This window comes from Xenopus tropicalis, chromosome 3, assembly GCF_000004195.4.
Source record: "Xenopus tropicalis strain Nigerian chromosome 3, UCB_Xtro_10.0, whole genome shotgun sequence".
NCBI lineage: Eukaryota > Metazoa > Chordata > Amphibia > Anura > Pipidae > Xenopus > Xenopus tropicalis.
The window spans coordinates 30,582,613-30,654,701 of record NC_030679.2 but is presented as its reverse complement, the minus strand read 5'-3'; positions in this window follow the sequence as shown (position 1 = coordinate 30,654,701).

Sequence of the window (72,089 nt, the reverse complement as noted above, 5' to 3'; positions counted from 1 at the left end):
TGAGTGTAGAAAAAACTTACTGTACTTAAGTGCTACCTAGCAGTGACAAAGCAGTGCAAAGCACATAGAGTAGGGTCTTCTAACCCAACAAGACCACACCGCAATATCTTGCAGTAGATTTTCTGATTACGTTGATCCAAGGTAAGAGTGTTGGATAAGAAGGATGAGTATTACTCTGAATGAGTGAGTCTTGACATCTGCCTGTGTGAGAAGAATAAGAAGAAGCAGTGCTGGTAGTCAAAAGACAGCAGATTTTCCATTCCTGCACAGATGAAAGAAAAACCAGAAAGTAATGGAAAGGGGAAAAGAGGAGACTGACACGAGACATATTGATTGGTAATAGTCAGACAGTAACAAAGTATTCCCTAATTAGTTGTTAAATGCCATCCCAGAATAAGGGAGTTCACTGTCAGTGCTGTGGTGATCTGTAATTCTGATTGATCTGATTTTTAAGATCGTGTCTTCCCAGGGGATCGGAATAAAAGGGAAAGTCTGAGACAGTTCTGGAGGCTTTGTCATCTTGAAGAGCACGTTAACCCTTTTTCTGTCATGATGCTACTCTCAGAGGTATATGAAGCACAAGGATGGTACAAACTCTGGAACACTGTGCCTTTTGTCAGAAAGGATCCTTATTATAAAATGCATTGTGTGAACACATTTTGATCTTTGGGTGAACAAAGACCTGTTATAATTATAGGAAGTCTGAAACTTCAAGAGTAAAATCCACCAGGTTAGGATATAGGATTATAACACAATGGCAGCTCACTTACACACCCTGGAGGCACAGGTAGGTAGAAGAGAATAAGACTGTCATACTTAAGACAGAGGCACAGGTTCTACTCAAAACTGCCTGCTTACTACTCTATACAATAACAGTTAACTTCAAAGCTACTGTCAGGGCCAGATGTCCCTTACTGGGGTTGAGGTCAGGGCCAAGGAGTTAGCTGAGTTCAGAAAGTTCAGTGTGCGGTATCCAAGGGGTTAAACAAGTCTCTTGGTCAAATTTAAGCAAGTGATGGTGCAAGGTGGCAATCAGCCTAGTTAGGAACTAAGCAAAGATCAAGACAAAATAACAATTTATGCACACCCATCAACTTTCCAAAAAATAAGACCTGTATTCAGTCATGCGGGAACACAGGTCTTCAGCTTCTTTCTATTTTGAATTTTTTCGCCAGATATATCCCCAGATAAAATATTCTAATATTCTCAAATTTGTCCGCTTCTCTAACTAGGACTCTTTCCATAACTTTATGGCAGCAACTATATAATAAGTACAGGATGTGATGCCATTGATATTAAAGTGACACTGACACATTAATGGCTGTATTGCTTTTAAATAAGCATTAAGTAAAGGTTTTACCTTGTACATGTTTAACTGTATATGGCTTGGAATGCTGGATCTGTCAGAAATTCTAGGCTGGAGGTGATCCTTCTTTAGACTGAAGTATACATCTAAACAGTTAATATCATCAGATAGAGCATCTGCAGAAAGGATTTCATGGGCTATACAGGTTGCCCAACAGTTGTCAATATAGCCACCATATGCAAAATACTAAACATACCACATATTTTTAGCTATCTAGACACTGACATGTATTTTTGTGCTAGAACACACATACTGGCTGATGAGCAGATGTTTCATTGCACACACATAAACCCTTAATTTGTTTCCCTCCAATGAGGGTATAGGAATTGACACATAGTATCACCCTATTCTTTTCTGGAATGAAGAGATTACCTGTGTAAATGATCCCTGGGCTCCAGATCTAGACTTCAAAGTGGATGCTATACTCCCCGTCTCTCTGAAAATCCCACACATCATAGGCAGATGGGCAGCTTATACAGAGGGGCTCTGCATCTGCAAGAAGCCTTGGAGCCCTGAATACTAGCGGTGGATTAGGAGGGATTTATATCAAGATAAAGAGATTGTAATGAGAGGAAATGTCTCTCTCTTTCTAACTCTTAACCCCTCTTGTCTCTAAGTCAGAAGAAAAGTCACTAAACCTGAACATTACCCCTATCAATTTCAACGGCAGACATTGGGAAGGTATCCGGCTGCAGAGTGTGCAAACCTGAAAGGAAGTCTGATATAATTGTCCATTAAGTTTATTAAAACCATTTTAGCACATATGCTCCAAAATAGCTTTGAGATCTCAGAATATAGGAGAACTACAACCTAACTGAAGAAGTAGTTCTTACATTGTGTTTTGGCAACACAGCCCTTTAGCAGGGAAGATCTGTGTCTCTTAAAATGCCCCCAGTAGCCCCCCCATCTTCTTTTCTGCTGATTCCCTGCACATGCGCTGTGCTGCTGTCACTTACCTGAGTCGATGCACAATATACTGTATTTAGAATATAAATGTCACGATATGAGGTTGATTAGTAATTAATTCAGATTATAGCATCATCTTATATGACAGACCAACCTCATTTTCTGCTTGATAATTTACAACAACCCCTAAGCTTAGCTTCAGCTGCCCAAAGCTCACTGAGCATGTGCAGTGTCACTGACACTTCTAACAAAATCCAAGATGGAGAGCTCCTGTGAAAACTGTCAAGGCCTGGATCATTATTGTTATAGAGATGCTGAACCTTTAAACTGGTGCAATCAGTTCAGTATATAAAATATGTCCTTTCTAGACATATTAATTTTTAGGGTTTCGTCCTCCTTTAAAATTAGTATCAGTGGGTAGTGATGAGGGAATTTTTTCACCAGGCTTGGATTCGTAGTGAATTTCCAAATTTCGCCATTGGCGAATTATTAGACTTCCGTGAAAATTTGGCGCAGGAAAAATTCGGCATGCGTCAAAAAAAGTTGTGGTCACGTCAAAAATGGGCGCGGCCTGTCAAAATTGGTCACATCAAAAAAACCCAAGGGCGACAAAAAAACACGTGAGCGACAAAATAGACTCGGGAGACAAGGAAATTGTGCGAGGAATGCGTTTTGTGAATTTTTTGCCGGTTTGCGAATTTTATGGCTAAGCGAAACAGGACAGATTCGCTCATTACCATCAGTGGGGTATGCAAGCAAAATCCCAAAAGTAGTCTTATTAAAAAACAAATAAAGGTATAGGACCTGTTATCCAGAATACTCAGGACCTAGGGTTTTCCGGATAAGGGATCTTTCTGTAATTTGGACCTCCATAACTTGTCTACTAAAAAATTGTTAAAGCATTAACTAAAGCCAATAGGATTGTTTTGCCTCCAATAAGGATTAATTATATTTTAGTTAGTATCAAGTAAAGGGTACTGTTTTATTATTACAGAGAAAAAGGATTCCATACCTGTACATAATTAGTGCACAATATTTACCAGTGGTAATAGTAAAAGAAAACCTAGGAAGAGGAGGAGTGATCCACATGGGACACTATATTAGGACAAGGACAGATCACAGCTACAAAAAAGAGTCCTCTATCATGTGACTGCATCAGACTCTAAGAAATAACTGAGTCTTCTGTTCCTATGTTAAATAAAAGTGACTTCCTACCACCTGAGGTTCTTTGTCTTAGATCTCAGCGGCAGAAGACCTATTTTATACCTAAATCACCTTCTTCAAAACACAATAAGGACTGGAATAAAGTTTAACCTACAGTTTGGCAGGAAGAGGCTAATAAATTATAAGTAGCAAAGTTTGCACCAGTTCTAGCAACCCATTGCAACCAATCAGTACATTTCATTTGCTGGCCACTATATCTTTGCTGGTGAATATCTTATTGTTTGTTATGTTTTACTACACCAGATGCAAACTTTGCAACGTTTATCACATTATCCACCAAATATTAAATTGCACTTTTTTTTACTTATGGAACCTTTATTTTTTTATTGACTTTACAAGGCAGACATCATTGATAAACTTTATCAGCCTGGTCTTTGATCTGAATTAAAGTTCACCTTTTTCACCTTTGCAAAAGGAAGTGCCGAAGCATCATTCTTTCCATATGTTCTGTTACCCCTGGCAATGGTCCTAGCTGCTTGAGCACCCATCCAACAAAGATAAGCTAAGGTGGTTGTTGCTCTCTTGATTACTAATAAACGTTGATAAACTTTATCAGGCCACCAGGAGTTATTTGTCTACCTCTTCAATTGCCACATTGCTAGGGTCCATTGCATGAGATCTAGGCCAGTCTTTTAGCTTCTCCTTTGAAATCCTTCTTCTTAAATGTGGAACACTGGTCAGCACTTGTGCCTTGCAGTACTGGAGTCCTGAGTTTGAATGTTCTCCCTTTGTCTGTGTGGGTTTCCCCCAGGTAATCTGCTTTCCCTCCTCAATCTAGAAAAAAACATACAGACAAGGACTGATGTGTGTGGATATCACTCATCTTTAAAGATGGTACCACTCAGTGGGCAACATCATGGGAACTGCTATATTTCCACGCAAAGAATGCCAAATGTACTCTGTGCAAAATAAAAATATTCTTCTAGGGATTCAGCTGCTACTGGCCAAAATCCAGTAGGAAATCTCCTCAGACACAAGATAAATACATGATTATACTTATCATTTAGAATGATAGCAGCCAGCTAAATAGCCTAGCAAAATCAAAGTAATTGCAAAGAAAGATTGATTGGGTCTAAATTGTTCAGCATGAGGGATAAAGAATCAAAAATGTAACATGTCTTAAAAGACTCCTAGAGAAATGCAGCCTGTAGTCACATTCTCCTCAACTACATTGACCGGCAGTGGCTAAGGACCTCAGCATCAGCCTCACAGGACCCACACTGAGATATTTTTAATATGGTGATTCCGTGAGTTGCATTTAAATGGTTTTTAAGGGCAGTGAGATGCATTATTAATGTCATTTTGCAGATAAAGGGTTTATATCTCCAAAGGTTCCAGGATGTGCTCATTTAGAATGTCCCAAGGGAATACACAAACACACCCCCTAAAGAAGCTGGGCAACGGGAAGGAAGGGATGAAGGCCATAAACATAACTGTAAAGCATACTGTGACTTAGTTTATTATCCATTTACCATTACTCAGCCATCTTTCTTTTATGGTCCCCTTAAGGTCTGTTTAAATACATGTCATATATTTTAAGTAGACAAGAGGCAGCATACAGCTGTTTGGCACAGTTGGAATAAAGACAGGCACAGAAATCCAAATGGTCCTCAAAGCATTTTACTTTTATCAGTTAGGACCAAGAAAAAACCTTTACTTGTTCAAGCCATTTTGTTTATGGTCTTGTACATTCCAAAAAAAGACGTAGAAAGATGTGTTCCCTCATAAAGCATAATAATAATAATAATAATAATAATAATAATAATAAATCTCTCAGGTGTTTTTAAAGATTGATTAAAACTAAAATGTGCCATTAATATCAAAGGGTTATATGGTCCTAATAATATCCTTTATATATACTATATATATGGATGGACAACAATGGAATTGGGGGCAATGAAGACTTATTCTCTGGACTAAATTATGCTTCACTGGCAGTCTGATGGACAAATCTAGGGTATGACAGTACCCTCCCTGAATGCGAGATGAAGACTATAAAACTTGAGACGTGACATAATAACCTGAGTCTTTTTGCATGGCTTACACTTAGGCCACAGGTTCCAGTGAAAACCAAATGAATAGATCTGGGATGACGAACAGTGATCAAGGTCTCATTGCTTAACATCAGCGCCCAACCTCACTAGTGTTCTTACGGCTAATTGGAAGCAAATATCACTAACAATATGGCAATATCTAGTGGCAAGCCTTTCCAGAGGAGAAGAGACTGTTGTATAGTCACATAGTTACATTGTGTTGAAAAAAGACCAGAGTCCATCAAGTTCAACCCCTCCAAGTGAACCCCAGCACACACAAAACTATACTGACCTATCTATACACTCACATACATAAACTATATATACCAACATCAATACTAACTGTAGATATTAGTATCACAATAGCCTTGGATACTATGCTTGTTCAAAAACTCATCCAGGCCCCTCTTATAGGCATTAATAGAATCTGCCATTACAACATCATTAGGAAGGACATTCCCCAACCTCACTGTCCTCACCGTGAAAAACCACTTATGCTGCTTCAAATGGAAGCTCCGTTCCTCCAATCTAAAGGAGGGGCCTCTGGTGCGCTGATTGTTTTTATGGGAAAAAAGAACATCCCCTATCTGCTTATAATCCCCTCTAATGTACTTGTACAGAGAAAATATTTCTTCCATCACTACTTGACAGTCTAACCACATAGTTTAAATCTTCCATTCCCTTTACCAGTTTAGTTGCAGTCTCTGAACTCTCTCCAGCTTATTAATATCCTTCTTAAGGACTGGAGCCCAAAACTGCACTGCATACTCAAGGTGAGGCCTTACCAGGGACCTATGTTCTCATCCCTTGAGTAAATGCCCTTTTTTATACAAGACAGCACTTTATTTGCTTTAGTAGCCACAGATTGACACTGCCTGGAATTATATAATTTATAATCTACAAAAATCCCCATATCCTTCTCAATTAAGTATACCCCTTAAGGGAGGACAAATTGCATATTAATACCTGTGGATACAAAATAATATGTTGGACAGGCAGGTGTCCCAAGCTTGGGACCTGATGTTTTCTGGATAGGGATTTTCTTCTGTAATATTGACTACCAAAGAAATTAAAAAGCCAACATGAATATTCAAACATCAAATTAGAGGGAGGAAAAATCCTTCCTGACTCCAAGATGGCAATCAGACCAGTCCCTGGATCAACTTGGTCTTGGAGCTATTTTCCTCACTTGCTAAAAACCATCTAACCCCTTCTTGAATCTAATTTATTGGGCAGTACAACTGATTCAGGAACAGGATTCCACAATACATTGCCTGTAGAGGTGTGTCTAGTAGGTTAAGGGTTTGTTTTCTCTCTAAGCCAGGTAATAAAATGGAGATTGAGCAAGCAAGAGAGAATGCCAAAGGGCCTGTGAAAGAGAAGACTGTGTCTGGTGAAAGGCTGTTTGTGAAAAGACCATCAGTAAAGATGACTGATGAACTGTAACAGGGTACTAACCTTGTGGTGGCCCAGTGTCTCTAGGGTAGAAGGGGGTAGAGTCTCTGGGGTAGTCAGGGAGGCTACAATGTCATTTGTGAGAGGTCGATATATATTTGTACTGCAATGTGATGAAAAGTACCCTGTTCATATCTTTTTTTAATGTAATAAAGTAAGTGTAAACTCCTATTTTATGGCATTTTTGTTTCCTTGTCTTTTTTTCTGCTAAAGAAAACCATTTGCCTAGTATTATAAAAGCTTATAGGTTTTGCTCCCATGTACTTTCTGATATTTACTTACTCTATGTCTGCAAGATGCAAACATAGAGGAGATTACCTAGAAACATCAGTGGGACCAATATTGTAATTTAGAAATAAACCTGGAAGAGGGAAAATACTTTGTCCCTGTATAAAGGCATCAGCATTGCTGAGACGTAAAGAAAAGTAAAAAGGATCCTGATTGGAAGTCCCTGCATGCATGTTAATTATACATTGCCTTGGGCTATTGGGAACTTGAGGACTGCGATTAATGAAAAAAACATTTTGCCTCAAGGACATAAATGTGTTGATGACAGAAATATATTTACAAATGTTCTTGTAGTTTTGTTTAGATTTGACACTTTTCAATCTTACTGATCACATCGGTTTTTCAACATCTATATCTGTGCCTCCTTCCCGTAAGCACAAGCAATCTTGGCACAGAAGCGTTACATATAAATAAGAGGCTTCTCTTTCTTCACACTATCAACATTTATTGATAGAACTGTATATATCTTCCCTAACTGTGCAAATAATAGGCCTGGAAGTTTCCAAGGTGCCTTGGTTTGAAACATACAATCAGACAGCTGTGCTTGGTTACAGCAAGCCGCCTGTTCAGAGCATGGGGGAAAATGGCTGACCATGAAGCAATTTATTAATGTATTCTTTGTGTAACTCTTTGTGAAACTATGGTGGGCAGCAGCACTCATAGGCATATAGTGTTCAGTAATGTTTGTGATCTATTAAAAAAAAAAGGAGAGGCATTGTTTGAGTATGAAATGATTGTTTAGTATTTTAGTATATGATAAGTGTAGTGGGAGGGCCCAGGGTATTACAATCCTTTAGCACTCCAACCCCCACAGTGTGCAGAGTCAATCACAGATTATCGTTAATTATTATTATTATTATTAACATTTATTTATAAAGCGCCCACATATTCCGCAGCGCTGTACAATAAGTGGGTTTCATACATTGGACATACAGAGTAACATATAAAGCAATCAATAACCAATACAAGAGGTAAAGAGAGCCCTGCCCAAAAGAGCTTACAATCTACAAGGAGAAAAGGTTGAGACACAAGGTGTGGGAAGTTAATATGGAGTTATATGAATTTTATCTCAAATCTTGTCTTTTTTCTCTCTGTATGCAACTACTTTAATCTCTCACAAGGATGTGATTGAAAAGAGAAAGATAAAAGGAACAGTGAAACCAAAAATGAGTTATTTTATATATTTAATCCTAATGTATTGTTGCCCCCTACAATCGTTGCCCCCTACAATCGTCACAAACAATACCATAACAAGGGGGCCCAATTCCCTCCCGCACCAGTGGGATTAAGGTTTTCCTGTGACAGGCGGGAAAAAACTGTACACTCCTACAGCCCTCCCCCTGGCACTGTTCACCCCTGCAGCGTTTTCCACTCACCAGCAGCAGCCGCAGCACGTTAGGACCATCCCCCTCCCCCCCTGCCCTATTTAAGCGCGTCTAGCTAGTGACCCAGTAGGCCAGTTATTTAGCTTAAGTCACATGTTTATGTTTTGCCTTTTCAGGTTGTTCTTATAAAAAAAAAACAAAAAAACCTTATTGTATGTATACCCGTTACATGATTGTAAACAGTGTAATATGTCACAGCAAAGGCGGGGATAGTCCTTGGCCATTTTAAGTCCGGTTGGTTTGGTGTTTTCCACATGCCCACTGCGTTTGCAGTGGCTGGCATCCGTTGTAATAACAAATAAGTTTCTTGTGAAGTTGGGAAAGTTTTTTGAAATACATGGAGAGGACTATTTGCAGTTGTATCTCTTTAATAAAGCTGTGGCCGAACCCTACCCACAAAAAACCTTGGTGTCAGTGTACTTCCTTCTGTGTCAAGCTTTTGCAGTAGGGGAAAAGGTCGGTAAGGGAGGGAACAAGTCTCCGCAGTCTCCTTTATTTGTTGTAGGTGATTGACCAACAAAGGCACACTTGCTCCTTTAAAACAGAATAAAGCAAAAACCTTAAACAATTACATTTATTAGATATTATTAACCACTTACTTCCCTGCAGTACATCCATTTACCCTAACACCATACAAGGTTAGAATAGATCACAATGTATTAAAGGAAATTATTATTGATCATTTTTGCCTTTAAAGCAGCTGTAGATGCTTTCTGGTGTTTGGCTACTTAGTTGTTGTTTCTAGGTATTTTGATTTTTATTTATTAGAAATGTAACCCCAGTACTGGACTCATGTAATAAAAGATGCAAAGTTAGCTCCAGGTCAGGTAACCATTCATGTACTAACTGTTCAGTCCAGGGAGTGCCTGGGGCCACAAGGTGCGGGAGAGCCCTTTACTTGTGCTTTGCATTTTGGGCCTTTGAACTGACATCAAACCTAGAAAAATGAAACACGAAGAACAATATTACAAGATACACAGCAAGTTAGGTTGAAAATAAGTGATCAGTCCCTTTAGCATCCAGAAAAAGGGAAACAAAACCCTCTAGAAAGCCATTTGCCAATGCTAAAAGCTTCCTTTCTGATAACAAAATAGGTAAATATAAAGCATCTCCGTTTCTGCCAATTTTTCAGTGGTTATTACTTTTTATACCCTTTCTTCCTAAGACATCCATTACCGCATATAAACCCTTACACAAATTATTTATTTCTACCTCTGTTGAGTTTGAATGCCTTAACCTAGCTGTCCTTGCAGTAAATGTCAAATCTCCTTCACTACATTCTCAGTGTTTGCCCTCTTGTCACCTTCACTGTCCTGTAAAAAACACATAATTCCTTATACCAAATCCAATTAATGTTGAAATGCAGCACAATTACGCTCCTTTCAATGCACAATTGTGTCAAGGCACATTGCAACCTCAGTTACACTGGAGTTGTGGCAAAACATGCTGCATTGTGGGTTAAAACATGGCAACTTGCTCTCAGAATTGCACTTTGCCCTTGTTAATGTGTCCTAGAGTATCCTTGGTGGAGATGGAATAATTGATGGATATTCAGTTATACATTAAGAAGCACACCAAATAAATTGTTCGGCACTGTAAAAGAGGTATCAACAAAGTATTTCAACACAGTGCTTCAAAGCTATTTACTTGCACTACAAATATTTACTTGAATGCTATTGTAGTATATTGATAAATGGATATACATTGAAATATTGTGCTAGATGTGGAAATATTTTGCCAGACCTTTCTCCTTGACAAGTCACCACAATAAAGCATTTAGAAATGTCTCCAAGCACTGTGGGTATTGCATCTTGTCTCATAGGCACACAACATCTGGTCAAAATTTGTGAATTTTAGTTACTTTAAGATTTGCCTATTTATTCAGAAATTTGAATATAAAATTTTGATTGAACGGTGGAAAAAAAAAATTCGTATTCAATCCATCATTTTCAATGTGTCTATAAAACAAAAAAAACATTGAAACCGAGAAACGTATACATTTTGCACAGGACAACTCCCATTGACTTCTACATAAATTTAGAAGCTTTACATCAAGTTTCTCTGATTTTTTTGGGCTTAATAAATATTGAACACGAGTTTTGGAAACCATACTTCGTATTTGGAAGTGTCTGTGCAGAAATTCAAATCGCGAAAATCACCCCCTTGGTATGTAACTATGAGGAGAAAATTATTAAATATTTTTCTTCTCCGACAAATTCTCTGTAGGGTTAAGGAGATAGGGTTAGTGCAAAATGCAACCACAATTATGGGGAAATGTAATAAACAGAAAATAATCAGCAAAAACAATAAACATACAATAGTTTAACAATTATATCATGTCTTGGTATACATGTTTCAAATGTTCTTGACCTTGTCCTTTAATGTTGTCCCTTCACATATTTTTTCCTGAGTCCATCTTCCCTTATGTAGAGGACCTGAAGATATAAAGTAAAGGTTCTGTGTAGCTAATTTAAGCTTCTGTATCTTTATTTGATATATAACTTTGTTTGTGGTGGCTATAAACCGCCTGGGACGTCTGCCAGCTCTATGGTGCTGTTGTGTTGAAAGTTTGACAATGTAGTGTGTGATTGCTTTGGGGAAGAGTGCATTCTACAGTTGCCTATTATGCACCTGTTCTGAGTGTTCTGAGTATAAATACACGGTTTTGACAGAATAGAGAATGTATACTTATTCTGGGAGGGCTACAATCACTTGTACTGGCCAACAGAATGATACTTTGTTGGATTATTTATCATTTGCATGCTTTGTCCCTGTGAAAAATGGAATGATCCCAATGGCTGGTGAATAGATCTCCTTTATTTCTTTCTCTCCTTTTTCTGATAGATTTGTTTACACACAGGTTGAGCTAAATATGTCTGCAGGTAGAAAAAAGGTTGGAAGTTATTAATGTTCCATTACCTGCTGTGTGTTGCTCATTAAGACAGATTCTGTAAATAAGAACATTTGAAAAATGTTTTGAATGTGCAAACTTTTACTGGCAGTGACATTTTATGGGAAAAGTGGGTATTTAAACTATTGAAATATTTAAGTATATTTAGGTATGTGCTGAGAAATCAGATTACAAATGCATATGGGGTCATGAGACCTTTTTTATTCACCCTCCTGAATCCGACTGAAAATCAGACATACAGTTTCAATTAGAGCTTGATAAAAGGCCCCACAAGGCATGAAATGTTGCAATGGTGCAATAAAGGCATTTTATTTTTTTTAAAAAAGAAAAAGAGCGGTGCTGTTCCCGATTGTTTGCAGTTTAATATACCAATAGGAAGTGGCCATTGGAGGACCTTCACTGTCATAAAGTATATTTGAGTTGCCGTGCTGACTACTACTCACAAAAATACAGGTCCAAATAGAAACATATGGAATATACCAATGGGCAGCAAATCATCGTAACAAATGTTATTGTTGTATTTGTTCCTATAACTTAGTGGTGCAGAGAAAAAAAGGACCAAAATGCCTGACTCTCTTTGTCTTTGTTCACCATACCCTGTTTATTCTCTGAATAAGACATCAGGTTCATCCTGATTGGCAATGGATAGGTGTGATAAGTTGGGAGGAGAGGGAGAACATATGGCTAAAACATATGGCTAAAAGGAAGACTAGAAAGGTATGGGCTTCTAATGGGTGGCATTCAATCCCTAATAACCCCAAAGACCAAAACATTGCCATCTTTTTAAACCTACTACAATGCACAGATCATAGCAGAGAGATCAAACTAAATAGAATTCACTGGAGAAAGAAATGGCAGAAACAATATATTTTACAAGAAAATCCTATGGACAAGAACTATGTTAGATAGGAAATTATCTCTTTGTAAGTTAGCTAGCTATGTGCCAACATCAAAGTGTGATTCACAATCCAAACCAATGGTATTTGAAATCCAAACCAAAACCAGAATTCCTACAGTAACCCATATTTCATTGATTGGGGGCTTGAGATAATAATCAGAGTTTCATCTATATAAGCTCATGAGTGAAGTGATAATAAGAGTGAGGTGTTATAGTGGAACATGATAAGTACCAGTAAACATTCTTGATAAGCCGTGGTCTTCAGGTGAAAACCTCTGATGATTTCTGCTGCAGAGTCCTGATTTGTTGTCTATTCTCTTCTTGATACCTTAGGGCAGCAATCCCCAACTAGTGGCTTATGAGCAACATGTTGATGTTGCTCTCAGTGGCCTAAAAGTAGGTGTCCATTTTGGAGGCAAGTTTTGGAAGCATAGAAACAGAGTTTTACTCCAAGCAGAGCCTCTTTCAGGCTAGAAGTCCACATGGGACTATGCAGTAGCCAATCACAGCCTTTATTTGGCAGTCATAAGGGACTTTTTTCATGCTTGTATGGCTCAGATACACTTTTTACATCTGAGTGTGGCTCATGAGTAAAAACTGTTGGGGATCCCTGCTAAGGTTTTACCTGCTTGAAGTTTGGGTTGCAAAAAAGGGTTGTGGATTACTAGAATATGTTCATAGCGCAGACTGGGGGTTGGGGAGGCTTTGTGTAGATTTTGACATTTTGACAGTAGTCTAGATTAAGTTTTATTATTTCCATCTAATGTACTGAGGAATTATAGAGCAAATCCAAAATTTGATTTGTAAATTAAGTTAGGAACAAATACAACAATAGCATTTAGGAATAGTTTTGTGCTTAATCTATAGACAGAAAGCAATATACTGCCCATCTGCTTATAAACCTCACTCTTTAAAATTGCTTTATATAATAAACAATATTCTTACCCTCAGACAAGTCTGATTTCACTCAGCTTCAAAGACCTCTGGATTCTCTAATTCAGGGGCTGGCTTTATAAGCTCAGACATCCTGTTCATTTCTCTGGTCTCTGTTTATTGACATCTCCCTCAGGCATTTTGGTATGATCATATCCCTTTATATTAGAAAGAATTAGTTAGTTCTTTCCTTCCTCAAATCAAATAAATAGCTTTGAGCTGAAGAGAAAATATTTTGTAGAAGACAGCGGAGTCTTACACCAGCTCAATACACTGAGAATTTCTAGCAGCTGACCTTGTCCTTTATATCAAGCTAAATAAGTTTTGTGTTTCATGTAAGGGTCATAGTTTAGATTTCAAAGGAAAACAAATTGTCCTTACTAACGCTTTTATGTTTTTTCCCCATTAATAACATTGGAAACATGAATCAACTTTATTAGCAAGGCTGATAATATATTATTCATGCCATATGCATTTGCCTATGGTCTTAATACCAAGTAAATGCTCCAAAACATAAACTGCTACACCTACAAATGCATTGGAGTATGTGTATAGTCAACTAAATGGCATATACTAAGGGTAAAAAAAAGTGTACCAAAAAATAATAAATCATTCCTCTCTGTCATTAAAAATTATTCATTCAGCCATTAGATACTGAGACACTAATAGGTAAGGAATATAAAGAATAGAAGATGTATACTTCACTAACATCAGAAGGCCATTCAAAGATCTTCAAAGAAAATATCATATATCCAACCATTCTGCATTTCCCAAACTGCAGCCACTCAACAATGATGGAATTGTTATGTTTAAGATCCAAATCATAAGTTCTCATCCATGACAATATGGAAACAGGATTTGGATGCCAAATTTATATGGTTCACAAATCATATAGAAAGCAATAGGAGATTAATATTTCCCTGGTATTTAACACCTACCAAACTTCAAGCTCTTTTTCTGGTTATAATGAAAAATGTTGAAGAGACAGGGGCCCCAGGTAGCAAGCCTGGAACAGATATGAGATAAAATAAACCTTTCATGTAATAATTATTACTACAACAAACACCTACTCCCCCACTTACTCCTCTCTTGGAGTGGTTTTGGGGACTGGCCAGGTTGGAGATGAAAAATCTGTCAAAATCTCCTGCCACCCAGTGCAGAGGTGGCGTGTGAGTGGCATGCTGCCCTTTTATGGCACATCTACTCCCTAACATTATCGTCCCTCCTCTTCTCCATACTGGTCAGTATAGTCTCTAACAAAAGGTGGTAACCCTGTTTACACCTAACACTGTATTAAAAATCTGGCACAAATTTCATAGCGTAGAACTGCAAGGCAGGATGGGGATTACGTTATAAATTCTGGCATAAGCACCTTCTAAAGAAGCTCCATAATATTATAAAAGGGTCAAACAGAAGCCCTTTACAAAATGGCAGCGTAATTTTGAAAAAGTCATATTATGAAAATATGTGAGTACAAAGGAAACAATATATAAATTGTGCAGGCCTAACCATCATCCATCTCAGTGTCCAAACCCTAACCCCCTTAGGGTGTGTTTTTGCACTTATGTAGGGGCCCCTGGTTCAAATACACTTAGGTATTGTTATAAAGGCAACATGAGCACGTGGACAAAAGTATATGTTTTGTCAGCGTTATGTCAGACAAATCCCAAATAGTTTCCCTACAGCCATTGCTTAACTTATTTCCTCCATGTCATTAGAATGGTATCACCCAAGACCTACACTGCTTACAAGATAAAAATGACCCCATCTTTTTGTACAATATGGCAAGACGATGGGAGTGGGTAAAGAAAGGGTAAATCCTGCCCAGCATATAACTTACAAAAAAAAGAAGTGCTACTAAGAGATGCATAAAAGCTCTTTGAAATGCAAAAGTAAGCAGAATTCTTTGCCTCTGAAAGTGACAGTAATATACAATATTTAATTATAAAGGTATTGATTTTGTTCAGTGGGAACCCAGAAAGTTTACACAATATTTATTTTTTGTTGTGAAGAAATATCGATGTTACGTTTGAAGTTATTTTTCCAGCATGTTATTTTGCCTTTTATTTACTTATTTGCTTTCTCAAAAAATTCTGCTTGTCTTAAGCAGCACAGGGGGTTTGCAAAAACAGGAAAAAAAAATCCCCACTGCATTAAGCAACTAGCAATCTCGATATTTCTCTTATTAGAGTACAAAGGAGCCTTAGATCAGAATGTTTATTGCAAAGACCACTAGAGAGGGATAAAGCCATTTTCTATAAAGAATTTTAGATAAGGACATTCTTTTTAATAACATTTTGGTCACTGAATAAATCCCTGAGCATTTTCTTTTTTTTTTTGCCGTTATAACTTCTACTGGGCACATAAACTTTGTTTATCACATACACTTTATACCAAACTTTTGCAGAACATTGGGTTACTTTTTGTAATGACTTCTTTTCTTGCACTTCTAATGATGCAGAATGTAAAGGTGCATTCAGGTACTAACACATTAAAGGACAAGTAAGCCATTCATTTTAAAATCCTCACAAAAAAAAAAAATTACTCAAAACAGCTCCCACAACAACATTCATTTCTCCCTGCATTCAGATTTAGTTTGTGTCTCAATTACAAGCAGCTAAACTGCAGTTGTTTAAGTTACATCCTTTTCTAGTGTGAAGCTCTGCCTTTTTCCCCTTTTCCCCTTCTCTTTCCAACTATGAGGATCTCAAAGAGGTGCCTACTGGGCATGCTCACTGCCTCTGTTTCAATTAAAATTAATCACCCATGTGCAGTAGGCACCTCTTTGTGATCATCATAGTCAAAGTGAGAAGGAGTGCTCAGAAAGCAAAAGGGACGGGGCTTCACACTAGACAAGGAAGTCAGAAAAAGAGCTCTAGTTGAACTGGCTATAATAGAGAAACTAAATAAATCTGGATGCAGGGAGAAAGGCATGTTGTTCTGAAGGCTGTACAGGGTAATTTTAGAGATTAAAAAACAAAGGTTTACTTATTCTTTAAGATGACCATCAAGTGCTCAAAAGTACAATAATTTAGGCAATTCTCTTCAAAATAGCCCCAAAATCTTCTTAGTCCTGGACCCTCTCCTGTTACGTTACAGAACTGAACTGTGTCTATTCAGCTATTCATTGCACTTATGACTAAACAATGGCAATCTGCAAGGGTAGAGACTTTTAATGATGTTATTTGGCTATAACCCCCAGCATTGACTTGACTCTTGACTTACTGACTGATAAGCAAGGCCACTTTAATAAATGGGCAATAAGATCATTTGCCCAGAGCCCATCAGAACTGTGGGCTCACCATCAGATTTTCATCAGCTATTACTTTTGACTGATACATCCCCCAGAAATAGCAGACCCTTTATTGTAGTCATTGTTTAGATGAATGCAATAAATATTTAGTATGTATCTTATTGTAGAAGGAAGATATCTGGTCTGTACCCCGATGTTACTGGGTGAATGGCACTTTGCTAACTTGCCCTTTATTGCATTGTATCACAAAACACTGAATGCTTCATTTGTTGAGCACAAACCAATATATTTAAACCAATCACTGGCTGGGAATGTGTAAATTGTTTATAAATAGCTTTTCAAATGTCACTACTGCTGTTCTGTTTTTTTTCCAACTGACATCAGGTCTCTGTGGCACAGTCATTGACACTCTGATCAGGTGGTGGACCATCTGGGAAGGCTGATAACTATGACATTGGGGCATGTGATACAGCCCATGAGTGACATGTCAGGGAGGTTTAGACATTGGGTGTTTGAAGTTGCTTCCTAGAATGTAATTGTTTGTGATATTGCTGAATATGATACAGTGGGGGGGAGGACCAATCATTTTTTCTAATGAAGAATAGAGGAAGACATTGCATATATATAAATGCTTCAGAAATACACTTGTTCTGATTAGGGATGAGTGAAAATATCGTCTTGGATGAATTCACAGCGACATATGTGAATTTGCCTATGGTATGCAAGCAGGAGATGCAATCTCTGCACAAGCATTGCCCAAAATAAATACAGTCAGGGCAAGCAGGATATGAAACTAGGTTGTATCTACTGCTTGCCCTAGCTGCCAAGGGTAATGGGGAAAAATGTCTACATTCATTTGCCCTAAGTTTGCAAAATCTGGATTTTGCAAACTCACAGGCGAAGCTAATCGTTCCTACTTGGAATGTACTGTAGCTGTAACAATTATAAACAGTCTGCACTGTGTATATAACTTGTAGAACAATTTCTCCCTCAGAGTATTTTGCTTTACAATAGTATGTATGAGCAGATGCTTCACTTTCTCAGTCCCAATTGTGGCAAATGCTTTCCCATTTCTTCACAGTGCCCTTCCCCCACTCTCCCTTTCGTATTTTTATCTACAGTTTCTGTGCTTAAACATTGATTTCTAGCTATAAATCTCTTAGATGTTGGGATAAAGTCCAGTCCATTTTAACAATACAACAAAGAATTAATTTGCTGCTTCAGCCCTCGGCTGCACCCTTTCTCTTCCACCCCAACCCCTGTTCCTCTCCCATTGTGACCCCATCACACCCCACTATGCCCACGTTCTACCCCAGATAATGTTCCATATCCAGAGTCAGACTGGGGGGGTGCAGGGCCCACTGGAGCTGCCGACCCAGGGACCCTGCAGGTGCCCTGCCAGCCGCATCACCCACACCCACTAGGGGTCCCCGCTGCACCCCCTAACCCCCCACAGGGGCCCCTGCTTATCCTCCCTAACCCCCCGCAGAGGCCCCACCTGATGTCCTCCCCTAATGCGTCAGGGTCAAGGGTCGGGTTTGGGCCCCCGGGTCCCACCGGGTCCGACCATGTCCATGCCCAAGAAACCTGGGTACAGCTGAGTGTATTGAACATTCCCATGCCTGGGTAATGTCTAGTACTATATAGACATACCTGTAGTCATGGTAGATTTCTGCCAGTAAGAAAGCTATCTTAGAATATCAATCTCAACATCATACTAAAAGTTTATTTTAAGGTGAACATTCCCTTTAATGAATATACATTGTATTCTAGATTGGATTTTTATTGAGCAGGGCAGGCAAGGGTTTATATTATGATCAGGCTGCAGTTTTTTTTAATTAAGTTTATATTCACCTGCATGTTTTGTGTATTTTGTACTTGTGATTATTTATATTTAATAAAGAGGATATTTGTTCTCTTTGTTAATGAAAAACTGACATGGGGAAATGTCTTATTAAGGTTACTGCCTTCTCTGCTTTTATTTTTTCTTACAGAAAAAGGGATTTGTACTGCTAGATAGGTGGCTAATATATAGGTACATGTGTAATATTGGTATAAATGACTTTAGAAACTATAATAGAAGAATTATTTCTGATTTAACAATATGATATTCCTATTTAAGTCTAGCAGAAATTATTGCAGGTGAATCAGGTATTTTCAAAGTTCAACTTGGGAAGCAACAATAGCATGAATTTCCAAATATATTGACCAGAAATGTTAAACCTGCCCACCCCCCCCCCCCCCCAAGGTTTCTTGGGATTTTTAGATGCATTATTATTATTATTATTATTAACATTTATTTATAAAGCGCCAACATATTCCGCAGAGCTGTACAATAAGTGGGTTACATACATTGGACATACAGAGTAACATATAAAGCAATCAATAACCGATACAAGAGGTGAAGAGGGCCCTGCCCAAAAGAGCTTACAATCTACAAGGAGAAAGGGTTGAGACACAAGGTGTGGGAATGGGCATGACCAGAGTTGTGAGAGGTGGGGCACAGGGTATTGCTAAACTAGATTAGGGTAAGCCTCTCTAAATAAATGTGTTTTTAGAGATCTCTTGAAGGCAGAGAGATTGGGAGAAAGTCTGACAGTTTGTGGGAGCGAATTCCAGAGAAGGGGGGCAGCCCTTGCAAAGTCTTGAATGCGAGCGTGTGAGGAGGGAATGAGAGAGGAGTTGAGGAGCAGGCCAGTAGAGGAGCGTAACAAGCGGGTTGGATGGTACCTAGAAATGAGTTCAGAGATGCAGGGTGGGGCAGAGTTATGGACTGCTTTAAATGTGAGGGTCAATAGTTTGAATTTTATCCTGGATGGTAGGGGAAGCCAGTGCAGGGATTGGCAGAGCGGCATGACAGAGGAGGAGCGGTTGGAGAGGTGTATGAGCCTGGCAGCAGTATTCATTATGGACTGGAGAGGGGACAGTCTTTGGAGGGGAAGGCCAATTAATAGGGAGTTACAGTAGTCCAGGCGAGATATTATAAGAGAGTGAATAAGAATTTTGGCAGCGTCTTGGGTGATAAATGATCGGATTTTGGAGATATTTCTTAGGTGAAAGTGACATGATTTGATAAGTGATTGGATATGAGGGGTGAAGGACAGGGCAGAATCAAGGATAACCCCAAGGCACCGGGCCTGGGAAGATGGGGTGATGGTAGAATTGTTAACCGTTATAGATACCTCGGGAACAATGTAGGCGTTGGATGGGGGAAAGAGAACCAGTTCAGTTTTAGAGAGGTTTAATTTAAGGTAACGTTGGGACATCCAAGTGGAGATAGCGGACAGGCAGGAAGAGACGCGAGTTAGAAGCTCTGGGTTGAGATCAGGAGAGGAAAGATAGATCTGAGTATCGTCAGCATAGAGGTGGTACTGAAAGCCAAAAGAACTGATTAGTTTGCCAAGTGAGGAGGTATAGAGGGAAAATAGTAAGGGGCCCAGGACAGAGCCTTGAGGAACCCCGACAGAAAGAGGCAAGGGAGAAGATGATTCACTATTGTAAGAGACACTGAAGGATCGATCTGAGAGATAAGATGAAAACCAGGATAAGGCAGTGTCACGAAGGCCAAGAGAGCGGAGAGTCTGGAGGAGAAGAGGGTGATCCACAGTGTCAAAAGCAGCAGAGAGATCGAGAAGTATTAGTAGCGAGTAGTGTTTTTTGGCTTTAGCCGAAAGGAGGTCATTTGTTAGTCGGGTTAGAGCAGTTTCGGTGGAGTGTTGTTGTCTAAAACCAGATTGTAGGGGATCCAGGAGGTTATTGTCAGAGAGGAATAGCGCCAGTCGGTTGTATACTAGGCGCTAAAGCAGTTTGGAAATGAATGGGAGCGGAGAGATAGGTCGGAGGTTAGTAGGATTGGAAGGATCTAGGGAGGGTTTTTTCAGAATAGATGCATTCAGGGACATCAGAAGGTCTTCTCTGCATGCACAAAAGATGTCACATTCATTGGCGTCAACAAGCCACACTTACCATAAGCGGTGTGTAAATAATACTCATATGTTGCAAGCATGAACTGTTTTTGATACACAACAAATCAAATAGATAGATAGATAGATAGATAGATAGATAGATAGATAGATAGATAGATAGATAGATAGATAGAACAGGGTCGGACTGGCCGTGTCACCTGGAAAAAACGGGGTGGGCCACGGCGGCCCAGACCCAACATAGATAAATGATAGATAGATAGATAGACAGACAGACAGACAGACAGATACTGTAGATAGATAGATAAATGGGATGTGATGGATAGATTTGATGGATAGATTTTAGTAGCACAGACAGTGAGTACTGCAGTATGATGCAGCTGATGCCACCATATTTACACAGTAGATACATCACTTGCAATATTGCATTGGATAAATGCAGACACATGCTATTTTTAAAGTAATGTTCTTAATTAAAATGGAAACCTGGCAAGCCCCATTTTTGTTGCAGTAAAAGGAAACTAAAATAAATGACCTGATATTGGCTGTAGCATAAGAAAGCTATGTATAAAAAGTCATTAATAATTACACAAAGAATTGCAATGAAGGATGTCAGGGATCTAACTGGGAGGCAGACAGAGCTGGGCAGAATAGAAGTTTAGCCACAGAGCTACTTATGATGCTGCCCTGTTGTATATAAAGTGTGGGGCAGGGTGGGCCCACAGAGTAATGAGGGATTCCTGTAGTCCAGCCATTATTGATCCGCTATATAAAGGGATTTTTAACTTACTCTAAGCCCGGCCTACCCAGGGGAATTAGTGAAGTCCGTCTGCATAAATGAGGCCTGCTCATCAGCCCCTCACGGTAAGCTAATGCATGAAACCTTTACACGGGGAAAAGCAATGCTAAATGAAATGAACAGACAAGAAATCAGTAAAATAAAAAAGGGAGGTGGGGATAGGGAAATCTGCCGTTTCCATGGCAACATTTCATGAGGCCTCTTGTTTTTGAGCAAGCCATAACAATGACATGCTATGTGAGTGAGAATTGTAATTCATTGCATTCTCTCGACTTTCGTTCTCCTCTTTAGCTAAACACTGTCGGAAGCCATTATGTCTTTATCTCTGTCATGGTATAGCAAATAATAAGATCTATAATTTAAATTGCCGTTATTACTCCATTCATCGTACAGAAACATGCGTTAGCTGCGTACATTTGGTGCGCCTACTAGGTTTATCGTCAGCAATTATCTGTAACTCGCTTAACCAGTGTTCCTACCATGGCTGAAGCGAAGGACAAGGCATGATGGCCTACTGTGACTGTTATTAAGAATTAGGGTCACCATGGGATTATTGAGGAGGACCTACTGTCATTCTAATTATTTTATATCTTAAAGGCCTGCTATGTAATAGTCTAATCAACTGTGTGTGACTGGTAGCTTGGATGTATTGGAGAGAAATGGTAACATGCCAGAGTTCTGCTTGTCAATATTACATGAATTGAGGGATATTTACAAGTGTCTTATATACGAGAAGCACAAGGCAGACAGTATTAGTTCTTGGTAGTAAACAGGGACAAAGCAAGAAACTAGAGTCATGTTTGTGTTGCTACTTTCCATTACCTCTATCTGTCTGTATTGAAGAGACCTCCTGTTTTTGGTTGTTGTGAGTTTTCAGCTCCTTTGTGGTGGCCAAGCCGCAAATCATCCATACTTGTAATAAATGTATTTTAAAATCTGATCTGTCATTCGTATGTTGCTTGCCCACATGTATGCCTGAGGCGTAGGGGTGAAGCAAGCAATAAATGATTAACAACTCAGATTTTTCATTACAAGTACTTTCCATTCACTTCCTTGATGTTGCCTAGATGGCGCATACACAAGAGTTAGGGGTTGTACAAAACTTTCCTCAATAAAAGTCCCCACAAAATGGCACCTACCTGCTTACTGTGATTGTAAATTTCAAGAATGAAGGAAACAAAATATAAATAATTTGTATTGTGTAACTAAACCCCCAACTAAATCCTGGGTTTGGTGTATCCCTAGTAAGAAACAAATGAAACATTAAAATAGATCCTAAGATGAATAATACTAGTGGTACTAGACTATGTACAGAATTTTGTTAACCAGAACAGATTAAGGAACTCATGATTACAACCCTATTTTATAGCTACACTACAATTTCATGTGTTACCAAATATACACAAAATTCAAAATCCAAATGGCCATTTACAGTATATGTAGCTGGCACAGATTCTTTATTCCAACCTTCATATTTTTGTTAACAAAATTTGTATAAACCATGGTGGCACAGTCATGTTTGTTATGTACATAAAAGACACAAATTCTAGAAAAGTGACATTTCTATCCCAACCATTACTCTTGATGAAACTCAGAAATGATGCACTTTAATGCCATGATCAGCTAGCCTTACTGTTGCAATCCTGGGCCAATCTGTGGCTTCCATTCCCTGAATTTATCTCTGTGACTGGCTGGCAGGAATCCAATCCATTCATGGCCAGTGCACATTATCCTGGTTTTTATAAGTGATGTAGTCCAGGTGGGGGCCATGGGCAAGAACATAAAGGTGGCTAATAATTTCATTTAAAGAAGCAGGGCACATTGCATCTCAGTTAAGTATAAAAGGTATTGTGTGAGATTTCATGACCAAGAAGGGTAGTAACAGACCCGTATACTCTTATGATGTGAAGCCAGCCTGGCTAGTGTAATACCCCATGGTGTTAATGAACGAATAGAGTGTTTGTAGTCATCACTAGAATGGTACTTTTAAACTTTTAACAAATTCCAACTGGGGGGGGGGAGCATATGGGACATAACTGTTTAGTTAGTTTGCATTTGAATCTGACCTGCGTGCTCACAAACTAATTGAACTGTTATGTCCCACATGCCCCCCCCCCCCTAAAATCATTGACTAACTAAGAGCTTAGAGATCTGAAAGCAGGAAGTAGTATTCTGGCTATTATGTTTTGACATCTGGTTACTCCAGCCCTTACAGATTACATTATTGCCTAACTATATTAGAAATATTTTTTATTTTGTGCAGGCTGTCGATTTTACCCAGTTTAATTTTTACACTGAACTGTTCCTTTAAGTTAACTTAATGTTATGGCTTTGTATTTATTTCACAAAGCAACCTGAGTACATTACCAATACATGCACTGTACATATAATATTAATTATATACTTCTTGTTTACAATACAGTATGTTTAGGTGTGTTGCTATGAAAACACCAGAATACATGCAGACTCTATTGGCAAACTTGGTTTCTAGATTGAATAGTATTTATTGCATTGCACTATGGGTTTTGGGTCTTTGAATAGTTTTAGCATTTTGTGTGGGTGTTTGGTATGAATGTGGGCAGTGATCCCTCTGAAACTCGTCTGATATCAACTCCAATAAAGAGATTTGTGACTGCAAGCAACATATATTGAACCTGATTCCCTTATTAATAATAGCATATCCATTACCAATTACAAATGATAACACCACTAAGCACCATTTAATAGATAAATGGTAGAGACTACCTATTGCTTTTGTACAGTACACAGGTATATTGCAAAGTATACAGGGATGCCTGCAGCAAGTATAATTATGTGCTGGGGATGAAATAAGATCTCAATAGATAAAAAAAAACTGATAATTGCTGGTTTCTCTTGAGGGTTAAGACTTGGATTAAGATGATAGAGAAATTGATAGTTTTTTTTAAAATTATTTTATGGTCAATAAAGCTGACTATTCACTACCACATATTTGAAGATTTATGAAAGGGGGGGGGGGGGGGCATGAATTTTTGGTACTTACTGTTGCATGCATGATCCTGTAATCCACATATTAACTCCAAATAAACAAGATAACCAGCAATTGATGGGACATGAGGAATAACAGATGGAGACTGTTGGTAGAAGGCCACAGAAATAGAATACAGAAGGAGAAATAAGCTAGCAGTAGGCCTAGTTTTGAATTAATCATTGACATATTCAATTAATTTACACAATGCTGGGCACAATAATCAACCCCTGGCATCCCACAACTCCTGGCCAAGTGATTGGATCAGATTTGCCAGCAGAAGGGAGCAGAGGCAAGCTGGCCATAACTGATATTGGAAACAGGGCACGTATGAAAGGCAATGAAAATGTGAACTTGCAGGTTCTGACTGCCTGTAAAAGAATTGTAGTCTTTTAGGGGAGTAAATGATATATATCATTTACTCTATATCACTTTATATCAAAATTTATATAGATGTAAACTGCTCTGAGGTTTCTAATAGTCAGGAGGTGTATAATTCTAAATACAGTTTTTACTTGGGGCTTTTGTGTTGCAGTGTTTGATGCTGCAGCACTGAATACAGACAGTGGTAGCTTGAGTGGTAATTAGTGATGAACGAATCTGTCCCGTTTTGCTTCGCCATAAAATTTGCGAAATGGCAAAAAATTCTCGAAATGCATTTGTCGCACAATTTTTATTGTTGCCTACGTCTTTTTTGTCTCCCGCGTCTTTTTGGTTGCCCACATCTTTTTGGTCACCCGTGTCTTTTTTTTGTCGCCTGCACTTTTTTGATGCAACCGCACCCACATTTTGACGTGACCACGCCCCTTTTTCAGCGACCGCACCCTTTTTATGAATGTGAAACTATGCATTATAAGAACAAATACTGAGCAGTGCTGCTGTTGACACTGTTATTGATGTTTTCCAGCTTTTGGATCTGGGTTCAAGAGCACTGAGTTTGTAGGCTCTAACAGGTTTCTTCCATGTGCTCTCTTTCCTCTAACAGTCCAGATATTTTCTGGTGGGTATTCTCAAAATCCTTAACATGAAAGTATTGGCTTATAATTCTTGACATGTATGCAGTGCATTTACAGAAGTTCAGTACATTAGTTTCTATACCAGTGCCGCTTTCAATCCCAGTGCCTTACAACACTAGTATAATCAGTAACTAGTGACTTGTAATAATCAGTAGTGATGTAAAGTTGGCCGGTCATATAAAAATCCACCTTGGTAAGGTGGCCAAATGAGTGGCAGGGCCCAGATCAGTCTTATCTGGTCTTTGGCCTTGGAGCCAACAATTGGCTTATACTGTGGGACTACGGGTCAGGTAACTATCAAATCAAGTAATTGGCCAGCTTGAATATATTACAATATATGGACAAACAATCCCTGCTATGTTTGAAGGGGGGAGCATTTTGTAGCTTAATGCACAGATTGTCTTAATGTCTTATTTGTTGTGATAGTGGGTGAGTGCTGAGGACCTCTTGCAGTCAATGCACCAATGTGGTTCTCGTATCGTAGATTATCAAACTGCCAACTCAGTTTGGAGGGGCAGAGTCTGCAGCTTTTATTAGCTCATGTACGACCAGCTTAACATGTCTTTGGAATATAGGGGGATACCTATGGAGACAAAAGTACAAACAAGCAGATAGTGCTCAGATAGTGAGAAATGAACCCATTGCACTAACCAATGCACCACTGTGTTGCCTATATGAGTTTGGTTCTTTAAAACATTCTCTAAGGTTTGAGTCCAGATATAAATTTGGTCTGACGTCTGACCAGCCATCCTTTTTCAATGGCCGTATGTTGTACAGTGTTGATTGCCTACAGTACTTGAAAGAAAGGACTTTTCCCTTCTGCATACAAAACAAGTACTGCAGAGCATCATTGGGCTTTGGCATCATAACAGCCGCATAGTTAAGTAAAACTCCCATGTTCCACTTTTGTCTAATTTGAATTACTGTAACATTCCTTTTACTGCATGACCCTGAAAAATAATTACTCTGAGATCTCTTAAAGCTCTGAATCATCAAATTTAACCCTAATAATATCCAGAATTACAATGCCTGCACAGCTTTCTGTACTGTAAACAGCATCTCTAGCAAAGGCAACACGTTCCGTGGGTTTGCAAAGAGTAAGACAGAGCATCGCTTCTGTTTTTAAATATTGACAAGTGGCATCACTATTGCAAACTGCGGACTCTTCATGAAACATCTTTGCAGTCACTGGGCCCAAGCTGCTGGCTGCCTCTAAACCTTCCCTCCCTCTCACCACAGGCCTCAATAAGACGAAAAAGCCCCTTTCTATCAACATGAAGACTTCTTCCCAGAAAAAGCTAACGTATTATTCCACCATTGCTGGGAAATAACAATCCACGCTGCCCCCTCCGAGTCTGCATCAGTAAACAAAAATGGTAGGAAATGTTGATATTTTCCTTTCACTGCGGTAAGAGGAGCAAATTAACCACTTTGCAGCTGACAAGTCCCTGCAGTAAATTGTTTTTTCTAGCCAGGGATGGGGTGGTGGGGGGGGGGGAGATGAACAAAAAACAAGACGAGAAATGAGATGAAAGAGGACTGCAAGGTGTGGGACGCAGCACATTGCATTATATATGAAAAACCATAGACATGCTTGTGAATGACAGAGTCAAAGGTGAAATAATGAAAAACAAGCAAGTCAGCGCATCTATGTCCCTTGTATGGGTAGAAAGATAAGGGGCTGGTGTGCAGCACTGTGGTTTCATCTTTTTTGGTCATAAAACAGTAAACTGAAACATTAGCTCACAGAGAGACATGCAGGCCTGCAATGAAGCTGACAGAGCCATTTACACCAATAGATTCAAAGAGACAAATACTAATGCATTGTGTAGAATCTAAAAGCACAGCGGAGTGATCTGGCACCAAATGCTGTTTTCTGCGCATTGAAGCATTGCCTTTCAGCAGTATCCAGCAGAATAGATTCATTTGTTAGGGCATTAAGGAACACTAGAGTAAAAATACAAAATAAGAGCCCTTACATAGAACAGGGAGGTTTATTAAAGTGATATTGTCATTTTTAGTTCTACAGCTTTAGTACAGATAATGATGGAAGTCGTGGTTTAGTGGCAGATGTAGAGCCATAGTGGAAGATCTTATACAAGATACAAAGTGCTTGAAGGCATTAATATACTATTCACTGCTCCAAGTATCCATAACCAAAGTTGGAGTTTTCTACCGCGACCTAGTTTTCTCCAATATTTTCTCATCATACCCTACATAATATATAGAATTTTAGAATTCAGATGCTTACCGTATATATAATGACTCATTGCAGCTGCATTCAAAGTAGCCGGGGGGGCATTTCCCTTCTGTTTTGGTATTGTGTTTCGTAAGCTTTGTGTAAGCTCCTGTGAGTAAAGCCTTTGCTTGCTTGGAATATTTATTTGTTTTCTATAACCCTTGGCCAGAAGTAGCTTAGACTTGTCCTTTAGCCTTGTGATACTCATGTGGAATCCTAGAGTGGGTTCTGTATTCATATCCCTGTGCCTTTATTATTAAATCATTGCAATTCCAAGCAGAACTGGCATTCTTCACAACTTAGGGGAATTTGTAAATGCCACTCTTTTTGTTTGACAAGCAGGAGCAATGCAGGTTCTTTTGCCACCAATTAACCCTCCCCAGAGTTTTCCCACTGCCTAGGTGCCAGGAAACCCCTGTTCTAGTATGAAGGGTCAGGAAGGTCCATTTGCTGGATGCCATACATGGTTCCCCATCCAAAAAACGAAACTAATCCTGCGTCATTCTGTGATTATAACGTGCTTGAGAATGAACTGTATGGCTCCACGAAACTATGATAGTATTTTACAGTGCGAATAGCTTGCTGGGTTTGTATAAATAAATGATAAGAACAGTAAATAATTGAATGTATTTGGAAATATACAGAAAGTTCAGCTGAGAACTCCAGAAGGGGTTAGAAATCCATTCATTCATAAAACCTGGTATATATTTTAAATTACATTTGCAGCACTTACCAACATTTATATTTTATATTGAAAAATGCCCTATTTGTAAGTGGCGTGTAAATTCCATTATCCTATTAATAAGAAGACATCTTTCTGAAAGGTGTTTGGCCCTGCCCTGGATGTGTCAGACACAATTTAAAAGACCAGTAACAGCAGGAAATTAAACATGTCCTAAATCCACTTACACATACTAAATTACAGTTTGCACTTGGACAAGATGATATATATGTCTTTGATAAAAAATATTTTTTCTGCTTGGACTTTTTGGGGCAGCTGATGAATATGTAATAAGGCTCTATCATACATAACAGAATTGGAAGAGCTCTGAGCCAGGGCTAGAACTAGGGGTGGGCCTAGGCATATAGCTCTGCTGCCGTCTCTAACACTGTCCCCTAATCAGGGGTTTCTGAGTGGCAAGCAGGTGAGGGGTGACAGACAGGGCTTGCCTTGGTCACCAAAAGGTTTTGGTTTTGCTCTTCTGAACACAGGGGACCGGATAGCAATCACATTGCAATAAATAAAAGTAAGTCTTGAAAGAAAAGATGTTTTAGATATACCGAATTGAAAAGAATAATATGTCAACTGCCAAGCCAGATTAATAATTGTCATTTATTTTTGAAACAGATGCCTACAGCTAAGGGTCCTGTAGGTATAGAAACAACGAATTGAAACGGAACTACTGACTTGCTGGTAACTCCGCCTAGTGATGCCGTACTCAAACCTAATACTATTGCGGTTCCATGCCACCAACGCTGCTAACCCGGCCTTTTGTGCTGATATTAAATTTAATACCTTTGTGGGTCTGTGCTTACGTAATGCAATAGCAGTCCTGTTCCCCATGCTATAATTTGGCTACACTTATAGGCACTGATCGGTGAGTTGCAGTTCAGCTACGTAGGATCTCCCACTCCCTTATTTCTTTTCAAACATATCTCTCTCCCGCTATTTTAGCACTCTCAATACTCACTCTTACTCTTTTCATTTGTGTTTATTTTTTATTTTGATGCTCATTCTTTTTTGTCTTTTTTTACTTAATTAGCTTGCAATTTGTCTCACCTGATGATGTCACTGTTGTTTTCCCAGGGGGGTTGTTTCCACTGTAATATTGACAAAGGCTGTGGACACAGCCAAAACGTTAGTTCCACATCACAATAAATTTAAGTCCTGTGAGTGCGGAATTTATCCTTTTGGTATATATATATTTATATATAAAATCAGTACCTAAGCTCAGCTTAGTGATGGCTGCCCAGAGAACGTACAATGAATTAGCAGAAAAGTAGATGGGGCAGAACTCTTTGATTTGTAAGTGTGGTGGACTTGTGCGCCTATATCATATGGTGTTACATGCCCAATTTAATTCTATGTTGAGCTTTAGATCTTAACTAAATCAAACTGTTTGGGGGCCCATGAAAGTAATGAAACAGCTACTTTAAAGTGCTTTTAAGTGACTAGAATATGAAGGAATACATGGAAATAATGTAAATCTGGAACACTGTGGCCAGTTAGACGTGAGAATAGGCCATGCAGCGAGGGCAGACATAAAAAGGAGCTACAAGTCACCCTTTGCAGCACAAAGTTAAAAAAATGCTCTCGTTTTGCCATTCTGACTAGGCGAGAGATCATTAGTGACAGGAGGACCCAGAAATGAAAGATAACAGAAGAAAAGACATGAGGTGAGATGCTTCCGTGAAGATTTGTCAGGGAACAAGACAGGGATATCAGACTTGTTCTGTTAAATCCCAGCAAAGGGAGGAAAAAGGGCTTCGCTTTTTTGGTTAAAAGGCAAATCCACATATCCATCTTTAGACACAAGAAACTTTCCTTCAATCGAAAAAGAAGTACCTGGTAATGAATGACAGAAAAAGGGGATATTTTTCCTTTACAAAAGAGAAATACATTTTTCCTTAAAGTCTATTTGAAGCTTAAACTATGGTTGATCTCTTCTCCATTGAGACAAATAGAGGAATGTCAGATCAAATGGCTGCAAGAGCTTCTTCACTTTTCTTCCAAAGAAGAATGGCGAGTAACAATGGGCCAGGGCCCTATCAATAACACTAACAGTGTAGTGCTACAATGATTTGCTTGTTTAAGTTCCTGATTTCAAATTAATTCAGGACATAAATCAGTTTTATAAAGCATACATGAGGTTCTCCAAAAGCCACAAATAAATCATATTTATAAATAAGCTTATTTAGAGCAGTGGAGGCATCCATGTTGGATCGTGTAGAGCTTAAGGGCCCACTTTGCCAAGCACATTGCAGATAAAAGGGAGAATGTCCCACGCAGTGTGCAAAGTGCAAAAAAAGGCTGCAATTGGATGTGCAAATATCTGTAGGCACTTCATTTCGATTCTAGAGAGATGGACAGGGAAAGGCATGTAAACGTCTTCCCTACCTGCCCCCACCTGCCCCTTACTTGCTACTCATTCAGACTTCAGGAAAAGGAAGGAGGCACAGCCCGTATCGGGGGCCTATAGGAAGCCTTATGTACAGGGCTGAATTGCGTCTCCAGATGCTGCTTTCTGCACAGACCACGCGACTGAGACTGTCAGTGACCCCTAAATTAATTAGAATAAAAAGGTCTTGGTACTAATACCCCTTTCATACAGCAAATAAGGTTGTTGCTATCAAGAAATATGGTATTTGCAAATGTCGGACATGCTGCATAAGCATTACCATGACTACATAATGATTACAGGGGATGCCCACCCAAATAATGATCACATTTTTTGCATAATGAAAGAAAATGTAATTCCATACACATTATTTAAGAATTTTAAGTGATGTCAACATTATTTGTAAGTATAATTGCAACTGAAAGCAGTATTTGTGATTTCTTTCATTGCTTGCCTGTCTGTAATAAGGCCCACCAGTGGGCCAGTCCTTCCCTGTGAGCAACCGCATTCTGTATGGCTCTAATTTTGTGCATGGGAGTTTTATCCACCTGACAATTTCCAAGAATACCATGGTATGATTAGGGCAAATATAATGGCAATAATGGGTGTAATTAGAAGGGGTGCCCCAATAAATTCTCTCATATAATCTAAAAGTCTGTTTCTTTTGCCTCAGAGTTCACAGCCTGTACTAACCAATCTCCTGTGAAGGGACTGTCAAGCTCAAATACAAGTGATAAATCAAAGTGCACAGAAACATGAACACCCATGTACATACAAATATTTTCAGGAGTCAATAAAACAAATCATCTATATGATGCTCTGCTCTCTTTTTCAGCAGTTTGGAGAATTGAGAGCAGACCTCCTAGGCCAGTGCTTCAGAAGAGTTCAAAGAAATGTTAAAAGAATATCCCTTTGCCTTTCATTTTCAGAGAGCAAGAGTCAGTGTGCTAGCACTGCTGGTAAAATCCATCTGAATAAAATATGGTTACCTTGCTTTCTAAAATCAGCACAGACAATCCCCATGCAGTCTTTTATATATATGGACTTTTGAATGTCTCACCGTGCCCTTTTGTGGAAGAATAATATGGTTTTAACCTTTTGTGTCCCTGCAGGTAAAGTTTAAGGTCTGGGGAAAGAAACGAAAGGATGCACTCTTTATAAGAGAATTATATTTGGCCAAAGCTTCTACGTTATATAAAAGTTATGGGATTTGTTATCCAGAAATCCATTATCCAGTTAATTACAGCAATGGCATTTCTTGTGTTCTATTTTAAAAAGCAATTCATTTTTCTACAGACAGAGCCTGCACTCTTGATGGAGGAAACAATAATATTTTTTAAGAATATCCCTCCTATTGTGTAGCATCCCCTGCACACCAGGAGCCCATTATTCTGAGACATTTTGCAATTGGTTTTCATTTTCTATTTTTGTGCTTTTTTTGAGTTATTTATGGTTTTTGTTCAGCAGCTCCCCAGTTTGGAATTTTAGTAGTTATCTGGTTGCCAGGGTCTTAATTACCTTAGCAACCAGGCAGTGGTTTGATTAAGAGATTGGAATGTGAATAGGAGAAAGACTGAATAGAAAGATAAGGCATAAAAAGTAACAACAATAATAAAATTGTAAGCTCAAAGAGCAACAGTTTTTCAAGCTTTGGGGGGGGGGGGTCAGTGACCCCCTGTTTGAAAGCTGGAAAGATGCAGAAGAGGAATGCAAATAATTCAAAAAGTAAAAAAAAAAATAATAATAATAAAGACCAATTTGAAAATTGATAGGAATACCGCATTCTATAACATACTAAGAGTTAACTGAACCTTTAAGGCACAGTGCTCCAAATTATGGGGAAAAAAACAACAACATTCCAGTATCCAGAAAATCCCAGGTCCCAAGCATTTCAAATAACGATTCCTGTTTATGTTATAACTTTGAAGAAGGTATTATAGCTAAACATGAACAAAGTCCTATAGCAGATCCTCTCATTGCCTGATTTAATGTTAAAACATTCCTTTTAATCCCTTTGTCTGTCAGGTAAACACAGCGGCACCTGGCATTTGCACTGAGGTAAGGTATAATTTCCGTGGCTATCTGGCTTTGAACTAACCAAGCAGATGAAAGCTTGCCAAAATGAATGTTCTATTTCCCGCTATAAATTTATGACCGGTGTACTACTTGGCAAAGCTTGCAGTTTAGCGAGAGCAGAAGGAACTGTGGAGTCTGCATAAAAGTAAATTTGTTTTTCCTTCCACCACTTGTCTTATTTACATCAATTCAATCTGCACCTAGAGACGCCACAGCCATTTGATATGAAATGAAAATAATTTGGAAATGTTCATTTATACAATCCATTATGAGAAGAATAGGAGACAAATGGGTGTCTGAACATTTATACAAAGCCGCAGGAGCTATAGGAGGCTAAATAGCAGTGCTATACAAAACAGACTATTATGGATGCAGCAAGGCCACTTGTATGGTAGCTGGTGGTGTATGGGATTAATAGCCACATGGGGAAAGTAGGCCATATAGGGTATATAGCAGTTAAAGTCTAAGGGGCAAATATTGAAAAGGCTATATTATTATTAACGACAATTTATATTTACATTTGCAACCTGGCAGCCAAGGCCGCCTAGTAACCAAGGAAGGGGCCAGTATTGGAAATTTGTATAAGTAGTTAATCTGCCCCTGGCCCACTTCTGATTTACCCCATACCATCTCTGATCCACCCCTTTCTAGCTTCCAGATACTCACCAAAACTCCTGCAAAGTCAATGTCGACTGTCCTACTCAACATCATAACTCCGCCCACCCACATCATAACCCCACCTGCTTACATAATAACACCACACGCTTATGTCACGACCCACAGTGGTGGAACCTCCTCCCCAGGTGGTAAATTAAGAGGTGGCAACCCTTTTCAGATTCAGTAATGTGTAAAATATTTTCATAAGCTGTGTTATGTTTTATAAAGTTATATGCTTTTGAAGGATTTAAAAATGGGAAAATAGTGGGAAAAGACTGAGAAGCTAGTCTCTAAGAAATAAAGACGGTAAACCCTAAACAGCCTGTTTGCATTGCTGTGGTATACAATGTGCACAATACATTTATATCACTTAGATTGCAATAAAACCAAGGTGCTTTTGGTACAGTAAAGTCCATTTATTATGATATTTTCATTTGGTGGGGCCAACAAATTAGGAGATCTATTTGGTCCACCTACCAATAGGATTATCCTTATAGCTCAAGTTTTGGTTGAATAAATACAAGATTTACTACCAAATAAAGCCCCCTGTAAGCTGATAGTGTGCATAGAGGCTGCCTAATAGCCAATCTTAGCCCTTATTTGGCTCCTCCATGAACTTTTATGGTGCTTGTGTTGCTCCCCAAGTCTTTTTACATTTACATTTGACTGTGGCTCACGCGTAAGAAAGGTCGGGGACTCCTGGTATAGAATATTCTATAACAAGTTTTCAAGTTGGTTTTCATTTGCTATTGTTATAATGTTTAAATGATTTGTTTTTAGTGATGAAATTTGTAAAACGGCATAAATTTTCAAAATGCATTGAAGCTAATGGGCACTTTTTTCAAGGCTATCGCACATCTATTTACCATGTGTCTTTTTTTTTTTTTTTTTTTTGCCACCATTGGAGTCTATGGATGTTTTTTGCAGTGGGACCTGCATAAATATTTCACTCATCCCCATTTGTGTTTCTCTTCTGTCTTTTTCCAGCTTGCAATTTAAAATGTTCTCTAGTTGTTATGGTCACTGACTCTGGGAATAAAAAAACTATTGTTAATTTGTACTTTTTTGCATATCATTCTATTTCAATTTCATGCTTTTATCTATAATTAGTGATAAGCGATATTTTTCGCCAGGAATGGATTCACTGTCAAATTCTGCATTTTGCCATTGGCAAATTTTTTCACAATATGGGCACAAGAATTTGCCATTACATACATTGCAGGTGCATAAAAAAGTCATGCTCCAAAAAAGTTGCGTGCGTCAAAAACGTTGTGCGGTAGGTGCATTGCCTCTAACCTATTGCATATGACTACCTCCCAAGGCATTTATAAGAGAAACTAGGGAACATTGGATGACACAAGAAGTGGCATAACTTTGTAGCTCTATCTATCTATCTATCTATCATCTACCTATCTATCTATCTATCTATCTATCTATCTATCTATCTATCTATCTATCTATCATCTATCTATCTATCTATCTATCTATCTATCATCTATCTATCTATCTATCATCTATCTATCTATCTATCTATCTATCTATCATCTATCTATCTCTCTACTGTATCTATCTATCTATCTATTATCTATCTATCTATCTATCTATCTATCTATCTATCTATCTATACATCTATCTATCATCTATCTATCTATCTATCTATCTATCTATCATCTATCTATCTATCTATCTATCTATCATCTATCTATCTATCTATCTATCTATCTATCTATCTATCTATCTATCTATCATCTATCTATCTATCTATCATCTATCTATCTATCTATCTATCATCTATCTATCTCTCTACTGTATCTATCTATCTATCTATCTATCTATCTATTATCTATCTATCTATCTATCTATCTATCTATCTATCTATCTATACATCTATCTATCATCTATCTATCTATCTATCTATCTATCTATCTATCTATCTATCTATATATCTATCTATCTATCTATATCTATCTATCTATCTATCTATCTATCTATCTATTATCTATCTATTATCTATCTATCTATCTATCTATCTATCTATCTATACATCTATCTATCTATCTATCTATCATCTATCTATCAATCTCTCCCTCTCTCTGGCTGGCTGTTTATGCCTCTGTCTATCATATGTATATACAATAGAAGCCCAGAAACATCCTTGCAATGGTGCCTGTCATTCTCTTGTTCAGACACTTGTAAACGGCACCAATATTTTATCATTCAATGGTGGTTTGCATTTCAGCTAAATATAGCAAAATATTCCTTTAAGAGGCACATTTGATTCATTTAGAGAAACAACCGATTTTTATAAATGTCAATTGACCTACAAGGATAAATAAGGCATTAAACGCCTCTGAAAATCTTATCAGGTAGAAGCAAGACATATTTTTCAACAGATTCAATTTAAGTCTTGCATGACAATATTTACTAAACGCGCAATGTCTGAAGCATCGAGTGTTCTAGTGATCAGAATGGTTGATGTCTCCACAGCTAAGTATTATTATTGATTTGACATCTACTTATACAGAATTCTCTTGCTTTTGGCTGGGCTTTGTTTTATTTCACGTCTTTTTTAAAATCCTCCCACGCTGGGATTGCCTGCCAACAACTGGGGTGAGTACATAACAAGATATAAATCATTTGTCAGTGATTTAAAAGAAGTTAATAAGTAATGCTCAAAATGTGTCATATCGCTTTAAACATTGTGTAGGCATATTCTATATGCTACATACAGTGAAGATGGAGATGCTTTTATGTAGAGCTTGCACAGAGAACCCCCTTCACATATAATAACTGCCTAACTGTATCCCGCAGCTTTATTGCTTATAACCTGGTTCTACATTAGTTTTTAGTCCTTACTCTGTCCTTATAATGTTCATGTTCTTTGCATAATTGTGCCTTGCACCGTAATAAAGCCACGTTGGCATTTTGCCTATTAACCCAAATGTCTGCTTTCAAATAGGTGAATAAATACTTGACTCTGATCGGACACATTAGTCCGGAGTCAGGTATCTCAGGGTTTATTATGTGAAAACTTATGCACGAGATTTAATTGGAGGAGACAAAACTTTTCTCGTAATTCAGTTCCAGTTTTTCCCCATAGACATCAATAGAGCTTTCATATGATAGATCGTGAGATAAGTTTTTCTGAATGGAATTGTATCTCAAATCGAATTTTGTCCAAGAATTTCCACATGGTAAACTATGAGAATTTTTTCTCACTGAACTGAATCTGGCCCTTTGGTTGCTAGATGTGGTCCAAACGTTGTGCCCAGGTAAAACTGGTTTTAAGCAATGAATCTGTGTGGAATAGGGGAGTCTAATCTTTGCCATTACTGATTCCTTTAAATCAGGCCACTGCCCCCAGTAGACTTTGCCAACAAACCATTTAATTGATTGCATATGACTGCCAACCAAGGCAGGGCCGCTGCTCCCTATAAGCAGAGTAAGCAGTCTGCATAGGGCACCAAATCCCAGGGGGGCACCATCCCAGCTGCTCAAAAAAATCATTTTTATATATTATAACATAACTCCCAACCGGTTTTTATAGCGCATCCCGCTGTCCCGGATAGTTCAATCAATCTATGGGGGCAAATGGGGGCACTTACTATGGGGGCATTGTCTATGGGGGCTATTGGGGGAACTTACTATGGGGGCATTTTCTATCGGGGATATTGGGGGCACTGTGTGTGGGGCCCCTATAGTAGGTGTTTTTTTTATTAATTTATTTTTACTTCCGTAATATTTGGGGGAGGGGGCACAAAAGTAAATTTCTGCTTAGGGCACCCATTTGGCCAGCAGCGACCCTGAACCAAAGCATGCAGAGGAAGTGGAAACTAGTCAACATTGGGGGACGCTGCCGTAGCATAACTTTGTGGCTGTAGGCTCCCCTGCCAAATCTATTTTCTTGGTTTTTGTGGCACCCTGCCTGCACAAAATTGCAGGTCACCCTTACATATGCAAAAGGGTGGATTATCCACAGGTCACCTGCAACCCCCTAGCCTGTATAGAGAAAGCAGTCCCTGTAGCAGTGGGGTCTGCTTCATCTATAGCAGGGGTGCCCAAGATGTTGATCATGGTCTACCAGTCGATCGCTTTAAAGATCCTGGTAGACCATGACTGGTGTATACAGTATTTTAAATGCCCGCAGCATCCCATTCCCTGTTAGCCATTCCCCCAAAGCCCCCTGTGCTTATAAAGATGAGACTTTTGATGTTGCAGTTGGCTGTTAGACAAGGACCAAGGTGCTGGACCAGCAGCAATCCAGGACTAAGTAGAACCACAGGGTGACAAAGTCTGGGCATCCCTAATCCACAGTCATGCCACTGGACACAAGGCACTCTAGAGCCCTGCCCATGGACTAAAAGAGTTGCCCTCTTTAACAATGCCATAAGCAACATGGGCTCTAAAAGGCACAATTTTGTTGCTGCTCATGTTGTTGCTCCAGCACTTGTGCCCCTTAATGTTGCTTTTTAATAATAGAATAATTTATATTACCTTAAAAATGGGCATAAACAGCATTGTACAGAATGTTTTAGCACAAGTACAAGTTAATAAGATGGACCTGCACGTTCTTTGTTTGATAAAAGAGGACGGACGAAGCATTTATTGTTTTGGAGTTCTTTGAAAATATTTCTTGCGAGGCTCCGAGCACCTTTTTCTGCTAATGTCCAATTTCACTTTTGTACAATAATTGAATTTGCTCCATGTACCTTACTTGCACAAAGCCATCTGACTCCTGAAACTACTAGATTAGAAAACCTAATTACTGAAAAGTTAAATAGTATGTAATGTGCACAATATCAGCTTAATAGTAAGAGACTTAAATAAAGACAGGGTTGCGCACTGCAGAATTTGTTATCAACTCTGTCATTGTTTTCTCAGCTAAATGTACTTTGGTCGGTTTGCTGTCTATAGGATCTCTACTGCGGCACATTTCTTAAAATATTTTGTTACTGTAGAACAGTATTTTCTCAGCTGTTCACAGCTCTAAGCTGTTCTGGCAAATCTGTACATACATGGCTGTTGCTAGAGTCTAAATAAAGTTCCAAAACATAAAGGGTCACTTAGAAACCACAAGTGTGGTCATATTAAAACAGACACGGATGCTGTGCATGTTGATTCTATTCAAAGCTCCTTCTACTTTTTAAAGTTGTGCTAAGTGCCATGGTGCAGGTCTGGACTGGCATTTAAAATGGGCCCTGGTATTTCAAGTACACAGAGGACCAAACAGCCCCCTCCAGCCTAATAAATAGTGACTGTCTATGGCATCGTACAGCAGTCCCTATGGCATTTGCCAGAATCCACAGATTGCCAGTTTGGGTCTGCCATAGTGGCCCTCCTGTTTCTTCTGCTGAATTGAGGCAAAGATACCCTGAGGAAAGAAGAAATTCCAGGGTTTCCACAGCTGGTTGTGGTAATGCAATTATGCAATTTCAATTCTGAAATGTTAGTGGCAACTAGCACTCAATATACGAACAACACGGCATACTGGAAAAAAAAACCCATGCTACCTGCCAACAAGACAAACACCAGTGTGCAACTTTGGAAAAATTGAAACAAATTTAAAGATGGTTGTGGATTCCACTGAGGAACACATGGCCATCTTTAAAGGAGAAGGAAAGTGTAAAGCTAAGTAATCTTTATCAGAAAAGTCATAAATACAGTCATAAACACTGACAGTACTGCTACTCTGAGTTCTCTGTGAAAGGAAACACCATATTCCCTTTCTTCTATTCAGTACACATAAGCTTCTGTGTCAGACTTTCTTCTTTCAGCCTAAACCTCCTGCACAGCTTGCTCCTCTCTTCCCCTCCTATCTCTCTTCTCTCCCCTCCCCTCAGCAGTGAGAGATGAAGGCAGCAGGAGAGATGCAAGCAGGGAAGTGACATCAAACCAAGCTAAAATGGCTTTTGCCATCTTAAACAGAGAGAGCTTCTTGGTCTGTTTACTTAGGTATAGTAAAACATTATAAATATAGCATTCTAGCTTGCATTATTATGGCTAATCTATAGACAATAAACTGCCTAACAAGCTTTCCTTCCTTCTTTAATTTTTTCCCCTGGCGGTGTAGCATAATTGACAGTAAATTAAGTGCTTTGGGAAGCAAAGCAAGAGTGGGCAGGAGTGCAGTGATGGCTGGGTGGTGGGTCTTTGAGTCATTCTTCCAATGGGCCCCTGAATACCACACACACACAGAACTAATGCTTTAAATCACAGCATCAGGACAAACATCATCAAACATCTGTAACTTCTAATATCCTTGTACAGTATTTTAAAACTGTGGTGCATTACTCCCTATACAGTATATTTCAAAAATGTATGCTGCTGGATCCAGGGGACCAGTTTTGCACGTTGTAAGTTGTCTAGAACGTTGTAGAGGAAATGAAAACCAAGGCAATCAGTATCTAAAGTATCTAAATCACCCATTTGAAGACCATGATTACCAAAATTACAATGAAGGTTAAAAATCCCTATGTTTTTTCCCTTATAATGCAGCATTTTCCCCATTTCTAGCGTTTTACATTTCAATACAAAGATAGTAAATGGAACCGAATAAAAAAAAATGTAATGTTCCTTTAACTACAACAATGGCCCATTCTACCTCATCTGCAGCTTTATGCTTTCTTCCCAGAAAATGGGGGGGATTGTGGCATCAAGGTCATTATAACTCCCCCCTGTATAGGGACCTTGAGTTGCGGTGCATTCAGATGCTAGCCAATAGAATTCAGCATAAATGCAGATTATAACCCTGACTAGTCACAACTCATCATGAGTCCTCTTAGCAAACAGTGAGCCATAACAAAAAGAATTATGTTGCCATCTCACCGGGGACTCAATTCACTCCAAAGTTCTCATATTTACTCCCATCTTCTTTGTTTATTATTAGAGCCTCTGTGTTTCATATTTGTGTTAATTTTGCCGTGTTCTCTTTCATTTCATCTATTCATATGCTTTCCTTTGTTATTAGTTGTCCACACACTGAACACAGAGATACACTGGTGAAAATTCATTCCTGTAAATGTCCCAGCATAGCAAATTGTAATTAGCATTTGTTCCTGTAAGAATAATAGAAAGCACGGCAGAGCCTTTTCAGCATAAACAATGTTTCAAGGTTAGAGTCTGATTTATTGTGTGTTTTATGTATCATAAATAATAAATATAAATCCTATGTTTGCATAACACTCATAGGGAAAAAAAAGTTATTTTCCAACCCTCTGTAGTCTTTTGCTTTTTCCGAAACAAATCCTACATGGAAATGTTCTTCTCTGTGATACTTTTATTTCAAGGCACTGAAACTCAAAATTCATTTTTTAATGTGACATTGTTTTATCCTAGAAAAAAACAGAACTATGCTGTGTGCATAAGTATTCGGTTTTATGTTTTTTGGGGGTAGGAATGCACTAGCTTTGTACACTGGCATTGTGTCCCATTTCCCTGGCTGATTTGCTCCATGTTGTTCAGGTTAGTTATATGGTGCCACAGCCTTGTTTAGCTTTAGATATTTGGCATCATTTATCAATGCATGGGTAGAAACTTTAGAATACTAAGAGGTACAAAATGACCCCTTGGGACCCATGCATGGCGATAATGTCCCCATAGAAATGATCATTTTAGGCTGATCTCTGCAATTTAGCCTAGATTCAAAATCTAGTGAAAAATCCAGAGAACATCATTGTCCATTGCAAAGAACCCATAGATATATCACCTGCCATTGCCCCTACAAGGCTAATCTACCAAACAGAGGCAGCACAGCATTGTAGTCTGAGAGCATAAAGAACTGTGCCTCAGGTTTCAAAAATTGGGGGCATTGTGCTAAATTATAAACAGAGAGCTTTGTGCCTGTGTTATGCACTTTGCATGTTGTCCGATCATTCACAAATGCCTGCAGTGGTTTATTTGGCCATTGTAGGACAACTTTTTCTACTTGAGCCACCCAAACTGTATTGTATGAACTGTACTTTACATTATCCATTCTTCCTTCTGCTTTAATAATATTTCAGTCCCTGCTGAAAAGCAGTCCCATGATGCCACCGAGACCCAGAATGCCAAAGGGACTGCTGTAAGATGCCATAGACAGTCACTATTCTGCCCTGTCTAGAAATGTTGTGATGGCACAATGCCCTACAGTAATATAGTGTTTTCTGGCTGTTTTGGCTGATATCAACTTTTGTTCAGGGTCCCCTATAATACTGTTTCATATATATATATACTGTATATATAAAACAGTGTTGTAGCATCCTTTACAATATTGGTCCCTGAATATCTAGGAGGCAGAAAATATCTGCCCACCACAAATCTCACTCTGACTGACATTCAATGGTGACCTCTAGTATCTAGGCCAGCCGCTGCCCTGATCCTTTTAGGGTGGCCAGCCTCATAGGGACTTGGATGTCTTCTTAGACAAATAAAATAGGCACTTATATGATAATCAATCATAAATGATAAACAAGGACTATAGTTAGTGTATGTCAATGAATGTTTATACATCTTTATGTATGTGTATATATATATATATATATATATAGAGAGAGAGAGAGCGATTCCTGTTGACCAGATCAGGCTATATTACTATGTCCAAATAGGAAGAGGGCATTACTATAAAATGTATTATTATGTAGTATCTAATTCCCATGCTTTGTGAAGTGCCTGGGACCTATAATATGGTCATATCCTGCAGTACTGAGATCCTCAGAGTATTGGCATTTTGTAACCCTAGCAATATTATGTGCAAGAGTATAAACAATGTCAGAACTGGTTTAATAGGTGTATAGTTTTCAGTTGATGGATTGTTAAGGTGTGAAAATTATGCAGACAAATTTCTATGGTGCTCAGATATTCACAGCATAACATAAATCAATTATTTACAGACCTCGTACTCTGAATGAAATAGTTTACTATAAGTAGCCCTGAAAATAAACCTCATTGAGCAAAACCCGGCAGCTTACATTAGAATGAATTATAGAGGAAAGGAACCGGCATTAATTAATGGTAATAGGACAATTTCAAAATAACTTATTTGACCCATTTTTTCACATGCATGGTATATCCTGTTTTGTTGTTGTTGACCAAAAATCAGGCTTTCATTTACAGTTTAATGGCATTTCTCTTTGCACAGAGCACGTTCTCTTACAAAAGCAACACTGATGTTACATAATTATACAGGTATTGTGTTTCAATGTTTCATATATCTGGATTTATATGTCTTGGTGGTGGTCCACAATTTTAAAATGGGGTTTTGAGTATGAAGGTGTATTGTCCTTGCATTCAAATCTGCCCAAGTACTTCAAGAGAACACAAGGAATCAACTTTAAAGGCACATGTTATTTAGTGGTCTACTATCTACCTATGTTCCTAGGGAAGCTAAATAAGAATACCAGTCATTTGAACTGAAGAAGCCACTCGGATGAGTGGTGAAACATTTTCAAGAAAAACTCAGAAAAGTCCAGTTGTTTTAGACTTAATTCTTCTAGATACTGCATATCATGACCTGGATGAATGAGAATCTTCATAGACAATATATAATAATAATACAAACTTATCTATAAAAACATAGCTCTTGAAGCCAAGTGTGTATGATGTAGCTCACGAATAGTAGCACTGTGGCATAGCTAGACATTCATTGGTTCCTCTTGGAAATATTTTATCATGAACCTATTAGGAATTCTTTAGTTCTAGACCCCAAGAAGCAGACGGTTCTGCTGCCATTCTTATGTCTCTGCTTCTTTTTAGTACAAGGCTGGGTTATGCCATAAAAAGTGCCAAATAGACTAAGTCACATATAGTAATAGGTTAGCTGGCATGTTTCTATAGATGTCAATGGGAATTGTCTCTAACAACTTTATTTTCCCAGTTTACTAAAACATTCACATTTTTCAGCCTTATTGAAAATAAAAATAGTTGAGTTTCTATCTTCTAAAAAATGCGACCACAAATATTCTGTTGCATTTTTTTTTTAAAAAAGCTTGAGGAAAAAAAAACAGTGTTGTCACCATTTTTTCCCTTGACCTTGACAATTAGTAAATAGTCCGCTTGGTATGTCAAAGTAAATTCCAAAAAGTATTTCAAAAGAGGGCCTCATACAGTAACAAGGTGATGAAGAAATTATTAAGCGTATTTATTAACACTGAAGACAAACATTACTGGTGAAATATTGGAACCAATTAGTTTTCTAACTTGTAGGTGAGTGTTCAAATCTAATGAAAGTAAGTGAGAAAGGAGAAGTGTTTGGGGGCCACAAAGTACACATGTAGATTTAAGCTGCCGATTAGGTTCCTTCAGACCGATTTACTAAGCTTACCTGGCCATGTATTGGGCCTTGTGACAAGTCCCAGACGATATTTGGGTGAAAATCATGTAGGTGCCAATCAGGTAGGTTTTATTTACCATCAGAGGACCGCATTGAGTTGTTGATGAGGTCCTCGCTCTGTATCCCTGTCATTGTGATCCAATAATTTGATCCTTGAGCGAAACAATCGGATCAGCCTGATATCACCCTTGTGATATTGGCAAGGTCACTAAACTTGCAGACCTTATAATGGATGTCTAGCTAAATAGAATGTGGACTGTATAAGGCCCTTTAAATACCACTTTGACTTGCATCTTCTACTTTGCTTTGTTGTACATTACAGACTATCTGAATAAGCCAATTTAACAATTTCATGTTGTTCGCGGCACCCATTACTAAATTTGGAAAAGCATCAGGCACTTTCACTGATCTTTGTCTATTGAATGTTCCATTAAAGCAAAACAAAATAATGATGAAGGGAGTGCGGCTCAGGGTTTGCTAATCAAAATGTATTCCCTCGTTCATTTTTTATTTTGCCAGTGCTTCTACCCGTGGTGTGAGAAACAGTAGCAAGAGACAGATCCTTAACAGAAGCATTAGGAATTATAATACCATCACAGTACTAAAAGGCCCATTACATTCGAGGATTACTCTGCCCACTGCATTACTCTTTGAGCGAGCTAACAGAGCTTTTTCTTAGCTATATTTCTAAGAAAGCTTTGCAGGAAGAAAGCCCTTGTGTCAGTCGCTTGGTGTGCACCCTGGGTAATCCTGATTGTGCTAAGATGTTTGGGATTCCTACATTTTGCAACACTTTGACAAAACGAGATGCATCTTGCAGATAATATGGCCGCCTGGTGTGTTTTGCTGGGGATGCAATTATTCTGTTTGCTTTGTTTTAGTACAGTGAAAAGGACGGGAAGTGAACTGAAGAAAATGTACAAGTTTTTGTTGTATTCCTTTGTAGATACTGAGGAGTATTATACTTTATTTATAACCTTTCCTGAAAAAATGAAATCCACTTTATTAAACCAATTTTAAAATGAAACATTAGATTTAATGGGCCACTTAATCAGTATTGTTAATAAAAAGCTGGTTAAGAAAATAATTGCTTTAGTTATTGTATCTTCTAAAAAGGTGCATTGTATATGCTATCGACATAAATGCCAATGAATTCATAACAAATGACGTGCCGTTTATTTTAGTATATTTTTCTAAGTACTGCTGACTCTTCTTAAGGGTGGCACCCCTTGCTCCTACTAGGGATACTCAAAATGATTGTTTTCTTTGCGTATTGGTAGTGATATACAAGCAGATCCAAGGTAAAACAGAGGAAAATGGATCTAAGTCAAAGGACATGTCAGAGATCATTCCATTCCCAAACTCTTCTAGGAGGTATATGCATACGTGCAACTCTTTATACCAGTGGTCTTCAGGTTTATTTGGTTCTATCCAACTTCTGATAATCAGCATTTTCCAAAGGCCCCCATTAGCCTGTACACACAGGAAACCATTACTGTAACAGCCATTCACTGAAGTCCTAAATATATCAACCAAGTTAGCGGCTTATTGGCCCATTTATGGTGTCAGCAGTAGTGATGAGCGAATCTGTCGCGTATCAAAAAAAATTGTCGCCCGCAACTATTCTTTTGTTGTCTGCGGCTATTCTTTTGTCGCGTGGCTATTCTTTTGTCACCCTCGGCTATTCTTTTGTTGCGCGGCTATTCTTGTGACGTCCGTGACTATTCTTTTTTGACTGGTGACTATTCTTTTGACGCGGGCAACAATTTTTAGACACGCTGCAAATTTTTCTGCACAAAATTTTTTGATCCGTTTCGCGAAACAATCCGCCAATGGCGAAACGCGGAAATTCACCGTGAAGCCATGCCTGGTGAAACATTTCGCCCATCACTAGTCAGCAGATGAGCCTAAATAACCAATAACTGGGCGAAAATTAGGAAGGTTTGTTAGATCAAGTACTACATCTGAACGTTGATGCAGTACTCATTCCCACAGCCTGCTTAACTACAATTGTGATCTTATTGATGGCCAAACAATCAGATTACCCAATATTGCCCACATCAAGGTGGGTACATTAGTGGAAGGTCTACTCATTTGGCGACCTCACCAAATGAGTGGACCTTCACATGTACGGCTTGTTTAGACAACTAAGTATTCACCCAAAGTCTCACCCTAATTGACCTTGATGAGCTTTTGGGAGTATATAGAAGAGAAAAACCCAAAAATGTCATTAGGAGGCAATGGGCCCTCCTAGGAGCAGCAGCTTCACAGTTTGGGAACCATTGCTCTATATCATGAAAGCATGCCTGCATTACACAGACCACAGATATTTTGCTATGCACCCCTTAACATTGTTGCACAAACTGTTTTTAGGCAAACGTGATCATTTTTTTTATGATTATCCCCTCGATGCCAAGCTCTACATTCTGTGGAAAGATACATGTTAATATGCACTGCTGTACCAATAACAATACAATAACAGAAGTCAACGGGTCCATTGTTTTTTCATATATTGGACAGGTTGCTTCAGCAGAATCTCTGAGATATAAGCAGTCTGAAATTCTTCAAATGCTGTTAATCATAACAAGGCGTCGGAAGCCCTAATCTTCCTAAAACAGTTTGCTCACTTCTAATTGGAGGCTTAACTTTGATATAGTAAATGAATGTTTAATGTAATTGTGTGTTGTTTTATAGTCTATAGTTATAAATTCCTATGTCTCCTGAGTTGTAATTTATTTAACAGACACCTGGGAACCACAATAAAAGTCTACAAGCAAGTGCATTTCATAGTAAAGAGATCAGACAGAACCTTAGACTATAACAAGCATATCGCCATGCCGCAGTCAGGTTTAACTGTAACGATGCTGCCGTTATATTTTTTTTTAATTAAAATTTACAATTAATCTGCTGACAGGATCTATAATAAAAATGTGTTTGATTTATTAATGAGGATATTTTTTGAATGATAGGCTGGACTTAGCAAAAACAATTCTTAATGATGCTTTTGCTGTAGTGATGAGCGAATTTTTTTCTGCAAGCATGGATTCGCTGCGAAATTTCGCATTTTTTGTGAAATTGCCGATTTGATTTGAGTGGCGCAAAATGTGTGATGATGATCTGTTAAACTGAATGGAGGACCATGATAAGACAGTTTGCCCAAATATTTAGATTTGCCCTTTGTTTGTTCAGAAAGTAAAAGCAACTTCAAGGGGTTTTCACCATTGAGTTAACTTTTAGTATGATGTAGAGGGTAATATATGCAAGTTGAGATTGTGTTTTTGGCCACAGATATGAGCTAGGGTTGCTACCTCACCCCTTTAATACTGGCAACATAATTAATCCATACTCTGCACTGTTTATTAGCATTTATTTAAGATACATGTTGCTGACTGAACTGATTTATTTGTAGCCATGCAGCATGTATCTACATTTATTGCTACCTAGCCATGCAGGATGGGGATTCAGTATGTGGCCAGTATTAAAGGGGTGAGGGAGCATTCCTCCTGTTCTTCACCCAAAGTGACCAACCATCTCTTGATATCACGGTTTTGAATACAATTATGGACTGAAGAGGTAACTAGTGTATATGAAAAACAAGTGCAAAAATTGACTTTCTTTAGGGGCTGATTTACTAATCCACGAATCCAAATCCAAATGAGAAAAATTTGGATTGGAAAACGAACATTTTGCGACTTTTTTCGTATTTTTTGCAAATTTTTTCATCGCCGTTACGACTTGCGCGAATTGTCGCGACTTCATAGCCATTACATATTTCGTGAATTGTCGCGACTTTTTCATAGCCATTACATATTTCGTGAATTGTCACGACTTTTTCATAGCCATTACGACTTTCGCGAATTGTTGAGAAAAAGTCGCAAAATACCGATCATTACAAAAAAAACGCATTCAGACACTTTTTGGACGTTCGTGGATTAGTAAATGCGCCCCTTAGAGTGTCGTGAGGTAAACATTGACAAATATAAAGGATTAGTTAGAATTACTGATCAGAATATGTATTGGATCCCAATGGCTGACTCCCCACCTATCAGTGACTAGATTTAAGTACAGCAGGCAGAATGTACATGTGATTGCAATTTACCCCCAACTGAAAAACACTGTAGTACAACTATAACTCTCAAAACTTTCTAGTGTGGCAGCTCAGAACAGGACCAGATGGGGGTTGAGAGCAGGAAGAGGTTACAGAGTCCGCTCAGCATACTAATCTGCATTCAGCGCCAGTTAGTGTAACTGCATTGGAGGTAGAATGCTAATAAGGCAGAGAGGTTAGTGAGATAGGCCAGGTCATACACGGGAAGCCAGAAGTGCACAGTACCAGGTATTTAGCTGAGAGTGGAAATCAGGGGACAGAGCTGGGTCATACACAGAGGAACAGACACAAAAACTGAATGACTTCCTCAAGCTGAATTGCAGGAACACCCTTCCTCTAACCTACAGAACCTGGCTGCTCAGGCAATGGGTTGAAAGGGGCGAAGTCTATAAAAAGCCTTCTCCCAAAGCTCATTGCAGGAAACCAGTAGACTACTCTTGAACATGCCACATTTAGTTGGCCATGGGAAAGATATATTTACTAATGTGTGACTTTTCTCCTCATCTACCTTCACCCTGATTCGCCAGCTGTATTTTCACAACCCGTTTATATTTAAGCACACTCCTTTGAGAAAAATGTGGTGAATTTTTCCCCTGGAGCAAACCTTAGCGACACTTTGTCAGTGTATTTTACCCAAACATTTGTAGTAGGGAAAATTCTTTCGTTAATTTTCGCCATAATGAAACGGCATATGTGGAAAATTAGCATGGAGGAAGTGACACAGAAAATGAGATGCGAAAGTGGCTGCTCTATCTTTATAATGGCAGTTACCAGCTTCAACCTGGAGAAATTTCTCTTGGCAAAAATTCTTGTGCTTTTGGTAAATTAGTGACTATTCAATGGAGAAATTCCACCTGGAGAAAAGGTGTGAAGTTAGTCCACCAAAACTATTCTCCTTTTACTAAAAAGCATTGTTGTGGGGAATTTTCATTTTTGGTGAAATTACAAATGTTTACTTTTACCCTTTAGCAAAAAAGCCCCATAGTCTCTAGGTTAGTGCCAGCAACATTATATGCCAGTTTTATGCTCTGCATGTAGACACAATCAAGGCAAGGTAAACTAAAAACTGTCAATGTTTGAACTGAAAAGGCATATCTGTAGGAGTCATGGGTATCACAGTATGAATACCTGGAATCCCTCCACTTTTGTTTAGTTACTTGAACCACTGCTTCTCCAATCTCATTGTTCAGATGGACAAGCCTGGATTTTGGGGTAAATGGTTTGCAGTTACCTCTTGGCACATCCTTGACCTTTACCATAATGACCTGCTGAGTAGTTGTCCAATACTATGGAACTTATGTATGTGCCATTAGGTAATTCTAAATAGAAAATTGCCATTTTAAGTACTATGGGGTGTGTTTACTAAGATTGGAGATAAATATCTCCTGTGATGTTGCCCTCAGCAATCAATCAGCAATAAGATTTGAACAGTCATCTACAAGTTAGAAATCAAAGCAAAGACCTAATTGGTTGCTACATACCGCTAAGATCTGCCCCTTGGGATCATAGGATTCACAGTGCACACAAACAAACCAAGGCACACATAGGGGCACATTTACTAATCCACGAATCCAAATCACGAATAGGAAAAAATCGTATTGGAAACGAAAATTTCAGAAGATCGCAAATATCACGAAAATGCTTACGAAAAAATTGTATTAGTCACGATAATATCGTATTGGTGATCCGAAAGTCGCGAAATTTTCGTACCGAACAATTGTAAACAGCAGTAAAATCTTTTTCCGATTTTTTCGTGCAAACGTCCGAAAAAGTTGTACGCTGTAAGAAAAAGTTGTGCAGACGCCCAAAAAAATCAGCGAAAATATGCTCCCATGCTGATGCTTTTGTAAATGTGCCCCATACAGTACATATTAGGTCACATCAGTTAATTAATGGACAAAGTTCTGCCTTTTACTCCCACACTACTTCCTGTCATCTTCCTGTTATTTCCTGTCAGGTGATCTCAGAGGGAGCACCCAGACCAGCACAAAATGGTGGCTCAAGGGAAAAGATGTAAAAGGGCAATATTTACTGATATATATATATTCCAGTTTGGTAAGATTCTTTAATAGGCCAATTAATGTCTTTCCGTACATTTTAGAAAATGAATGCACAAGTAGCAAAAGAATCTTAATTCATTATGGACGGAATGGCAGCATTATATAGCATTTCCGCGTACTGATGCTGAGCTCCCATGCGGATTTGCTTATCCCTAGAGTTTCCAAGTGTTTTTTGTCAACAGTGATTTACTTATCTCTTTAGACTATATACAGAATAAGCTGCTCACTATTTGCTAGGGGGTATGTTAGTATTGCTTTGCTTCAAATCTGAATGCCCTTTGGCTAAAGGCAGATGCTGAGGATACTAGAAGTCTGAATTCAGTCCATTTTTACTTCCTGGTATCTGATATGGACTAAGTAAATGGGTTTCAGACTTTTTCATTTCAAACATCCAACAATGGTCAAGTCTTCCTCAGCTTTTTATGTTACAGATATATGGGAACATAATGTACTAAGTTTGCCCAGGTGTAGTAACCTATATCAACCAAACAGCAGACAGTAATTTCTGATTTTAAAGGAAAAAATGCAATTGGTTGCTGTGGGTTACTGGGCAAACTTCCATTTTATTTTATTTATTTGATTACATTTATTTATTACATGCTATCATCTTAAGGCAGCAAAATAGAAGCAGCCCTTATTCTAATAGTCCTTCTGCCAGCGCCCCCCATTAAACAGCCCCACAGTCTGGGGACAAACTAATAAACAAAATCTCTTCCATGGCAGATTTCATTTCCAAATGGATTTTTGCTTAAATGGCTTAGTAAATGTAAGACTACTCATGGATATTTTATATGTCTTTGACTTCATTTCCACAAGCTGGCATCATATTTTTTTCTTTTAAGAAGACTCATCTCATTTTGTATGCAGATTAGGCATCGCTAATCCTCCTACAGGTACAATGCATGAACAGCTGTCACAGAATCTTTAATGGACTGACTTTTTTCCCCAGCCATAATTAAACTTCATTTTAAATATTACAAATAACTCTATTGCAGAGTTTCTTCCCTTTTTTAATGCATAAAGCGATTATTTTGTGTCATTTCAGAATCAAGCAGGAAATGCCAAATGGTGAGGTGAACCAGACTTGTTATTTGAATGCGGTCCTACATTACCGATAGTAATTGCTTCCCGTTGATTGCAGTACATATTTGTTATCCCTGGGCTACTGATGATTAAAAGAAGATGCATTTAAATGTATTTTTTGTGTTTAACATTGGATGCCAATGATTTATTAAAAGAGTTAGCTATTTAGCTTGGCGCTCGTTCTGGACAGTTAACAAATGCTTGAGTAGTAGTAACCCCTAACAGCCAACCAGCAAGTCCCATTTACCGGTGTGTTTGGTGAAAGCATGCATCTGATTGGTTTCTATGGTTTATTGGAGAAAACTTTGCACTTGTAATTGACAGAGGAAAACTATACCCCCAAACAATCTAGGTGTTTTTAAAATGAAAAACTCATGAAACAGCCCATACTGTATGTAAAACCTTGTTTCATGTAAATAAACTGTTTTCATAAATATTTACTTTTTAAGGTATGTGTCAATAGAAAAATAAAAAAATTGCCATTTTAAGTACTAAGGACCCACCCCTGAGATCATACAATTCATGGTGCATACAAAGAAACCAAGGGCACACATATATGTCTGTCATCGGCCAATAAACTGACAGAGTTCTGCCTTTGGCTCCCACACTACTTCCTGTTAAAGTTAGAGCTGCATTATTTCCTGTCATGTGATCTCTGAGGGATCACACAGCCCATCACTAAATGGTGGCTCTAGGTAAAAGCAGGTAGATGTAAAAGGGCAACATTTACTGATATATATATATATATATATATATATATATATCCCCGCTTGGCAAGATTCTGTTGCTTAAGTAATCTTTCTGATTTTTTTCTTTTAACCAGTTTGTAGTAGTAAGAGCAAAAATTTGACCCAGTCATCTAATCTCAACCTGATCACAATCAGGTTTTGGTTTTCATTACTGTAATCTAGACCAGTAATTGCAATCTGGTGGCAAACCCTTTGCCAGCTCATTAACCCATAACAACCAATTGGATATTTTTCATTATTTTTTTATTATTTATTTTTTCTATGGTGTATTTCAGATTTTGGTAACTAAGTAATTCCAGTTATCTCAAATTTGGGCTCTACAGCATTACAGTTAAAATGGATAGCAGTGGCTATATCTGTACACAATACCAAATGAATAAATAAATAAATAAATAAAAATAGAAAAGCACCCCTACTTCCATTTGTATAGTATCAGTCTTCTGCAAGGTGGTAGGGACAAACAGATGTAACAGAATAAATTATGATGGCAATGTACAGAAACAGGTACAATATATATACACAAATATAGCATACAAAATATACGCACAATATATACAAAAATATAAACAGACATTGCAAAATTAGTGTAAATTGTTCAGTATTACAAGATAAGTGCCAGGGATGTTCAATCTACCCATGGAAGCTACCTCTTAGGTGTAGTTCCATTGCAGAGAGCACAAGTGGCAAGAGAATCTTAATTAGAGATGTAGCGAACTGTTCGCCGGAGAACTAATTCGCACGAAAATCGGGTGTTCGCAAGTTCGCAAGGGTTCGCCTTAGCTGGAGCCAAATTTTGACCTCTCACCCCAGAGCCAGCAGATACATGGCAGCCAATCAGGCAGCTCTCCCTCCTGGACCACCCCCGGACCACTCCCTTCCATATATAAACCGAAGCCCAGCAGCCATTTTACATTTTACATGTGTGTGCTTGATGAGTTAGCATAGGGAGAGAGCTGTGCAGGGGTTTGAGGGACAGTTTAGGTAGCTTTGCTGACTAGTGATCTACTTTCTACTGCTCTGTATGTAGCTGCTGGGGGCAGCTGTCCTGCTGATCATCTGCTGTAACCCAATAGTCCTTGTAAGGACTGCTTTTATTTTCTGATTACTGTTACTCTTCTTTTCATTGTGTACTGCAGCTCCGTCTGTGTGTGTTTGCTACTGTAATTTATAGAGCCCAGTGCTATTAGTCTAGCTGTGTTGGGGACTGGTGTGCTGCTCCTAGTAGTTCACCCCCAGCACCAACCAGAAATTTAAGTTACTGTTCTTTAATGTGTCCAGTGCTGTTTGCTGTCGCTGAGCGATGTTTTTTCCACCAGCAATAATATATTCTGTATCCACTACTGCGTCGTTTTGTCTTTGGGTGTGAAATGGCTGTAACCTTTACACGACTTGATTGGCATGTAGACGCCGGACATTTTAAAGCAGTTTATTACACAAGTTTAGAAATGTAGTGTGATTTCTGCCCTTTACAGCACAAAACGTAACGCTGTGTCAACAACGTATTTTTCAGAGACATTTTTGCCCTTGATCCCCCTCCTGCATGCCACTGTCCAGGTCGTGGCACCCTTTAAACAACTTTAAAATCAGTTTTCTGGCCAGAAATGGCTTTTCTAGTTTTTAAAGTTCGCCTTCCCATTGAAGTCTATGGGGTTCGCAAAGTTCGCAAAAGTTCGCACTTTTTGGCAGAAGTTCGCGAACGGGTTCGCGAACTTTTTTTGTGAGGTTCGCTACATCTCTAATCTTAATTCCTTTTAGAATCAATGGCAGTAATATGGTATTCCAGTATCGCAATTCCTTTTAATGGGATATTCCCTTAAGTTGGCCATATACAGGCAAAAAGTTGCTGTCTCGGCCCTTCCAAGCTTATTGACTCAGGTATGGGACCCACCAATGGGCCTGCCCAACTGATATGTGCCCGAAAATAATCCCATTGGGCCCATTGGTTCTTCCATGTAATGTTGTTAATGCGTTTACTGTTTTTTTTTTGCATTCTTCTGTATATTGTGAGAGAGGCAATGGAAAAGATCGTTATTTGGTGTCTTTCCACCAGGGAATCAGTGTCCAAACCCACGGGCTCGAACAGAGGGGGGAGGTATGTGACAAAAAGGTTTGTCTTTCTGAGAAGTGTCTGTTGGATGGCAGATATATACCCTGAAGTATGGCTAGAGAATGCTGGAGCCAATTAGGGAATGCTGGAGCCAATTAGGCAACACCTGAAGCATTTAAGGTGAGCCTGGGTGTGCGGCAGAGAGTTCAGTTTCTGAGAGACTTGGAGGTTGATCCTTGTCTGAGTGAAGGTCACTCTCAGAGCAGGGCACAGAGCAGGAGGGCTGCCTGTGTTAGGAACTCCCAGAGGAGCTGGGGCCTGCCACTGCAAAGGAGCAGTGGGAGTCGCGACCACATGGTTGAGTGCTGAGAGGTCTCAGCAAGGCTTAATGTGAAGCCTGACTGTTCCAGAGTGTGGAACCAACCCTGGAAGGTGAGAGCCCTGAAGAAGGGACCAATCACATCCATGAACCGTATGTTGATGAACTGTGTTCCTTTAAGCTGTATGTGGGGAAGATTTTGCCCAAATAAACCTGTGTTTGCCTGAAGACGTGGTGTCCCTGTCTCTATGCTCCAGATCCTCTGCATGCCTGCCTGCCTACCATTGCTAATTCCCCCAAAATTACGTGTACAGGCAGTCAGCATGTCACAATATGTTTAATCTTCATGTCTTATTTGTTTCTATACATGTTCTATTCTGCTATTTACATAGAATTGATTGGGATTATGTATTTCATTTGTGTTGATGGTATTGATGGTTCACAAGTATGGACTGTAAGGGGTTAGTCATTTGTACGTTTTAAATTAATGTCATTATAAAATAGCTTCTGAGGAAGTGACTATATATATAGTGATGAAATGCATAAAAGAAGCCTGCTCTATTGCACTTTTGTGATTTTAAGGAACACAATAAAGCTTTTACAAATTCATATGGATTGATTTGCCATTCTCTGCTAGCCTTATGATTTGTTCCTAACATCGAGTATTTTAGATCACCAGGCATAGTGGGTAAACTGCTGCTTTTTCTCCCCCTTCTTATTATAGCATATTCCATTTGAAACAGAGCCCTTTGTGGCCTGCCAAAAGATCCATAGGGAAATGTTTGGGGCCACGCCTGTATTTATGCTACTTGTTGATTTTTCTGGGGATTGCTCAGGCTTCTTCTCTTTTTATATATTCTTTATTTTTGCTGCTCTGTGTCCTACTTGGAAAGACCTTTGCAATTAAAAACCTTTCTGCAAGAAAACCTTCTGGTCTTGGCCATCTTTGTGTTGCAAAATCGATTCGATCAAATAGCACATAAAGCATATCGGATAAGCAAACAAATACTGTAAGCTCTTGCCTTTGTTATAACATCTTTGTTATTCACACATTTCAAGCAGCTTCTAAAGTAAATCTCAAAATGTGAGTATAACGCTTAATACATAAAAACTCACCCATGTTCTATTCATTCTTAAAAGCTTATTTATCAAATTGTGGATTCTAACTTTCATCCCTTGATAAATGTGCTTCTAAAAATCCCATAGGAATGAATAGAACATGGGAGAGTTTTTATGTATTAAGCTCTAAACTCAAAATTTGATAAATCTGCCCCCAAGTGTGCAGGAAATTGTGGGATTTGGAGGATGCAGGCTGAAGGCAGACTGAAGGCAGACTGAGGACAGTTGACTACTGTTACATTTTATTTGAGTCTCAAAGTAGTCAGCAGGAGAACAGGAGGCCAGGCTTAGGTAACTGTTCCAAACCATATTATTACATTAAAAATCATGATAAGACTGCATATTTTTTATTTATGTATATTGCTTTATGTATGTTACTTGATATTATGTTTACTTCTCAAAAACCTCAAGTTGTGTTTGAGTTGAGTTCCCCTTTAATTAAAGTTAACACTCCAAGAGGCTGAGTATAGCCTCCACAGTGGTTGTGGGAGGGGGGTCTGTGGCCTTTAATATTGCAACATCTTTTCTTCACAATATATAAGTGTAGCCCACTTTAGATTTGATTCTGTGCTGCTACCTGCTGATTACTTGTTCTTGGCGCTACAGGAGTCCTGAGCCCCCGCTTACTATGGGGGTTAACAGGGATTTCTCCCTTAAAGGCGTGCCTCCACCCAGGGATGGTGTTGTGGAACTATGATCCACCCCCTGGGAACTTAATAGTCTCTAGTACCTCTGCCTTGGATCCACACACAGCCCCCAGTACCTTGCCCCTCCCTGGGGTAGTTGCTTACCAGCAGGTAGGTGATCCTTGTGCAGGAAACAGTCTGATACACACTCAATATGATGTAGAAGATTGAATCAGTTTATTAGGGCAGGACCTCTCCAGGAGTGGCACATATCATTTCATACAGTAATGCAGGGCTTTACCTCCTCACTACTCATTGAGAGCTTTCTCCTGTTGGGCAACTCACGGTACTCACGCCAAGTGTCTCCTTCTAGGTGATCTCCCCGGTACTCACGCCAAAAGGCACCCCCTCTTGGGGCCCTTCCCGGTACTCGCGCTAGGCAGCATCACCACAGGCAGCCCACTCCGGTACTCACGCCTAAGCCCCCTCAGATTCAACCTCCTGGGTTAGCGGTGACCTTGTCCACCTACCTAACCACTTATGGCCCTGCACTCCGGCTGATGTAATGCCGGGAGGTCTTAACCTCACTTCCACTCCTGGAGGGGCAATATCCGCCCATTCTAAACTCCTGGTGTCCTACATATCACTCCTAGAGCGACCTATTATAAAACTGCTATCTCTTAACTGTGCCAGGGGTGCACACTACCTGAGCAGCCCATGGGCTAAAATGTCTGACCCTCAGCACATGGCTGCATCCCCTTATATGGGCCTATACACCACTGTTAACTGTTTAACAACCCAGTCATCCCAGTGTCCCTGTTTACTATCACCACTCTGTGGCCTGTCCTAGGGGTTCCTGTCCTAAGGGCCCATTTTTGGTAAACCCCTACATAAGGAAGGATGACTTGTCCCTTGAATCATTGTCACTTTCTGTAGCTGTTATCAATGGGTTAAGCGTCCTATTTACTACTGAATGTGTGTGACTCTTATTTCAGATGTTATGCCAGACATGTAAGGAGTAACATACCACGTGTAAACTAAGAAAATTAACATTTAACACGTGTTATTGCATTGTGGTAACCACAAGAGGATAAGAAAGTTGGTAGTTGTCACCTGATGCCTCAAGGACTTGGTCACAGTTTTCTGAATCTGGAAGGATCTGTATAAACAGATTACCGTGCCATTACCCATGGAAACTGAGCCCAATAAGCCTTTCTGCTATGCTTCCATCTGGCAGTTAGTATGTTAACTGAGTAACATTTAAAAATTCTGTAGAAATGTATATTTCAGACACTCTCCAAATAATCTTCACTTAAGCACAGATTAGAGTTCTGTTTGCTCTGATTAACCTATTTTTACAGTGTAATTTCTGTCTTAATCCCACCCAGATTCCATGCCCAAAGCACTTAGAATGTACAGACTTTGAAGCAGATATTTCCTGCCCAGATATATGCAGGTGATTAAAGATAATTCTTATCCTTTACATGTACTTTACTGTAAAATTCTCACCTTAGCGTCTGTCTGAGTCAGTGCGTATAATACAAAATCAAGTTGTATCTGTAACTGACATGTCTACAGAATATTTCACTTTTACATGTATTGTGTTGCAAATGACAAACATATGGTGGGGCTGTGATATGTTCTATTAGGACTAGGTGACCTTAAATATTACATTTACTAATAGATAAATTCTCCTCAAAAGACTAGTAGGAGTTGAATTTTTCACATCAAACCAGTATAACACATTAGAATCAGTCACCCTAAAGAAGGAAAGGCATTTTGGCATTTTATTGCCAAAAAGATTTGCCACATTAGTGCCACCTAGAACGCTATATTTATTCTGCAGAAAGCATTACCATACCTGAGTAAACAGCCCTAAAAGCTCCCTCTGTTTGTTGAAGATAGCAGCTGCCATTTTAGCTTGGTCTCAGCAGCTTAGTGCTGCAGCTCTAGCTGCTGGTAGCTTGGATCACACATTCTGATGGGAGGGGGAGTGAATTCTTATGGGAGGGGGAGCAGGAGAAGGGAGAAAAGAGAGAGCTGCACAGACTAGGGCACCCAAGAGGAAGTCCAATAGACAAGAAATCCTGTGTTTCTTTTGATAGAGGACTGCAGGACTGACGACGATTCCCTGTGGATCGAAACGCGTCGATGTGAGTGTGGAGCAATAACATTTGTTTTGACATTTTGAAGTATATGGAGCCGTGACTGCTTTCAACTGATCATGTATATATATATATATATATATATATATATATATAATATCAGTAAATATCGCCCTTTTACATTCTTTCCTTGAGCCCCCATTTTGGCAATGGTCTGTGTGCTCCCTCAGAGATCAGCTGACAGGAAATAATGCAGCTCTAACTGTAACAGGAAGAAGGAACAAATATATTTTAATGACATGGTTTATTTAGATAAATCAGGACTTACCATACAAGCTGCTTGATGCAATATATTTTTGTAGAGACCTACATTGTTTAGGGGTATAGTTTTCCTTTAATGCCAACTAGTCTTTGGGTTAGATAACTTTCTGCTGTTAAGAACTGCTTGTATGATCGTAAAATCTATCTATGCTTTATATACGTAATCATATAAACAACAATATACATTATAATGGTTCAGGTTTGTCATATTCATGCCAACATAGTGACATCTAAGAGAGTTTGGCAACTCTTGAATAATTAGCCTTTAATAATCAGAATTGAAAACAGGAAGAACATATAACCTGTGCTGAGAGAAAATGTGATTGTTGTTGTTTAACTACACCTATGAAGACTTGAATAGAATGCAAACACAGAGCTAGTCTCTCTAATAAGGGTATTTCAGGACATTCTCTATCATAAGACTTTGTGTAGGATAATATTAGGCCTTGGTGTTAGGCCTTGCAATGTGCAAGGTGGCAATCGGTTTCTTACAAACTCTCAGTCTTCCACCTCCCAGGAATTAACTCAGCAGGTGGCACTTTGCAGTGGAAGTGACTTAAGTGTTTTATTCAGTGTGACTTAATGTGATACTTGCTAAATCCAGCTTTGAAGAGACACGCTACAGGGAATTTAGCTTAATGTATTTCAAACTGCTCACACTGAGGTGTCAGACTCCTGATATTACAGATGATGTGAGCTTCAGTCCCCATGGTATTTCTGTCCAATCTACAAACTGTCAGAGGGGTAACAGCTAATTCTCTGACACCTCTGCAAAAATTTGGGAGGCCAATGTCTCCTCCTTTAGTGAAAACTGTTGTTCCTAATGACATTCTTAACAATATCAATTAATGTAAAATCTGAAATGGTTAAAAGCTATTATAAAGGCTAATTAATAGTCCTGGAGGAGAACTGATTTCTGCTATGTTGTTTCAAGTGTCAGAACCATAAGTGAGTGCAGAGAGTAGGAAAGGATAAACAAATACTACTTACAAATAACATTTGTTAGAACCTTTTCAGATCTTCATGTATTCATGTATATAACAACGTTCCTTTCGCTATGAAAAAACGAATTTAGGGTCTTCATCTACTTTAGACTACTGTCGAACAGAGATATGAAAACTGTGCGATTTCCTGCCCTCGCAGCCTTGAGATGGGTGGCCCAACTGCACGAGTGCCATGCTTAATGGGTGCCACTTGACAGGGCTGAAGCTTCTGCTACACGGTATCTGCCTCGGCGTGATGGAAATTGTAGGTCAACAACAGCTTGGCGGCTGCAGTTCGATGATCATGGACCTTAAAGACCCTTTGTGTGCATATAATACATAAAGAGTCTGGCTTGATAGGCGGCAATTTTCATTATAGCTATAATGGTATAGGCCCTGTTTGTCTGCGTAGAACTGAAACTTGTTTAAAAATCAAATACCAATTCAAGATATCATGGCTCAAATCTGAAAAGATAATTGGAAAATCTGGATTTAAGGTCTATAGTGATATTAAAAGCTAAGGGACTTGAAAAGAGTTTTTTTAATCTTCATTAAAAGGTCAGGTTAGCAGGCAGAGGGTTAAATGTGCATGTATTTCCTTACTCCATAGATACTCTGCTCCTGCCCCCTTTTTTCTCCGGGGCCATAAATCACTGTCTCGACTGAAGCTCAGTCGGCGCATCCTCATTTAGGATATGTATGTATGTATTTGTGTATTCCTTTTGACGTTTTTATTATTACAAGATAGTTCCCCTGAAGGGGAAATGAATAATGAAACATAAGCTTTTTTGCATTTATAGAATATGGTAAGCAAATTTGGAAAGCAATCCTGGACAGAGAGAGTAATAACATAAAGAATGTGTGGTGGCCAGAATTTAACCATTTAAAGCAGCTTAAAGACTGAACTGACAGTAGGAACAAAGTGGCATGTTTTGGAGGCATGTAATAAAAGTCGTAAATGAGAAAAAAAAGCATTCATGTGAATATTTTTTTCTGCCATATTGTGCCATGCCAACAATGTATTAATTCATAATTATAATAATTATAAGCGCCCATTGTGGTTGCCACCTTTTCTGGAAAAAATACTGGCCTTCGTATATGTTTATCTTTTTCCCTATTAATAACATTGGGATCAAGCATTATTCTTACTGGCCAGGCCAGGAAAATACTGGCCAGGTGGCAACCCTAGCACCCATACCCTTAGCAGTATCATTAAATGGGAAAAGCCACAGAGTAGCTTAAACATCTAGGAATGCTTGCAACCATAACACACCAAAAGGAATACCTGCAGTGCCAACAACCTGGGGAAGGAATTTGGTAGCAGGCAACCTACCTCTACCTCTAATGTCTCCAGGGATCTACCAGGCCCTAGGCCCTCCTTTGTGTAACAAAACACTTACCAGCGTGGCGGGGACGCCCACCGCGCTGCCATCGGCGGGGACGCCCGCCGCGCCGTTCTTCCCCTGTGCCGGCTCCTTCCTAGTGTGCGCGCGCGCGCATTTTTCGCAATTTAAAGGCGCACGCACGCTGGCGTCATGACGTCATCGCGCAATGGCGCGAAATTTAAACTATTTAAAGGGACTTTTGTTTACATTCATTGCCCGTGATAGGATTCGATTCCTGGTGCCTTCCTGAGCCTTGTGCATTCTTGTTCCTGTAATTCTGATAGTATTTCTCCTGTTTTGACCCGGCTTGCTCCTGACTATTCTGATCATCCATATCTGACCTCGGCTTATACCTTGACTACGATTTCGTCTCATCCTGTTGTATTGATTACCTGGTTTGACCCTTGCCTGTCCGACTCTCCTTGATTGCTGCCCGCCCCGACCTAGCCTGCCTGAAGACGACCTTGTTTAACCCTATTTGTACCGTGATCTTTGGCCTAACTGACTTTCTACAGTCGTGCCCCATTGCTAGCCAGAACTCCTGCTTTGCACCTCTCGTATAAGTCCAGGTGGCATCCGAGTAGCTGAGGGCTCCTCCCGAAGCCAAAGGCGGTCACGCTACTGGTGAAGCACGAGCCGAGACCAGGGTGCTTGGCACTAGCTCTGGTATTGGGTGCCGACCGTGACACTAGTCACCGCTAGTATTCCTGGAAAACTAACCAGCAAAAAAAGTGGGGACGCTGGATGGAATTCTGCTGGTTTCGGTGCTTGAGGGAAGAACCCTCTGCACACTCCTCTCAACCCACCTCACATACCCTGTCATCCCGCTGCCTCCCGCAGCCTCCTTGCAAGCCTCCAACCATGATAGCCACCATTTTGTGATGGTCTGTGTGCTCCCTCAGAGATCATCTGACAGTAAAAGATGGAACTTTGTCCATTTATTGGCTGATGTGACCTAACATGTATGTATGCCCTTGGTTTGTTTGTGTGCACCGTAAATTGTATGTTATTTCTTTAGGCAAATTATCCAGTGGAAAAAAAATAGTATTAATTGTTATTATATACTGTAGTCTGCACTATTGCCTATGGCATGTAAAAGAACATATTACTGTCTATTGTTAATCTTGTACCAAAAGATGCCCCACCTTTAGGCAGGTTTTTAAAAAAAAGTACACTATGGGAGATTTTTTGATGTAATAACTGTCTAATAAAAAAATATAAAATAGTCTTTTTGTTTATATTTACAGGTTTTATTTCATTTGAGCATCACCAACTCTAGTTGCTTAGAAAGCATCCAGATCAACCTTCTTTTGAAATAATAGGTGCTCTTGACGAGGTCAGAATCAGATCCATACAATACACGGCTAATCACTGAGGTCAACAGCCAACAGCAAATTGTGATTGGATGTTTCTTTATTACACGGGAGAAATCTCTTTAACAGGCTAATCAATCAAAATGACAATACCTCCGATTGGTCTACTATTGATTCACTTGTTTTAAAATGGTATTTTGCAGAGGAAGTGACTTACAGTGGTTACTGTAACTTCGGCATTGTCATGCCCTCCAGCATCCTCTTTTAAATAAGTCTGCTTACAAACAATTAATCATGCAGTCGTGCGTAGCAGCCCCATGTTAGGTGCATTTCCTATGTTTTCATCTATATGTGGAAATGTTCAAAGGAATAATTCAATCTAGACAATCTAGACTTCCTAAGCAATCTGCAGGTTTGTATTCATTTATTTTGAAAGGTGAACATTGGAAACCTCTGGATTTCTTTTTGCTTGGTTTACTAATGACTGCTATCAGCACATGTTTGAGGCCATCAGCCAAGCTGAAGAGGGATGGGATGTCGTTTGAGAAGACATTTGATGTTTCTTTATTACAATCAGATCACCAATGTGTGTTGCCAAACTGCTTAAAAGCCAAGTGATTGAATAGTACCATACTATCCCCTAAGTGTATGGTAATACTGGGTGGGAAACTGTAACTGTGTCTCAATTGGTCAACAAGTAATTTTCTTAACACAGTATAAGCATCTGGTGTTGCCCAACTCTCTATTCCATCAGTCCCTTTATTTCATCACGGTAGTAAATATTGGAGCAAAATGACATTCATTCTAAATCCGAAAACACAATATTGGGAAATGTTCCCTAGAGTTTAGAGACTTGGCAAAGAGTTGAGCTGTACTCATCACTGCACTCATCATTGCTGCATAGAGGACAGGTGGGAGATGATTGGCCCATGGATGTCTTTAAAAATGCACAAGATGGAGAGTGCTGGGGGCACAAGACTTTACAGAGTTATTTACTTACACCTGCTTCTGGAAGGCATTATTTACAGGCCCCCTTGTGCACTCACCAATGATACAGGTGCAAGTGCTGTATCTATTGGACCGAGTACAATTTTATATCCCTCATCACCCCAGCACTTCAACCTGTACTATTGGTGAATGAACCCACTTGCCTTTAGTATGAAATGATTTTGTAAGATTCTCTGCATAATGGGTGGTCAAGCATATCACTTAAGGATAATGTAATTAATAGTACTCTACCCTACAGCACGTACAGGTGAAAATCTTTGGTTCCTATGGGTTAAAGGACTATAAGAAAGCATGCAAGAACAAAACAACTAATTCTCATTTATTTTTGATGGAAATAATGAGATGCTGCATACTTTACTATTTCAGGGGAAATACATAGATTATAATGCCTACTGCCTTTAACTAAGATATCTCAGAAAAATGAATGATCCAAGCCGTTTAATATATCTGAACCCCAGACAGGGATTTAATTCATGTCACCTTTTCTTCAAACCCCAACACCAGTTTCTGGGAAAAGAATCAATTACTCTTAATGGGAAAGGTTTACATCAGAAACCTGATGCATCTCAATAGGATCCCAGTTTTTGGAGAAGTAATCGCTTAATTGCTTTCATTGGGACTATTTATCTATGATGAATACTAGCACTTGCTACACAGTAATCATTCCAAAACAATTTATTGAAAATCACTGCCAGAAAGCCTGTGCTCTAATATGCTTATATTACAGGCACACTGCTTGTTTCATCACAGTCTTAATGTGAATTAAGGCCCTTAAACAAAGTACCTATGACAGATTCTACAAGGAATGCCCTAGTTCTTTCCATGATCACAATTTTGCTATGTGCATTATACTGTATATTTTAGTGCAGCATGAGGAGAATTAGGTTGCACAATACATACAGAATTACCCAACCTCTGCAATCATTTTGTTGTCACCTACAAACCCATGCAAATCAAGACAGCTAAACCTTGGATAAATTTTGTTCTGAGCAATCTCTTGGGCCATTTACTAAGTGGAAAGCCAAATAGAAAGTGCAAATAAACAGAACAATCCATATATATATATTTTTCCACTTGCACCCTACCTACCACTCTTCGTAAATTGCCATAGATCTTTGGGCACCCCCATAAATACAGTGCTGCTATAGGGGCAAGAGAGGGTATTTTTGTTATCCAGGTTAGGGTAAATAACCCCTTTTATGACCCTTTATATATGACCCCAAAATTCCCAACTGAAAAATTTTAGATTGCAACCTTGGGCCGAAACTAGAGATGAGCAGAAAAGTCCTGTGTCAAGGCCATAATCCTGGTACATACCTCTTCTGTCTGCCTACCCTTAGTTCAGGGCTCTGGAGAATTGCTGGATGTGCCTTCACCAGGGCAGGGTGTGATTAACAGCTTGCTTTGAGCACACCTTCTACTAGGCCCTGTACAAGACCACACAGTCCATCCACTTATGTCCAGTTACACTCAGACTGATCTACTCAAAACACCTTCTGATTACGAAAAAACCTTACCTTGTAGTGGGACAGTTTTGCCTTTACAAAGACAGTTGAGTGGGATGGAAATGTGTCTGTCCATTTGGCTTAAATATTAAGCAAGAAATTTGCAAGCAAGGTAGATTTCAGTTGTTATCCTCAAGGGCATGTATCCAGTGGTTGCATGTCCTGTTCTGCAAACCCTGTTCCTAAACATAAATGCCAAATGTGTAATGCTTATTCATTCTTAAGACTGGTCAATACACACCAAATATATGAATAATTATTTGTGTCATTGAGCACAACTCATAGGAAATAGTTTCTCCAACCAATTATTATTGATCAAACTGGCCAATCGATATATGTCATCAGTCATCTTCAACCAGGTCAGCACCTCTTTTAAGAAGCAATGCAGTGATATTGTTCCAATATGTATGTTGCCAGACAAAAAAAAAAAAAAATGAATAGCTAATATATTATGAAAAGTGGCCACATTAATACATTTTGTATGCTGACAACAGTATCAGTCGTACATACATTATCTCAATTACTGTTTCTAAGAATTGTGCCAATTGTTATTGGAAAAGGCAAGAAACTTAACTGGTTCACTAGTCAAGAGTATAGAAAGTTATAGTTAGTCATCTTGGGTACAAGTGATTTATCTGGAAGCCTCCCAGTCACTCCCTTGTTTGGTTGCTTGGGTTAGTGGGATAAGTAGAATGGATAGGCACTTATGGAAACCACACAAGACCGGCAAAGCAGAAGTGAATCTATTGTCAGAATACGCCACGAAACAAGCCTTTCCATATTTCATGCTTAAAAGCACTTTGTCATACGGTCAATTAACAGGCAGTTCAGCTTTGTAAAAAGGTAAAGTCAAAATCAAAATCTGTGCATGTAGAACCAGTCAGAGAGAGCAGAAGGTAACTGATCAAAATCATCAAAAGAACAGTGTGGGGGCAGATACAGTATGCAAGCTGACAATTGCGTTTACTTAAAAACATAGATGTAGAACTTGTTATCCAGAATACTTGGGATACTTGATAAAGAGTCTTTCTGAAATATAAGTCTCCATACTTGTCTACTAAAAATAATTAAAACATGAACCCCCTATACAGTATGTAATATGTAGCAACCCCAGAAATTTAGTACTGTTGATTCAGGCAGTTCTGGGCAAGCCTTTTATTACATTACCCCCTCAACATACCCAATAGGATTGTTTTGCCTCCAATAAGGATTCTTATATATTAGTTGGGATCAAGTACAATGTACTGTTTTATTATTAGAGAAAAAGGAAAATATAGTATAAAGTGCAGTCTATGGGAGATAGCCTTCTAGTAATTCTACGATTTCTGGATAACAGGTTTCCAGATAATCTATCCTGTACCTGTATATTTTTAGGATTTTTACCCATATGTCATATGAGGCATACTCTCTGATTCATTCTGTTATCCTTTATGTTTTCTGAACAAGAGATTACATATTGAACACTATCTAAATGGCTGTGTTAAACATTTGGCTTATGACATTTTTCCACAAAATGCTGACCACTGTCTGACCCTTGTGAGTTATACATCTATATCCATTTTGTAGAATATTTTTCAGACTGGAGTCAATCCTCAATACCCATCAATCAAGTTTGCCCTGCAAACTAAGTGGATCAGGTGAAGATTCAGGAAAGGTCCTCAAGCCCGTTGCCTCAACACAAAAAGATATATGGTTAAAACCTGTCTGGTTATCCTCACAGGACACATATTTCCACAGTAAATTATAAAAGAGGTACATATACAGTAAGTCTTTCCTAAAAGCCTGAGTCAGTAAGGGCAGCTTTTAACCTCTAGACAAAAGGTGATCTCTTAGATTTAGATAGAAAGTCAGAAAAGCCAAAGCTAATGGGTTTCAATCTCAGAAACTGTCCAGTGGGAATATTATGAATCAAGTGTTTAAGTATTTTGGTTCAAACAGGCAAAAAACAATCTTTAATATCTATCCATATGAACAATAAAGCACCAAAGTAGCACACTTAGTGGGGAAATGTATCAACTTTCGAGTGTGGTTTTTTTTACGATTCGAGTTTTTTAGCACAATTTGAGTTATGGTTCAAAAACTTGAATTTCTCGTACTTATTAAGCGCAAAAAATCCCAAAAACTTGAATGTAAAACTTTGTCATCTAAAAGCTTGCGAGTTTCAATAGATGTCAACGAGATTTGTTCAAGGCAAAGTCAAGCCATATTTTCAATTCAAGATATTTGAGTTTTATTTGAGTTTGTATTCCAGTGTTTTTAATCATGCAAGTTTACCACATTAATAAATAAGTGAGCATTTGATATGCAAGTTTATTCAATTTAGAAAAACAATGTCAAATATTTAGTATGAAATATAACTTTTATATGGTTTTTGCAATTGCAAACCAGCATGTCAGTTTATACAGTATATAATGAGGTGAATTTTGTACCCATTGCCATGCCACATTTCTGGAGGTGACAATCCTCATCAAAGATGACATAATTGTTAGTTAAGAGGAATTTAATAGCTTTCAGTATAAAATCTTGCATGTGCCCTTCATATATTCTTTGCTGGTTTAGATTAAAAACTATAGCATGTAAGTCATAGAACAGAAGGCTTAATACTAAAGGATAGGTTCCAAATCAGAAACTGTATTCAATGTAAGACCTGGCCTCCATTTTTATGCAGCTTGGAAAGGCATAATACCAGATGCCAAAGATGAAAATTAGTAAGGTCTGACTCGCTTGGAACCAATCGCAATCCCTAGTCTTCTAGCAAGGGGTCTAACTATATCCAACCAACTCGGGGTCTAATATCTATTGATCAAAATTATGTCAAAGATAGTAGCTTAGTAGGATGTTGTTCATAGTAATGCTTTAGCAATGTCAAGGTAGGGTAATACATTATAAATCAATGCTGCAAAAGGTGTGGGCTTTTGATATTTCCTTGATATTTTTTTAAACTTAAATCCCATAAAATAAAAGGCAAAATAACACCTTCACGTAGGCTCCTTCACATCCCAAAAGCATCATCTGCTCAAAAGCTCTGCAATATTAATATTATACCATTAATGCCACAGTCCTAAATGTCAAAATTACCCTGTCAGACACATTGGTTCCCCCAACAGACTTTAATAATATCACCCTGTTAAAAGTCATGATCCTTTTCTTATATACAGTGCTTGGTTGATGCTATAGATTTTAATAGTGTCACCATCTTAAATGTCAGAGTTTCCTCCTCCCGCAAGCCCACAGCCTTAGCATTTCAGGATAAATCTAAATTCAGATTGGAATATTGACAATGTTTTTAATAAGCACAGCAGCTTGGCTCATATTAACCACATTGAAATGTTTATTTGTCTGAAAACAGAAATTAATATCTAAATATTTTTCTAGATTCTCTACTGCTTGTTTGAGCAGTGAATTAGTTAAGGATTCCAGAAATCCCCACCCTGTCCCTTCAGAAGATTCAGTTCCTGACTTATTTTGAACATTACTTATACATTCAATCATGACAGACATTTTGCTGTCAAGAAGGTATTGCCTCACCCTGCTCTACTGCAATAATAAGAGTAGTGTTATTAAATGAATTCCTGTGACATTGTAACTATTCAGCAGATGAAGCTGTCAGTGGATCGCATGTGACTTCTCAAAATGGGAACACATTCCTTATTGACATGAATATTGTGTTCGATTATTAGGTTGAACAGGGTGGTTCTTTTCTTGAGCACATACAAACATAATGCCTCATTTACAAAGTGCAGGGCAGTGTGAAAAGTGCAAAACAATCATTATAAAGCACCTTAGGGCCGATTCACTAAAGTGCATTAAATCGTGAGCTATTTATAGCATGCGGTCCACTTATTTTTCGCACAAATGCGATATTTAGCGCTTCACAGGGGCTGATTTACTTACCCACGAACGGGTCGAATGGAGTCCGATTGCGTTTTTTTCGTAATGATCGGTCCTTTGCGATTTTTTCGTATGTTTTGCGATTTTTTCGGATTCTTTACGAATTTTTCGGATCCAATACGATTTTTGCGTAAAAACGCGAGTTTTCCTATCCATTCCGAAAGTTGCGTAAAAAGTTGCGCATTTTGCGTAGCGTTAAAACTTACGCGAAAAGTTGCGCATTTTTCGCGTAAGTTTTACCGCTACGCAAAATGCGCAACTTTTTACGCAACTTTCGTAATGGATACGAAAAACTCGCGTTTTTACGCAAAAATCGTATTGGATCCGAAAAATTCGTACAGAATCCGAAAAAATCGCAAAACATACGAAAAAGTCGCAAAATATTCGTTTTCAAGTCGGAACTTTTCCAATTCGGGTCGGATTCGTGGGTTAGTAAATCAGCCCCTAAGTGTTCGTGAATCATGCGTTAGTATTATTTCTGCGCGCAAATTAACGCAAAGCGGTAAAATTAACACATGCGGTAGCGTAAAATTTAACGCATGCAATATGCGACTTAACGCACGCGATAATACTTTAGCGAATCGCGCCTTTTTTCCACGTCAATTTTAACGCAAAAAAGCATGCAATATGCGTTATGGAACTTTAGTGAATCAACCCTCTTGTGTTTTCCACTTTGCTTCATGTTTAGAACAGATAGGTTCCATTCTTGAGTGCAAGCCCTATGCCTCTCCCATTATACAGTGCCGTATTCATGAGGGACAGGCTGGGCTGGTAACTCTATCAAGGTTCTGGTGATGTTCCTTGATGGGATTTACTGGTTTTACTGACATCACTTTCGGGTCACACAGCTCACTACAAGGGGGTTGGTTCAGAAAACTGAAATTTGGATTCAGGACAGTCAGATAGCCAATAGAAGATGATGATACATGGGTTAGTGGGTCTAAGTCAAATCACTGCTTGGTGGGTCTTGAGCAGGCATGGTTCTACCGAACTAGACCTGAGCAGGCCCAGGCCCAGACTGGCAATCTCTGGATTCTGACAAATGTCAGAGGGGCTGCTGTATGATGCCATAGTCAATATTTAGTGGGCTAGTGGGGGGTTGTTTGGGCTTCTGTGTACTTGAAATGCCAGAGCCTATTTTGAATCCCAGTCTAGACCTGCCCAGGACTCTACTTTGTACCCTGCTCCTTGCTTAGTGCCCATAAACATGAAAAAGAGAGGAGATTCATCAATGCACATTCCCTGGTTCCCTGTTACACTAGTAATGCATTATTTATACAAGTGCAAGTATTTACAAAAACAGTAATATAGGATCAGTGCAAGTTATGATCATAAAATTGTAAGGACAAAAAGGAAAAAAGACACATATATAAACCTGGCACACCTATATAAGAAATAAGTACAATTCTTTAATGATTTTTATTTAAAATCAATTTTAAAATGAAGGAAAAAGCAAGAAAAGAAACTTAAAATCCGATACCCTATGCCTACGGTAGAATTATACTGACAGGACTATAAAACTAGTCATATTTGTGACATAGCGTGACTAGTTTTATAGTCGTGTCAGTATAATTCTACCGTAGGCATAGGGTATCGGATTTTAAGTTTCTTTTCTTGCTTTTTCCTTCATTTTAAAATTGATTTTAAATAAAAATCATTAAAGAATTGTTCTTATTTCTTATATAGGTGTGCCAAGTTTATATATGTGTCTTTTTTCCTTTTTGTCCTTACATCCCTATTACACATTGAGCACCCTATTTCAGGGTCGTAGTGCGGGGCCTCCTCCAGTATACTATGATCATAAAATTGACAAGCCGCCATACCGTGTCAAGGTAAACCCCATATGGTAGTCCTAGGTGTTTACTTACGGTCATAGTATTAAAGGCAGCCACCTCCCTGCATGGAAGCAATTTTTGGGATGTGTATCCTGACCTGGGCATTGGTTGCAGCTAGTGATAAGCACATTTTTTCGCCATGCATGGATTTGAAGCAAATTTCTGCATTTCGCCATTGGCGAAACAATTACGAAAATCATCCGTGAAAAAAATTCCTTCCCCTACTGGTGAGATACTGTCAAGACCAAGACCCCTATAGAGCCAGTCTGCACTTCCCTATAAGTACTATAATTATAGTGCTATATTTATGAGGTGGGATGGGTTGGTACCAGTATAGGAAATCTTCATGATTTTTGCACTTCAATCTATGCCCTGTGCTTAGAGCCCAGAGATGCAGGTCTTTTTACTCTACGTCAAGATGGAAGGATCCATAATGGCTATCCCATAATAGCATCTATGTAATCAGGTGTGTATCCCCTCCAGGCTAGAGTGCACCAGCAGATGCAGGAAACAGCAGGTTCCTCTACTTACTGCCCCACTATGGCAAGCATTAAGAATGCGTTTGACTTGAGATTTGTATTTTGTGCCTGCACTAAATGTAAATGAAAATTGTATAAATGCAAGTGCTCCATAGCCATGTTCTGAGGGGTATCTTTTGGGGCTCCAGTATTTGCTCCTATCTATGGAATTTGTAAATGAGGCCCCTAGTCTTAAAGTATAGCCAAGCAGAATATCTCTTTACAATTCTTGTTTTTTTTCTGTACAGTAATGAAAAAGGAAAATCTTGTAATAGCTGCAAACTGTGCACATGTTCTTATGCTAGGGTTTTGTTCAGCAATATCCTTCTCTGTATGAAACAACGGCTCTACACCCTACAGAGGAAAAATGTTTCACATTTGGGTATTCTGGCACCTGTTAGTTCTATTCAACACCCACCCTGTTGTTTGCAATTGCGCTGCCAGAGCCAATTCTCACACTTACCGTTTTTTTGGATGGTGTAATAGCTGCGCTTTGGAGATGGCAAGTCCATTCCATTTGGTATAAAAACTGATTTAAAATAGGGGGGAGGGGGGGGGTCTTTACATGATGTCCACCTGCATTTTTATTTCATGATCATATATATTTATACTTAATCTCCATAATGCGGTTTTGTTCAGATGTTGTGTTTATGCCCATTTAATTAGGCAACTTAGGGCTGGTTTAAACGTGACATAAAATTGTGTATTTTCAAGGTACTACAAAAGGGTGGGGAGGGCAGAATACGGCTAATGAATGTGCTGCTATGTCTTCCAAAAACTTGTTTGCAAAATTGTCACATATGCTACAATGATCAAAGCTTGGAACTGGAATTCTCGGCAACAAAATGCAAATGTGCACATTGAATATGTCACAGTGTTTTCTGCTTATCTGGTGTTTGCATGGATGTTTTGCCCGTGTTTAATTGCTGTAATGCATGGAAACAAAGTTTTCCAGGGAAACAAAAAATACAGAAATACAGAATCAGCAGTTTAAAGGTCTTCTAACATTAAAGGGCTATTTTACCTTCAGTTTTTATTTGCCAATTGTGTTTGACTAAAGGAAATATAAACAGTAGGCAGTATATATATATTTTCCTCCTCCCAAGCTTCTATGAAGCTAATAGCTAATCCTGCTGTTTTAGGCCTAAGGCATGAAATAATTTGGGGCATTTTGTTGCCTATGTAATTAATAAATCAGCGGGCAGCAAAAAACCTAAAAACACTTGAAGGTACCAATAGAACAGTATCTATGGGTGGAAACCAGGCATGGATTTGCAGCGAATTTCAGCACTGGCGAATTGTTTCAGGAAACTTCAGTGA